General features: G+C 48.8%; 1 protein-coding gene across 4 annotated transcripts; it reads right to left on the reverse strand.

The window, feature by feature from the left end:
- Positions 1 to 27,821: 27,821 nt before the first annotated feature.
- On the reverse strand, positions 27,822 to 59,369 carry Kcnc4 (potassium voltage-gated channel subfamily C member 4). Of its 4 annotated transcripts, none has more exons than XM_087633697.1 (4): positions 57,229 to 59,369; positions 46,924 to 47,860; positions 44,829 to 45,032; positions 27,822 to 30,898 (listed from the first exon to the last, which is right to left on the reverse strand). In XM_087633697.1, exons 1-4 carry the CDS (start codon positions 57,907 to 57,909, stop codon positions 30,894 to 30,896), a joined length of 1,827 nt encoding a protein of 608 aa, XP_087489823.1. In that variant the 5' UTR covers positions 57,910 to 59,369; the 3' UTR covers positions 27,822 to 30,893. The 4 variants fall into 4 exon arrangements, with proteins under 4 accessions (XP_087489823.1, XP_087489822.1, NP_001402039.1 ...); XM_087633696.1 differs by lacking the exon at positions 27,822 to 30,898 and adding an exon at positions 37,547 to 42,690; NM_001415110.1 differs by lacking the exon at positions 27,822 to 30,898 and adding an exon at positions 37,547 to 38,632 and having other exon boundaries at positions 57,229 to 59,319.
- Between the last annotated feature and the right edge of the window lie 6,165 nt (positions 59,370 to 65,534).

Raw genomic sequence — 65,534 nt, forward strand, 5'->3', positions numbered from 1 at the left:
AGAGCTAAACAAAGAATTCACAGCTGAGGAATGCCGAATGGCTGAGAAACACCTAAAGAAATGTTCAACATCTTTAGTCATAAGGGAAATGCAAATCAAAACAACCCTGAGATTTCACCTCACACCAGTGCGATTGGCTAAGATCAAAAACTCAGGTGACAGCAGATGCTGGCGAGGATGTGGAGAAAGAGGAACACTCCTCCATTTTTGGTGGGATTGCAGACTGGTAAAACCATTCTGGAAATCAGTCTGGAGGTTCCTCAGAAAATTGGACATTGAACTGCCTGAGGATCCAGCTATACCTCTCTTGGGCATATACCCAAAAGATGCCTCAACATATAAAAGAGACACGTGCTCCACTATGTTCATCGCAGCCTTATTTATAATAGCCAGAAAATGGAAAGAACCCAGATGCCCTTCAACAGAGGAATGGATACAGAAAATGTGGTACATCTACACAATGGAATATTACTCAGCTATCAAAAACAATGACTTTATGAAATTCGTAGGCAAATGGTTGGAACTGGAAAATATCATCCTGAGTGAGCTAACCCAATCACAGAAAGACATACATGGTATGCACTCATTGATAAGTGGCTATTAGCCCAAATGCTTGAATTACCCTAGATCCCTAGAACAAACGAAACTCAAGACGGATGATCAAAATGTGAATGCTTCACTCCTTCTTTAAATGAGGAAAAAGATTACCCTTGGCAGGGAAGGGAGAGGCAAAGATTAAAACAGAGACTGAAGGAACACCCATTCAGAGCCTGCCCCACAGGTGGCCCATACATATACAGCCACCCAATTAGACAAGATGGATGAAGCAAAGAAGTGCAGACCGACAGGAGCCGGATGTAGATCGCTCCTGAGACACACAGCCAGAATACAGCAAATACAGAGGCGAATGCCAGCAGCAAACCACTGAACTGAGAATAGGTCCCCTATTGAAGGAATCAGAGAAAGAACTGGAAGAGCTTGAAGGGGCTCGAGACCCCAAAAGTACAACAATGCCAAGCAACCAGAGCTTCCAGGGACTAAGCCACTACCTAAAGAGTATACATGGACTGACCCTGGACTCTGACCCCATAGGTAGCAATGAATATCCTAGTAAGAGCACCAGTGGAAGGGGAAGCCCTGGGTCCTGCTAAGACTGAACCCCCAGTGAACTAGTCTATGGGGGGAGGGCGGCAATGGGGGGAGGGTTGGGAGGGGAACACCCATAAGGAAGGGGAGGGGGGAGGGGGATGTTTGCCCGGAAACCGGGAAAGGGAATAACACTCGAAATGTATATAAGAAATACTCAAGTTAATAAAAAAAAAAAAAAAAAAGACACTAAGGTGGAGACTTGTAGGGAACCTAGCTCCATCAGAGAAATGAAAAATGAATGCTCTACACGTCTCAGAAGTCTGCGGACTCTGTCTCAGCTCGACCACACCTTCCTGCTATTCTAAGGGCTAGAGTTCCCCCTCTCCCCTTAGGGGCCAGGGGGGACTTTGCATACTGCAGCCTCTTTTGCCTATAGCAACTCCTTTTTGTTTAATAGTCTCCTGCCACACTCCCACCCAACTATAAAGAATCAGACTATAAAGCACCCTATAAAGATTCAGATTCCTTCTTGGGGTGCTGCATTCCTTTCACTTGGGGACAATCCGGAAGCTCATAGCCTGAATAAAGCTTCAACTTTTGGCCTCAGTGTGGCTCTTGAAGTCTGGTTGTCCTCTTAAACCTCAAGCTCCCATCCTTATCCACATCGTTTCTGTCTCTCTTCAGAATATAAACAGGCACCTCAACATAAAACCAGATGCACTGAACCTGATGGAAGAGAAAGTGGGGGACAGCCTTGAACTCGCTGCACTCATTAACACAAGCACTTGGAACAATTAATAACGGGGACCTCATGAAACTGAAAATCTCCTGGAAAGCAAAGGACATCATCATTTGGACAAATTGGCAGCCTACACAGGGAAACTACATACCCGATACAAGGCTAATATCCAAAATCCATAAAAAATTTTTAAAAATACCCTAGATATCAAGAAAACAAATAACCCAATTAAAAATGGGATACAGATCTAAACAGAGAATTCTCAATAGAGAAAACTCAAATGGCCAAGAAGCACTTAGAGAAATGCTTAGCATCCCTGGCCGTCAGGGAAATGCAAATCAAAACTACTTTTCGATTTCGTCTTATACCTGTCAGAATGGCGGAGATCAGCAAAACAAGTGACAGCCATGGTGCTGAGGATGTGGAGGAAGAGTTTGCTGTGGAAATCAGTGTGAATGTTCCTCAGGAAGATGGGACTCAAATCTACCTCAAGATCCTGTTATACCACTCTTGGGCACATACCCAAAGGATGATCATCCTAACACAGAGACACGTGCTCAGCCACGTTCACTGCTGCTCTCTTCGTTAAGAGCCAGATACCGGAAACGCCCTAGATGTCCCTCAATGGAAGAATGGAAAAAGAAACTGGTACATTTACACAATGGAGTATTATTAAGCCCTTAAAATATATGATGTCATGAAATTTGCAAGCAAGTGGATTCAGAGACACATGTTTACACACAGAAAAATCTCCCCCAGCTCCACCAATCCCCGCCCCACACAAAACTAGAAGCCATAATATACACCCAAAAGACCTGTAAGGTCAAATTAAAAAAAAGCCCTGACTTTACATTATGAGATAATGAACCTTTTGTGTAGGCCATCCACGGCTAGGCATGGGGCCTATGCTTTAGAGTAGGGTATTTCCCCAGTGGAGAAAACAGGGAGTGGGCAGGGATGGGGGGACTAATTTTGATTTGCAAGTGGCTAACAATGATTGTTTCTGGGTTAGGGTGGGGGCATGTGTCTTTTCCTTTCAGCTCTAGGACTGTGTCACAGATCCATGTAGGCCCTGTGCATGCTACCACAGTCCCTATGAGTTCATCTATGTGACAGCCCTGTTGTGTCGAGCTCTTAATTTCTTGGTGTCCTCCGCTCAATCCCCTCTGGTTCTTACATTCTCTTTGCCACCTACCTCTTCCTTGGGGTTTCCTGAGCTCTGAGAGGTGGGATTTGATAGAGACTATTTAAGGATGAGTGTTCCAAGGTCTCTACTGTGTGTATTATCTGACTGAGGGACTCATAATTGTTCCCATCTGCTGTAAGAGGAGGCTTCTCTGATGATGGCTGAGCGAGGGAGGGATCTATGAGTGTAGCAAATGTTTGTAGGTCATCTTACGGCCATAGTTCTTAAGCAGAACAGTAGCATTGGGTTTGCCCCAGGTACCTGGGCTATTTAGTCTCACTAGTCAACACTACTTGGCCATCTAAGAAGTAGTGTTGGGTCTGGTTTTCATCTCATAGAGTGGGCCTTAACTCAGATCAGATATCTGTTGCTTACTCCCTCAAGTTCGTGCCAGCATTGCACCAGAGCACCTTGCAGGCAGGTCACTATTGTAGATCAAAGGGTTCGTAATTAGGGTGGTGTTCATCCTCTTCTTTCTGTAGTGCACAGGGTACTTCCAGTGCCATGTACACTATTTCATAGGGATAAAGGCTCTAGGTCGGCATTGGCCTGACTTCTTCATGTTTAATGAGTTGTGTACTGTTTTCTTTAGCAATAGGGACTTACTGTCAGTTGGTGGAGAGCAATCAATAGCCTGGGTTGTTTGAGGTTCCCATGGAACCTCTCTGACTAAGAATACAATTGAATGTAATTCATTCCCAGTGCTAGAAGCTTCATTTAGTGACAAGATATGTCCAGTTTGTAACACATATGCACACGAACACATGCACACATGCACATGCACAAGATGTTAAATTGGGATTATGACTCTCTTTCTTACACACACAGACACACCACACAGACTCACACAGACTCTCAGTCTCACACACACACACACACACACACACTGCACAGAGTCACACACATACACACACACCACACAGACACAAACACACACACATACACACACACCGCACAGAATCACACACATACACACACACACCACACAGACACAGACACAAACACACACACACACACACACACACACACACACACACACACACACACACACACCATTACTTGATGATTTCATTTAGACCACTTTCATGTATATATTTTAGGAAGCTTCTAATGAATTAGGTTTCCATACAACCTCAAATGGTCCTTAGCTTTATCTGTCCCTCCCTGTATTCCCTTCCTTTGCCCATCTCTGCCCCTCAGTTTGACTCTCAATTCCAGTACTACTCCATCCATTCATAACTATCTACTCTATTTCCCCTTCCTAGGGAGATCCACCCATCCTGTCTTGTTCCCTACTCTCTATCTGACCTCCGCGGTTATATAGATTGCAGCTTGCTTATTAATACTTTCTGGGTTGGAGTTATCTCACTCAGGATGATTGTTTTCTTATTCCACCCATCTACCTGTGAATCTCATCATTTTATTTTTTAATGGCTAAGTACCATTCCATTGCGTAAATCTACCACATTCGCTTTATTCATCCATTCATTGATGGACATCTAGGTTGTTTCCAACTTCTGGCTATGATGATTAATCAGCAGTGAACATGGTTGAACAAATACCTCTATGGTAGGATGAAGAATCCTTCGGGAATAAACTCAAGAGTGGCATAGCTGAATCTTGAGGTAGGCTGATTCCTGTCTTCCTGAGGAACCGTCGTGCCACCATACACATCTCCATAGTGGCTGTACAAGTTTGCATTCCCAACAACAACATATGAATGTTACCTCCCCAATATGTTCTGTCATTTATTTTTAGTGATCTTGGCCATTCTGGGTGATATAAGATGAAATCTCAAAATAGTTTGGATTTGTATTTCCCTGGTGACTAAGGATGTTGAACATGCCTCGGAGTGTTTCTCAGCCATTTGACTTTCCTCTTTTAAGAATTCTCTGTTTAGATTTACAATTTTTTTTTTAGATCTATGCTGCCTCTTTGTTCTAACGACAGTGTCCTTTGCTGTGTAGAAGCTGTTTGGCTTCATGAGGTCCCACTTAGTAGTTGCTGGTCATGATGTCTATGCTAATGGCATTCAGTTCAGAAAGGCTTTTCCTATGCTCATGAGTTCAAGGGTATTCCCCACTTTCTCTTCTGTCAGAGTCAGTGTACCTGGCCTTATATTGAGGACTTTGATTCATCTGGAATTGTTCTTTGTGTAGGGTGATAAGTATGAATCTATTTACATTGTCCTACATGCTGCTATCCAGTTTGACCAGCACAATTTTTGAAGATGTTTTCCAGTGTGTATTTCTGGCTTCTTTATAAAAAAATCAAGTGTCCATAGGTATTTGGACTTATGTCTGGGTCTTACATTCTATTCCATTGATCAGTGTGTCTGATTTTGGGCCAATAACATTGTGTTCTCAGATGTCAAGTGCTTTTACCCGCTGTGAGCCATTTCACCAGCCCCAAACTGAATTGTTCATAAAATAGAGGTGAAGAAAGTGTCCTTTGTCTGTGTACGTTCAGCACAGATGCAATCATGTTAGCCCCAACTACACTTTCCACCCAGGACTGATTTAATCTAAAGATACAGAACTGGTAGATGGGAAGGGCTGACTGCACTACAAGCCATGCTGAGGGAATATTTATGTAACAAAGGAAACACAAACATCGACTTTCAAATGTTCCTCCTTTAGTATAATTTTACTTTGAAAAAAGATTGTATCACTTTTATCTCAAAGGCACAGTTAAGACTGCTTATTAAAAATTTACCTGCCGGTCGTTTATCATCACAGATACGGCAAGAAGGAAAAAACATTGTCTTTTTGGTATTGGCAAAACATGTAATTTATCTTTGATGTTGGTGAACCTTTAGGTACTGGCTAAGAGAAGCATTTGTGAGCCTTTATGTAAATTGAAAATCTTCCCAGTCATTCTACCTCCCATTACAACGTGTGTGGGAGCTCTATTACAGCTTAAGGACTGTATATTCATAAAATGGAGAACATCAATGGTATGTGTCCATTTTGTGCATGCCTGGCTTTAACATCTTGGCAGCCCAGTGACTGAATGGCAAGTGTGGGTCTGTGTTTGTAACCACAGGAGGCTCCTATTGTTATTCACATCAATAATTTTCCCATAAAACACTTTTATTAAGGAAGTCATTTATTCCTCTCCCATACAACCTCCCTTTAATAGATCAAAACCAGCTCTCTCTCTCAGCACACACACACACACACACACACACACACACACACACACATTTCGATAAAGCAAATACCATTAACCGAGATGTTAGCAATCTCCATACTTTTAATCAATGCATGTCACACAGTCTATATAAGGGATACTGTCTCAAAATTCATTTCTTAAAAATTTTAGTAATGTTCTCCGTGCATCTCTCAATAATCCCTGCTGACAAAAGATTGCATTTTTTTTTATTACTGTGCTGCTTCTGTGTATTATTTCAGCCATTTTTCATGGTAGGAAAGGCAAACATTTCCCTGAGGGCATGTGGCTTTTCGTGTTTTTCGATGACTAAAAGGCACCAGAAGCCTGTGTTTATTTTATCTAGCTAACAAAGAGTTAAACTCTAGACTGAGCTGCACAGTGACTTTAAACATTGGTGAGAAAATGGAGAGACTTTATCCTCATGGTCTGGATGTTTCTTTTTCTAGTAGATAGCTTTTTATCTAACATTAGCTAATATCTCAAAAGCAAAAGATTTTAGGAAAATAACTTTCGTTACCAATGATGACTTATCAACCATAATTTAGGTAATTATGTTGAAGATGTTAGATGTTTTGCTATTGTTTTCAGATCTTTAGTACAATTTCTCTTCCCATATAACATGGGTAATAAGGATGGAGCGATGGCTCAGCAATTGAGAACACTTGTTGTTCTTTCCGAGGACCCAGGTCTTCTGACAGCACCCACACGGCAGCTCCCGATCTTCTGTTACTCAAGTTTCAGGAGATCCATTGCTATCTTCTGGTCTCCACAGACATCAGGTATACCTATGATGCACGGACATGCAGGCAAAACACTCATACCCATAAGAAAAGCGTGAATAAATTGTTTAAAAATAAAGCAAATTATAAAGACTCTATAAAGAATGAGGAGGGTCATTCTAGACATGTTCTTTTCTTTCTTTTTGTTTTACGCAAGATCTCCTGTATCCCAAGACAGGATACTTGCCATAGAGATGAGGATGACCCTGAACTCCTGACCCTTCTGCTCTACCTCCCGAGTGCTGGTGTTACAGGTATGTGCCATCACATCCAGTTTATGCCATGACTAGGACTGATGCCAAGCTCTGTGCATGCTAGGAAAGCAGGGTACCAGTGGAGCCTCATCTGCAGTCCCACTTAGGCTTACCGTATTGTCTCCCATATAGATTTCTCTGCAGACATCATATAAAGAAGTTTGTTCATTTCTGGGGTTGTATAGGTACACAACAGTCACTCAGAGACATAGTGAATTAACTGTATAACTCAGTAACAGAGCACCTGCCTGGCATGCACAAAATCCTGAGTTCAATCCCCAGCATTGCAAAAGAGAAAGAAAACAAACAAACAAACAAAGCCACACCAAAACCAGGAAAATCGAGATGATGCAGTCATCATTTTCTCTACAAAGCTAAGTTTTTATAGGTCTCAGAGAGTCAAGGTCTACAACCTATGGGCTTGTGAGTAGGCTGTGAGCCTCCTCCCTTATCCCATACTTGAGGGAGAAGACTATCCTTAGATTTGAAAAGATCAAGTTCTTCATTCTAAATTTGCAGCCAAGAGTCATTTTCCTGAGAGCTGGATTCTCTCCTGAACAGAGTGAAAAGAATCTATGGAGGCTTCATTCTTCCCGTTCACCAGAGCGATGCAGACGAACAAGCGAGGAAGGGCTTGGGCCTGACAAAAGGCACAATCAGTTTGCCAGGAGCTCTGAGGGAGAATTCAATCCGTGTTTGCATCCTGATAAATGGTTGGACCAATCAAAGCCTAGCCAGGCTCCCAACATAGACCAAATGAACCGAGGGCCAAGCCAGGCCGGGCACTGAATGTTGTAGGTTGGCTCTGGGTCCTCGGTTCTGGCAATCTTTAGACAGAAGTTAGAACTGTATGTGGCTCTCTGTAACAGAGTTCCCACTACACTGGCTTACTCACATGGGACTAGGAGAAGTCATAAGGTGTGGGAGTAGGGGAAGGGGGAATGTCAAGAAAGTCATGAAGAGCCTTGGATTCCCAATCCTTTGAGCCTCCCCTCCACGCCCAGATAGGTGAATCTCCACAGCTTTCTTCCCAGGCTACCTTCTTCTAAGCAGTGAGCAGTGAGCAGGAGCCAAATGTGGTCTCTTCTTGGCCTTGCCTGTTATTCCCAGATTTCCCAGTGACTAATTTGTTGTTCAGGGCTGGGACTATCTACAAATATATCTGAGGAATTATGGTTTTTCAGCTGAGGATGAGATTCCCCAGCTCAAATCCATGGTCTATGTTGGGAAAAAGGATTCCGAGATTAGTAGGGATGTCTGGGCTCATCCCATGGATTCATTCATGTTGCAATTGTCTATGAACAGGCCAACCCTAGCTTGGGCATCATCCCCTCTCCAAACCTTTGTCATACCTTGAACAACAAAGCCCTGGAAGATGGTGTTGGAAAACACCAGTCTGGGACACTTTGGGTTTCATGTGTTCTTGAAGCATTTCAGTGAGAGTGGCAGGAATTGAAGGCCTGAGACCCAGGTTTTTAATTACTTTCAGGTCTCTCTGGCCTGTGGGGGAGAACATTCCTCTGTATCTTTCATCTGCCTTAACTCATGGGCACCTCGGATTCAGAAAGGACTGTAGCCTTGTGAAGACTGTGGAGGAAGCTATACCTCAGCAGAGGCGCTGCAAACCCCAGGCAGCGTTGCTGCCCCAGCCTGGAGGAGCTAGGTTTCAGCGTTCCAGAGCTGTGCAGTAAAGGCTCTGGATCTGGGCTTGTGCCTTGACTGCACGTGAAGCCATGGCACTCTTCTAGCTCCTTAGCAGATTAGGTATTTTCGCTCTGGCCTCTTCCAGCCGTGACATGGCCCATTGATTTCTTTTAAACCTAATTGAGCTGACATTCATTTTGACTTTTAGAAGAACTTAATCAACACCTATTCGGATGACTGAAAGGACAGATGCCATTTTCCTTCTTCATTGCCAAATAAATCCACATACCCTGCAGAAACTTCAGAAAATAAGTGTGTGTGTATGCGTGTATGCATGAATGCATGTGTGAGACTGCCAGTGCACATCCACCATGGCTCTCTGTGGCAGAGCATAACCTCCAGGGTCCATTATCACTTTCCACTTCAAGTCAGGGGTTTTCTTGAGAACTTTTTATTTGTTTGTTTCTATGCTTGTTTTTCCCCACTGCATATGCCTGACCAGCTATCTCCTAAACTTTCAGGAATTTCGTTATCTCCTCCCATCTCCTACTAGGAGCGATGGGATTAGAGACACACAGGCCACCACACCTGGCTTGATACGGGTTCTGAGAAATGAAACTCAGGTCTTCAAGCTAAAGTCATAAGGACTTTACTCAGAGTGCATTTTCCCGGCTTCAGAGAACTGCAGTGCAAGAAACATGAGCTCTTCCTTAACTGTAGAAGAGGAATGTTGCCTAGCAAGACGCAGGTGACAGAAACTGCTCCTCTCCTAATACCGTTCTCCAGCCCTTCATTCCTGCCCACAACCTTACTTTTATCTAAGGTAGCCAGGTACCTAAATGAAAGACAGCTGGCTATTAGCCCAAATGCTTGAATTACCCTAGATCCCTAGAACAAACGAAACTCAAGACGGATGATCAAAATGTGAATGCTTCACTCCTTCTTTAAATGAGGAAAAAGAATACCCTTGGCAGGGAAGGGAGAGGCAAAGATTAAAACAGAGACTGAAGGAACACCCATTCAGAGCCTGCCCCACATGTGGCCCATACATATACAGCCACCCAATTAGACAAGATGGATGAAGCAAAGAAGTGCAGACCGACAGGAGCCGGATGTAGATCGCTCCTGAGACACACAGCCAGAATACAGCAAATACAGAGGCGAATGCCAGCAGCAAACCACTGAACTGAGAATAGGTCCCCTATTGAAGGAATCAGAGATAGAACTGAAAGAGCTTGAAGGGGCTCGAGACCCCAAAAGTACAACAATGCCAAGCAACCAGAGCTTCCAGGGACTAAGCCACTACCTAAAGACTATACATGGACTGACCCTGGACTCTGACACCATAGGTAGCAATGAATATCCTAGTAAGAGCACCAGTGGAAGGGGAAGCCCTGGGTCCTGCTAAGACTGATCCCCCAGTGAACTAGTCTATGGGGGGAGGGCGGCAATGAGGGGAGGGTTGGGAGGGGAACACCCATAAGGAAGGGGAGGGGGGAGGGGGATGTTTGCCCGGAAACCGGGAAAGGGAATAACACTCGAAATGTATATAAGAAATACTCAAGTTAATAAAAAAAAAAAAGAGCAAAAAAAATTATTAATGCATAGTATAAAATGTCAAAAAAAAAAAAAAAAGAAAGACAGCTTTTCCCCTGCTTCCTTCTCAGCCAGCAGGTGCTAATAGGTTTTAAATGGAGCTTTGACAGAGAAAGATAAAGCATGAAAGGAGGTGGCAGGAGGGCATGCACACACACACACACAGACACACACACACACACACACAGACACACACACAGACACACACACACACACAGACACACACACACACACACACACACACACACACACACACACACTGGTGTTTTCTTCTCATCCTCCAAATCTCTTTCCAGTTGCTGTTAGTGGGGACTTTATTTTGGAGGATGAGAAGAAAACTCGCACACTGGTGTGCAAGTGTACATGTGTTCGTGTGTGTGTGCATATGCATATGCGCATGTGCATGTACCCACCCATGCAGGCCCCCACACACACACACCCTTCTGTCAGTTTTCTCTCCACGTTACCTATATGGAATGTGGGTGTAATGGCCCTGATACAACAGCCTTTCTGAACAGTTTAGAATTAAAACTCTGTGCTTGGGACAGCGATGAAGAAAAGTAAAAAGCACCTTCATCCCTAAAGACTGGGCTCCTCTGCCATCCCAGTTCCAGAATTACTGCCTCTGGACTCCTTTGTGTTGTTATTGTTGTTCTGCTTTCTATTTTGAGACAGGCGTGACTTGAACTCGCTCTGTACCCAGGCTTGTCTAAAACTTGTGATCCTCCTATTTCAACCTCATAAGCATGAATTGTTTTATGAGCAAGAATAAACTAATGTTTAGTACCTGAAATAAATTCTCCACTAACAGCAACTGATTATAGTCCTCCGTTGCTAAAGGTCAGTCCAGAAAATGTCGAAGACAGCACATTTCTCTGGAAAGAGATTGGGAGGATGAGAAGAAAACTTAGCAAATGACCCTGCCCCTGTCCCTGCCAGACCCCCTGTCCACTGTCTGCAACATTGACTTCATTTCAATACCTTTCCAGATACCCAAAGAGCTAAAACTCTTTGTTCTCTATGTTCTGTGTTCTCTCTGGGCTTCAGTTACTCGCTATGCCATGTGAAGATAAGGCTAAATTGTCTAAGAGAGTCTTTGATGTGATACAGTGTGGATGCGCTCGTGGCTTTGCGGCTGACCGGCTTTGCCAGTGTGAGTGGGCTACCAGCTTCTTGGAGCATCCCGTTTTCATCTCAGTTGCTTAGCATATCAGGGACACGGAACAGCAAAGATAAAATGAGGGGGGGTCCTATGCAGTGCCACCCAGAAGAGAGGGACTCTGTAACTCTAACAGCTTTGGGACTGGGGTCGCCTGGCCTTTTCCAACCTCACACATCACATATGTATGTTCAGGTTTATGTCAGAACTTGCCCGTTCCACCTCCCTTTATCTCCCTCATGTCCTCCAAACCACCATTCAGGAAAACCAAAATTCCATGGAGAAAGGAGAAGGGGGGGTGTTTGTATGAGAAATAGACTTAATCCCTTTAAAGAATGCAACTCCAGAGACAATGCCCTCCGTCTTCTGACTGACCCCTTCCAAGGGTGCCAGGGAGTTCCGACACCATTTATCTTCAAGGCAGGAAGATGTGGCTATCCAGGGAGCTCCCTGCTTCTCATTGGCCCAGAGCTCTACCTGTGATGTGGCTTTCTGACAGGGAGTTCAGTTGTCCTGGCACTCAATCTCCATGGCAACCCTTGCTCCAGAGACACTGAATGGAAACTGCTGGCATGGGGAGGCCAGCAGCAGAATACTGATTTGCCCGGGTGTCTGCAACATCGGCTGCATTTCAATACCTTTCCAGATACCCAGAGAGCTAAAAATACACCTGGCTCTGTCTAGGGCCCCTCAGCCAGTCAAAGCATCTTAAAGAATCTCTGTGCTGACTCTGACCTGCTAATATTAGTATCTTTGCCAGTTTGGACTTGGGGGACTTGGACTGGGGCTTGAATGCGAGGTTGTAGAGCTCAAGTCTAGAGAGAGGGATTGTGAGAAGAGCTGAGGTCCGCCTGCCCTGCGCCCCAGAGGAAACTGAAGGGTTTGAAGGGGGCGATCAGCAAGAAGCCTGTTGAATCCTTACTCTTCATAGAGTTTTGGGGGTATTGTTGCTTGACTCAGACTGTTTGAGCATTTGTTCATCTGCTCACTCAGTAAACGTATATTCAGCACCTACTCGGCTCCAGGCTTTGTGCAGGGCACCAAGGTTGCAGGGGTGACTAAAAGAGCATGTATGTTCCCTGATCTCAGCAGACCATACCGGGGAGTTGAAGTCAAGATTAGCCGCGGGAGTCTAGCTACGCTATGCATCTATCGGGCCGATATGTCTGCTAGAGCAACGAGCTGCTTCAGCTGGAAGATCCTCTTGCGTATAACCCTGGCACTGTTTCTAGCACCTAGTAGGCAGTAAGCTGATACCGGATTAGATGTAATGGGATAGAATAGAACGGCGCTGTGGTTCCAGCCGCGGCCTGTCCCACCCTCGTCTTGTAGCCTCTCTCTGGGCCTCCATGAGGCTTTGGCTAGCTCTGCGGAGTGCATGCTCAGGCTATGACATGCTGTATTCGGGATAAATGAGGTGACCGTTTAGCTGACACCTGCTAAGGGAGCTCACCATAAAGTGACAAGTTGAATTAATTCCTAGTCTCTCTGGCGGGATCTACAGACAGTCCTCCTCCAACCCATCTCTGTCTTCCCGTAATCACTGCACATGTCATTCAATTAATTCTGCATTTCCCAGAGCAGGAGACTGTACAGAGTTTAAAGCCATGCAGCCCATGCCAAGACTGCTAAAAAAAAAAAAAAAAGCAGGTGTCCCACACTTGGCTCCAGCCGCAGCTCCAGTTCCAGCCTCCTCCTCAGGCAGATAAACCACAGATGGGAAAAATGGAACATGACCACTGCTCTTGGGGACTGTCCTTGGATACCCAGTATGGGCAGGTAACTTAGGTACAAATGATGCCCCAGATCACCTAACAATGTTAGGGTGAGTGTTGGGGATCAGACCCTGCAGGGACAGAGAAGGGGCAGGGCTCCTGGAAGCATTCCAAACCCTCCAGGGTGTGGCTGAGAGTGAGAACAAATATGAGCTACTTCATCCTCAGGCCTGGCAAGGAACCCCCAGGGATACCTGTGGGGAGGGGCAGGGCAGAGCAGAGCTACTTCAGGTTCTCTCTGCCACCCTGCAGCTAAGAGTACAGATCGTTCCTTCCTTCTGCTCTATTTCCTCCGTCAGGTGAAAGCAGCTAGCCTCTGACGCTTTCCTGTCCCCTCCTGCTGTGGAAGGCTCTTGGGGCTACTTGGAGCTTCATCTGTAAAACATAGCTCACCTCCACCAGAGGCTTCCTATGGTCATAGGGTGGGGCACAGGCCCTGCAGACCTCTGAACCAGTATTAGTGTGGACCCTCTGAAGACATTGGGAGAGTCTTCTCTTGACAGATTCCAGTGTGGCTGGGTGCCGAGCTCCTTCAGTTTTCTCCTGATGTGCTTCTCATCCATGCCCTTCTCTGACATTGACGCCACCGCCCTTCACAAGGCCCTAGCAGGATCCATGTCACAGAAGAAACAGTAGAGAAAAACCAGTGCACAGAGGCAGTAGATCCCTTATGTGACTGTGTCTTCTTCAGAGAAGGGGTGTCAGCTTTGGGATCAGAACTCAGTCCTCAGCCTTGCTTTTACTACACGAAGCTTAGTCACCTTAGCTACATACAGTGCAAGTCCCTCAGAACATGTCTCGTGTCAAAGGTGTTCAGAAAGACCCACGGAAGCAATGTACATTCAAATGCTTTGAACAGAAACATAACGCTGTGAGGCGTGTGTTCTATGTCGCTGTGTGGCACCGTGAGGCTGCCCCTGTGCTGTGTGCCGCAACAAGATGGTGGCCTCTACGCTAAAGAGGCTGTGTGCTCTGGTGTGGACCCCTCAGGGCTGTGAACAATGTCACTTTTAGCACAATTGGTTGTTGTTATTTTGGGTGGCCAGGAGGAAGGCACCCATGTGTGAAACAAAGGGACACATAAAAGACTGTGACAAAGGGTCTTCGCGGTCAGTGCATGTGATGAGAGGTGGAAGGAGAAGAGGAGGAGAAGGCCCAGTGTGTCAGGAGAGCATTCGTGAAGACGATTATGAAGATATCCAGCCATGTCTCTTGTAGTGTTTCTGTGGGTGAAGAGCTGGGTGTCTGTTGGTGCTCCCATGAGACTATATCACCTAAAACCATGGCAGACATCTTAGTTTTAACATACTCGTGTTCGCACATCCATGGAGTCACCCAAGGAGACATTCCTCAGAACACATCCCTTTATTAAGCAACCTATGACAACTTGGGCTCTAGGGACTTAAGCTGAGTACATTGGCTGGGGTGGAGAGTGGAGAGGATCCAGTCAGCAAAAGGACTGAGCCCTTCGCCTGGCATAAACTTGGTTTCCTTCTGAACTGCTGGGAAGTGCAACCTAACACCATCTGGTCTTTGGCCTCCAGTGTTATTTATGGCTCACTTTGTAGTCCTTTACCTTGGATGTGTGTGATTAGCCTTCCAAAACCTGTTTCTGCACACCTTGTGCACAGGACTTGGAGAAACTGAGCTCACTGACCTGGAATCCTCTTCCCTAGGAGTTGCTCTCATAGTATCAGATGGTGCTGCACAAGCCACTGAGGGAGGGGGCAATTGGTAGCTCTAAAGCCTACAAACTACAGCAACGCCTGGACTGTTGGAATAGCCACAGTGAGAATAGTGGTCCAGACATCTAATTGGACTTATGGCCCATTCGAAAGGAGGGCATCCAGACACCATACAGTAAACCTAGCCAGTTCCTTATGGCTAGAGAAGTCATAGGCCCAGAGGGAGAACCTATTGCTGCCATTTCTCTAAACCAATATAATTTCTAACAGTGATCTAAATACTTATCCTCATTCCCACGGATATTATTCCCTCTCATCAAAGAAGCTTCTTTTTGCAACAGCTAGAGATTACAGATATCCATAACTGTCAAAATAGGTGAATATGAGGTGGCCAACCCCAAATGATAAATCCACAGCATAACCCTGACATCTAAGGCTTGGGAAATTTGTACAATAGGTAAATTTGCACAATAGAAATTTGTGCAATAAGAAGATTATAAGAGCCAGAGGCCCAGGACACTTGCTGCTAAATGGCACTTCCTAGATGTGACAATCAAAATGTACCCATCTGAACAATATGGCTGTCTGAACAAGACCTGCGTGATGACGACGCCAGTTGAATGTGGACAGGGCAACTTCCACATAGTCTCCCCTAGATAAAGTGCTACTGGGTAGCTGTTGAGAGAGGGAGAATCAGTTTCCTCCAGGGACTGCCAGGTCCCACATAGCTTTTTCCAATTCTAAGAAGTATACTCTGGACACATGTACATACGAGCAATGCCAAATGGGCTTAGTACATTGTATATGCATGCATACATACATCTATATACATATACATATGCACACATGTATGTGCATGTAACAATGATAACAAGAGGTCATGAATTTTGGAGGGAGAGGGAAGAACACAGGAGGATTTGGAGGGAGGAAGGTCACCCTCACACACTGAACACCTGACTTTGGGAGGGACACACATGGAGCAGTGAGGTAGAAAGGGGATACTCGACTAGCCTGCCAGATCTGCTGAGTTAACCCTGGCAATCAATGATGTAACAGATGCCACATTAAGGTTGCCTCACATCCCCATCTGGCCTATCCACTCTCCCCTGTGACCAAGGGGAACATTTCAGAGTGCTCCAACAAATAAGATGTAACTGTGCCCAGCAGGGAGAACCCAGTGAGGGGCGCAGCCATCTGCCCCCACTCCTCCCAGACTGGGGCTGGCAAAGGAAGCAGGCATCACCCTATTCTGTCAAGCAGCCTTTCTCCTCCCCAGTCCCCAGTGGCCAATTCTATAGCTGTAACCAGGGTAGTTTAGGCATGTGGAGATGGATCTCCTCTGGCAGTTAGGAATGCATTGTGAACCTCATTTCTTTGATGGAAGGACAAAGAAATCATTTTAGTGGACTTACTTTCCTGTAGGAATACTGACTCATGGAACCTGGACATCCACCCCCAGCTATGAAACTTCTAAGCTCTTCAAGCCCTGCCAAGGCCTCGTCAGATAAATATACCCAAGTGTATGGCCACTGAGCTCTAGGCACCTTGATTAGAGTGGAGGTGGCATGTGGTGGGCCGCCAAGGTGACTCAGAATCTGTCCCCACCTCTGGTCCTTCCTTTGGTCAGTCCTCAGAAGAGCTAACTGGAGCAGTGGGACAACTCACCAGTGAGTGCTTGTTCTCAGAGTGGGATCATGGACTTGTGCCTAGAGGACAGGCAGTTTGCGGGAGCAAGGACGAGGGCTACGGACAGAGACACAGGTCAGGCCCCGTTTGCTTTGTGGATGGGTGAGTAGCCCAAAGGGCCTTCGCCTTTGGGGATATTGTTTTCTTTGCCGTTTTGCCCTGCTTATCTCAGAGTGTTGTCGTAAGGACCCTCTGAGTCAACGCCGCCAGCTCAACATCTTACAACTAATCACAGCAGAGTCACTTAAGTGCCTCCTTCTCTACTGGGCAAGTAATCCCCGATCCCTGACTTCTGAGCAAATTCCTGTTCTCTTTCCGCCACCGCTTCATGCTCTTGGCCTGCGGAATTGATGTGCTCGATCTAAACTGACTCCCAGAGCCAAGCTGCTCTAAGCAGTTCTGGGTTAGAGGGCGAGTGTGGCACCTCCTGGAAGGTGCTTCAGAGGCCCTGGTCAGTGGGCCCCCTCCTAAGGCTCCCCTGCTAGGAGCTGTGTACAAACAGTTGCCATGCCTGATGCCTGGCTGTTTCTTTCTGTGCCTACTATGCCCCCTGCCACTGTCTGCTGTGGCCCTCTTTCCATCCCCTAGTGCTGCTGACCTCAAAGCATGAACTGAGCCTACAGAAGGTAAAGTCAGGGCTTCCTGGGAATGCAGGGGCTTGGCCCTGCTTCCCTGCCTGACTGGTTCATCCACAGCCTCCCTGTTTCTGCTGAGGAGCCTCCTAAATGTGGGAGGCCTCAGAAGCCAGAACCTCTTAGGCTGCTGGTCCCTTCCTGGAAGGATGCTGTGCCCCATCTTTCGGTACTCCAGAAGATTTCACAGTCCTCTTTCCATTTTGTTGTTTGCCTCAGTGGAGTCCAACTGGATGGTCCTTGGGATGACTGAATGGGTGGAGGCAAGAATGGATCACTGTGGAGGTCTCTTGGCAAACTGTCCCTTGTGGATTTGGCTTTCCTCCTGATGGGAATTTCACCCCCCCCAGAAGCCCCTCTGCCACACTCTTAGACCAACTGTGTGAACATATTAATCAGAGAGGATAATGTCAGCCCTTTTCTGATACCAAATGTGGCACAGGAATTGTACTGAGAGCAACCTAGGGCAGAGGAGGGTAAGTCGGGTTCTCTCTCTTGTTGTCTTTCCTGGTGCTGCTGATTGAGTGATTCAAAGGCTTGCAGAGCATCAGTTCATACACACAAAACAAAGCTCACTCCTTAAGGGGAATCGAAAACGTATTTATCCTTGACCCAAATATGAGTGGCATTAAGATGGCCTGGGAACATGGATATAGGTTTCCCCAACACCACAAACTATGGAAACCATTTCACCGGGCTTTTATAGTTACAGAACAAAAGAAAGTCATAAATCAAGGCATCTTCAGTGCCACAGGAGGAGACATTATATGAGTGGGGTACATGAAAGCAAGCACATCTCACCAGTTATAGTCCCAGGTCCTGACAGCCTTTCTTAGCTTTGGGGTAATGGAACCCAGTGGTCTGATAAGCTAACATCTTCTAAAAGATTTACCTGATACTCACAAGGATATTGGGGCAGACACAGAGGCAGACACTGAATAGTGGCTAGGAGGGCAAAGAAAGCCCAAGTTAATTGGTTCTGGAAATACAATGCTCTAACTCCCTACAGATCGTGACGCTCAAATCCAGTGGCTCTCAGCCTTCCTCATGCTGTGGCCCTTTAATGTAATTCTTCACATCGTGGTAACCTTGAACCATACATTTACTTTGCTGCTACTCCATAACTGGAATTTTGCTACTGTTGTGAATTGTAATGTACATATTTTCAGAGATAGGGGTTTGCCAAAGGGGTCATAACCCACAGGTTGAAATCGCTTTTCTAACCAGGCAACCAGTCTTACAGACTCTTTAATAGGTATGGCTATTTCTTGAGAGTATCAGTCACAAGACACATTGGTAGATGTGAACCATGCCTAAGGAGCTATTACATAAAGCAATAAGGACAAGGACTCTCCAATGAAGGCCCAGAGTACAGAAAAACATGAAGAGCCCCAACCCCACCCTCCATTTCCCCCCTCCTGCCCCGCAGAGGGGTACAGCCTATCTAGGGGAAAATAAGGTTCGTGCTAAGAGGCCAGGTTAGGGAGGTAGGCTGGCGGCTAGGAGGATCAAGCTTTGGGGTGCTCCAGTGTGGGGGATCTGGAAACAATTTGGGTGCAGAGAACTGTTTATCCAGTCGGTCCCTTCTGGTTCTGGCGGTGTCTCAGACGCAGCGGTCCTGCTGCTCCTGGGCCCTCCTCTATGGGGACCCAGAGGTCGTATACAGTTTCCTCTTGGGCCAGGGATGTGAGCAGGGGTGGGCAGTGTTGGTGGTCTCTTCCGCTCTGCAGCCTCAGGAGTGCCCACCTGACCAGGCGGTGAGGTCTCTCTCCCACGGGGTTTGGGAGCAGAGAGCTGCTGCGGGCAGGGATCCTCGGGTTTGGGACTCCCGCTAACCACCAGAAGTGCCTGGTCCTAGAGGAATTTTGCCTCTGTGTGTCCTGAGTTCACCAGGCAGGTCGCTTGCAGCAGAAAAGTTCTGGAAACAATTTGGAACACTATTTCACTTGATGCAAAAGGAAGGAGCTATGCCCTGTTATTGACAGCGACAGAATCTCTGCTATGCTATGATTGTTGGACAATGGAAGTGTTACTTTGTGACAGCTTCAAGGTGGGACCCTTTCTTGGAGACCGTTTTCACCACTAACTCCCTTTTTCCCCCTTTTCTTTGTTTCTCCCAGTGTATCCTTGCTGGCCTCAAACACAGGGTTCCAATGACTCAGTGTCACAGTGCAGGATGACAGTGGCTTTGGAATCAAGGAGAATTGGTTTCAAAACTTGCTGTCAGTCACTGACGCAAGTCAGTTTTTTTTTTTCAAACCTTACTTTCCATAAAGTGGTGACAATCATCTCCATCCCTAGGGCTGTTGTGCTGGTTAAAGATGCTACTGTGACTACCCCTTAGAGCCTGCATAAAATAGCTCAGACATGCCACTTTTACCTAGAAAAAGTAAGCATTGCCATAGGTCCCAGAATTCTTTGTGAGTGCTCACCCTCAAAGGATGAAAACTGGGACTTAGGCAGGGGGTGGTCCAGCATGTTCCTGGCAATGCTGTCTGTCTATATGTGCAAAGGGGGCTGGTGGGGGGGCTAAGTGCCTGCCAGTGGATAAGGACACATAGAATATTATCTATACATGTGACAATATTTTTCAGCCTTGAAAAAGAAGACAAGCCAGTCCTGGTGTTGAAGGCCTGTCGTCCCAGCTTCTCTAAAAGCTCAGGCAGGAGAACCGAAAGTTCAAGGTCTTGCTTGGGTTTCAGAGAGAGAGTTCAAAGCTAACCTGGGTAACTTAGTAAGACCTGTTTCAAAATAGGAGTTTTTCATATTGCTGGGTATGCAGCTTAGTGGTAGAGAATCTACCTAGCATATTTGAGGCCCTGGGTTTAAGGCCAGTAAAACACAAACCCAGGCATGTGAGTACACAACACACACACACACACACACACACACACACACACACACACACACACACACGCACGCACGATCATTGTGCAATTCTGTTTAGATGAGAGATTTGAGTAGAATGGTGTCCTGCAGGCATGGGGCATGGGGGCTGAGGGATTACTGTTTAATTCATTTAGGGATGGTGAAGCATTCTGGAGATAGATGGTGGTGACAGCTGTGCAACTGTTTGAACATACTAATTGTCCGGGTGCGTTAAAGATGGTTAAGACAGTAAATCTACACTGTTGTCATTTGAACAATTAAAAAAAATGCTGCTTTTATTCCACTCCAGAAGCAAAGGTTTTACTGTTTTCTTTCTTCTCTTGAAGAATGTAGACAAGGGCAGACTCTCTGTGACACTTCTGAAAGGTCACCAGCCCTGAGCTTGATACCTAATTATCAGCTGATCCTGCCCAGACTCCCAGAGGGGGCGCTGATTAACAGCGCTCCATTCAGGCCAAGAAATCCATAGATCAGGTTCATTGGAAGCTGGCTGTGTGCTGGAGCAGGGCAGAGGGAGGAAATGGAAGACTCACGTCTACTGCACACCCCATGTGCTAACCAGGTGCCAGGCATGCGAATGAAAAACTCTGTCCTCAGGGGGTTCGCAGTCACCTTTGGCCTCAGTGAAGCAAGGCAGGCTTCACTGTGGAGATGCTTAGGAACGGAAAAGGGAAGATATTTTTCTATTAGCCATGACTTGGGACCTAAAGGCATCTTTCCAGGACTACCGTATGACCTGGCTCTTGAGGTGGCCATTGCTACTTGACCTTGGTAGTGACCTCTAACAATAAAAATGCCTGGTTCTAGACAAGAGGAGCATTAGGCTTGGCTGGCAGCACTACAATTGGCAAGCACTTAGGCCCCGGGGCAGGTAGAGATAAGAAGCCAATCCCAGCTCCCACTTCATAAAGAACTTGCTTTGGCCAGCCTCCCTTTGGGGTCCTAGGCCCCAGGTATTAGAGAACGACCTAGAGTCTGGGGTGCGGGTCTTAAAAGAGGGTCTCATCTTTTTTTTTCTTCTTTAACCTCACAGGAATCCTACTGGGAAATATGGTTGACAGTACAAACTTGGGCCCCAATCCCAAATAAGTACTTTCACCACTCACTCCCTTGTATTTATTTGTGGAGACTTGAGCCTTTAATTCAGTTTTAAGTGACCGTTTAGCTTTTGCTTTAAAACTGTGCTGAGATAAAATCTGCCAAAGCACAATTTTTGTTTTTATTGTTTGGTTTTTTTTTCAAAGTATAATTTCCAAAAATAAAATCTAAAAAGGAAAAACATGTGATTCTCATAAAAAGATTTGGTTGATTGGTAAGGAGGATTCAGCTGGGGGAGGGGGCAGTTGGTAAGAGAGGGTAATGGAGGGTTGTAAATGACCAACATTCACTAGTGCCTATATGAAATTGTTCAAGAATTTAAAAAGGAACTAAGAGCCCCCGAATATTATTTTAAAACAACAACAACAAAATGTTCATTAACAATAAAATGATAATGTTGGTTTAAAGTCACTTGAGCAATGGCGTGTGAGAGGGAAACAAGTAAAGACCCTGCTTTTTATAGCTGTTGCTTTGCTCGTTGTTTATCATTTAAGACAAACTTGATTAATAGCGAGGCAGTGACATTGATTTCATTTCATACAGGAAAGAAGTCATTGGAACTCTACCCCAGAAGACATGGTTCAAGTTAATGTGCACGTTCACAGTCTGGTTTCTTGATTAATAATAATAATAACAACAATAGTAATAATAATAGTAATAATAATGATATATGACAGTCCATCTTCTAGAGCTACTTTCCAATAGATATGCGCCCTGAGTGTGATTAGCTGTTTTTAGCAACCACATTAATAAAACCATGAGCTGGAGAGGTGGCTCAGTGGTTAAGAGCACTGACTGCTGCTCCTCCAGAGTTCCTGAGTTCAATTCCCAGCAACCACATGGTGGCTCACAACCATCTGTAATGGGATCTGATGCCCTCTTCTGGTGTGTCTGAAGAAAGCAACAGTGTACTCATATAAATAAATAAATCTTAAAAAAAAAAGAAACCTTTTTAAAAAAGACTTACTTATTTTATGTATACAAGTACACTGTAGCTGTCTTCAGACCAGAAGAGGGCATCAGATCCCATTACAGATGGTTGTGAGCCACCATGTGGTTGCTGGGAATCGAACTCAGGACCTCTGGAAGAGTAGTCAGTGCTCTTAACCGCGGAGCCATCTCTCCAGCCCAAAAAGAAGCCTTTTAAAAAAATAAAATAAAATAAAACCTTGGCACTGTAGAGATGGCAGAATGGCTAAAAGTACTTACTTGCTACTCTTACAGAAACTCACCTACACGACAGCTCACAACCATCTCTAACTCCAGTTCCAGGGGATCCAGTGCTGGCTTTTGAATGCATTAGGTATACTGGTGGTGTACAGTTATACATACAGGGAAAACACATAAATAAAATAACAAACAAAGAAAGCTGGGTGGCAGTTGCGCATACCTTTAATCCCAGCACTCAGGAGGCAGAGGGAGGTGGATCAATTAGCTCAAGGGCAGCCTGATGAACAGAGAGTTCTAGGACAGCCAGAGATACACAGAGAAATCCTGTCTTAAAAACCCAAATAAGAGGTTGGGGATTTAGCTCGGTGGTAGAGCGCTTGCCTAGCAAGTGCAAGGCCCTGGGTTCAGTCCTCAGCTCCAAAAGAAAAAAAAATACCCCAAATAAAATAGGTAAATAGATAGATGGATAGATGGATAGATGGACAGCATGATAGTTTGTATAAGCTTGGCCCAGGGAGTGGCACTGTTGGAAGGTGTGGCCTTTTTGGAGTAGGAGTGGCCTTGTGGGTGTGGGCTTTCATACCCTGGTCGTAGTTGCCTGGGAGTCAGTATTCTGCCAGCAGCCTTCAGATGAAGATGTAGAACTCTCAGTTCTGCCTGCACCATGCCTACCTAGATGCCACCAAGCTCCCACCTTGATGAGAATGGACTGAACCTCTGAACCTGTAAGCCGGCCCCAATTAAATGTTGTCCTTTTTAAGACTTGCTTTTGTCATGTTTTTGCTGAAAGCAGCAAAAACAAAGACAGACAGACAGACAGATGATGAAACCATAAACTGGCTGTGGTGTATATGCCTTTAATCTCAGCCCTTAGGAGGCAGAGGCAGATGGACTTAGTGAGCTTGAGGCCAACTTTTCCTCCATAATGAGTCCTAAGATACCCAGAGCTACATAATGAGACTCTGACTAGGGACAAAACAAAACTGAAAGAAAGCCAAAAGCCAGACACTTGTAATCCCAACACTTAGGAGGTTAAGACAAGAGGATTTAGAGTTTGTGGTCGTTATGAACCATATATCAAGACCCTTTCTCAAAAGAAACAAAACCTCCAACCAAAACACACAAAGAAGCAAAAACAAACACAAAAGAAATTTCAATAATATGTTTTAACCCGACGAGTCCAAAATATTGTCATCTTGGCATATGGCACTAGCCACATTTCAAGAGCTCAACAGCCATCTGTGAATTACAGTTCTGGAGAATTCAATAATCTTCATGTGGATGTGTTAAATGAAGCTTCCATATGACAATGAAGAAATGTAGTCCTTCACTTGGCCTCATCTGTACTTGAGATCGTTCTTTATAACAAATGTTCCTAGACTCCTACGACCCAACAAAGATTCCAGGAAAGGTGACCCTAAACTGTGGATCCTAACAGGGTTTGTGCAAAGCAGTGGCTGTCCAGGGCTATAAGACACAACATCCTGTGGGCAGATCGTAGATCAGGACACATTTTAGTTTGCAAGGTGGAGGCTATAGTGGAAGGACACTTTAAACAGAAGGCCAAGTGAGTCTAAGGCAGGGGAGGGCACATGTTTAAGGAACAGTGATGGGGGGCTGTGGCTGGAGAACAGGGTGTATGGAGCAGGCAAGGCATGGACTGACTAAGGTCTGGCAGGCAGGCTGAGACCTGAGGTCAAGGGTCTGGAGAAGCCATGGTGGCATGTCCAATGTACATCCAGAAAGGAAAGAACATGTCTTATCTTAAGCTCTTTCAAGGAGCTCTGAGCCCGATGGCTGGTCACATCTTTTCTGACTTTTTCCCTCTTGTTATCACCACTGTGACTGGGGATAAAATTCATATCATGGTTGGTAGGTAAAAATGTTTTTGGCCACCAAACGACAGAGATGATGTCCACATCCAGGATGATGAAAGCATTGGTAGATGGGGCAAAGTGATTTCCAAGGTCGCCAGTGAACAAAGACTCCTGGGACTGAGGGAGGCGACGTGATGACCGGTGGCCTCATGGTTGATCTCAGGCAGCCTTTAGGTCAGGTTCATGTGAGATATGAATATCCACCCAAGTCTGGCATTAACTCGCTCAAAGCAAGAAAGAGCAGATAAGAGGTGACTTGGAGTTCTCTTGCCCTGAGTCCTTTACAAGCATTCTCTAAATCACTGGTCTCAGCTTCTAGAAGAAGCAGGCCAAAGGGGAGTAGGTAAAGCTGGAATAGATCACACAGAATAAGAAGAACCAAGAACGTCTCAATTCTTGGCAATATTCTCCTGGGTCTCCCACCCTATCAACATCAGTAGGACACTAATTCGTTTTGCTGCTAGTCCTACAGGAGAAACAGTACATGGGCACAGAACAGGCATTGGTAGGATAGAACCTGTAGCTACCAGGATGAAAAGAGGCAGCGTGGGGGAGATTTGATGATGCTCTGTGGTCAGCTGACTCTCCTGTATGCTCATTCGTGGGGGCAGGGCTGGGTCTTTAGCCAGATGCTTGGAGAGCTGGTGTTGGGTAGGCAGCAGGCTCTAGTTGAATGAGTTAGGGTCCTTCTGTCCCTTGGGCTACGCAATTACCATATGCAAGACCAACCATCCAGGGGAATCAGGGAAGTGCTCATCTCATCTCCTTGGAGATGAGACTCCCCCTGCTTCGGTTTCCACACTTTTTGCTATGAACCAATTGCGGCTGGGTTTCACAGAAATGCCTTCTGATGATGGGGAGAGGAGAGAAAAACGAAAGCCCAGAGAAGCAGAGGCTACTGAATTGGAACTTGGGAATGGAGCCAGGCCTGCCAGCTCCCAGCTCCATGTTTAGAAATGAGCTCCACAAAAATGTCAAATAGTTGGTTAAAGCCAAAATGCAGTGGGATCTCCGGTTGTGTTCCAAATACCACATGCACGTTCAGTTGCCTCTCTACCAGCCACCTACACCACCAGCATTTCTGCCGAGACCTTTGGTCCCTCCATCTCCCACCTCCAACCAGACTTAAACACCCAGCCCCAGCCCTTGGGGGGCAGGGTGTGGGTAACTGTGCTCACTCACCCTGTCCTAGTTTATGAAGGGGAAGACATGAGAAGGACAGGAGGCTTCATGATCATCAGTTCCTGAGCTCAGTTGTAAGTATGGGATTTCATTCAAGTCCCAAGGATCTATGAGGTTTGACAGCCCTATCCCTCAGTGACAAGTGGGAGGGAGCTGTAGCTCGTTTGTTAACTGCCAAAGATCACACAGCCTGGGTACAAGCCAGGCTAGAGTTTAAGGTCCTGTCCAGTTAGTTCCAAGAAGCCCTGAGCTGAACTGTAAGAAAACAAACAAGCAACAACAACAACAACAACAACAGTGAAGAAACAAAATCATCTAGGAGTAGATGGAAAACTATCACCCAAGGATGGCTGTCTTCAAAGTCTATGCAGTGTATAACCCTTTTTGATTTTTTAAAAAAGACCTCCCCCAAACTGATCAGATTTACTAGGTCTCTCTCTTCCTCCCTAAGTGTGTGTATAGACAGTAAGGACTTCTGAAAGATAGTCTGGGAGAAATGCAGAGCTGCCTAGAAGAGGCACTGAGCTCTCTATAAGAGGTCCAGGCAAGATGAACAGCCCGTAGGAAGCAGAGAGCAGTCACGGTGCTGCCTAGAAGCAGAGAGACCAGCTGACCTGCCTGAGAAAGGCTCAGACCAACTGATCTATCTGAAAAGGGCACTCCAGCCTGCTGAGCTGTCTGCAAACTGAGCGCTTGGTACCAATGTGGAGGACCTAGGTTTGACCCACATGGCAGCTTACAGATGTCTGTAACTCTAGTTCTAAGGGATCCAAAAACTATCTTCTGATGCACTCCTCTGGTTTTTGTAGACACTGGGCATGAACATGGTACACACACACACATATATGCAAGCAAAACACGGATACACATAAAATTATATTTTTAAAAAAATCCTTTCCCCTTGCAGCCAGCAGCATCCATACATAGAATAAAAACCCAGAATAGTCTTGGTCTTAAAGTAACTTTACACTTGCCAAAGATAGGTGGTGTCAGGCTAACTCTCTTATAAGCCAGCCTGTTAAAAGTAATGATTACATGAGGAAAACATCCCCTAAAAAAGAGCCCCAATTAATTCATGCCAGAATGGAATGTATACTTCCAAGACTGACCTACCTCTGAGGTTTTGATCCGTGTCTTCCTTAAATTGTGCCTGCTCTGCCCATTTGGGCATTTGCTCAGCAGATGAACATGTGGGATTTGCCCAGTGATTCTATTTCTAGATTGTTTGGTTCATTTTAGTTTCCATAGTCTTGGCCTTCAATAGTCAGGCCTTCTTCCTGTCTCTCTGCCTTTGCCTCCTTCCCTCCCTCTCTTCTTCCTTCCTTCCCTCTTCTCTATCTTCTGTGCTCCCATCCCCCTCTTTCTCCATTTCTAGACTCCTGACTTTTTGGTCTGCTTCCTGTCACTGTAACAAATACCTGAGATGAGCATCTCAGTAGGAGGCCTGATAGTTTGGCTTGTGGTTTCAGAGGCATCAGTGCATGGCCACTAGGTTCTGTCATTTGGGGACCGTGGACAAACAGTCCATCGTGGCAGGAACACACAGCAGAGCAACACTAGGCCGTGTGAACTGATAGAAAGGTGGAACTGGCATCTACTCAGGGCTAGGCCTGTTCACTTCATGGAGGCCCAAAAGAAAAGGGAGGAGAAAGGACTAGAACTCCCATATCCTCCTTAATGCCACTCCCCCAGGAACCTAACTTCTTCCCACTAGGCCTTATGTCTTCTTTATGTCTTCTGGGTTCTGTTGCCAGGTAATATAGCACCTTGAACAGGGGACCAGGACTTAGGGAAACTACAGATCCAAACTGTAGCATCTGTTTCCAATGTGTCCTGTGCTTTCTCCCACCCCACTGTCTCCCCAACTCTACTTTCAGTATGTGTGAGTGTGTGTGTGTGTGTGTGTGTGTGTGTGTGTGTGTGTGTGTGTGTGGTGTAGGCAAGCCTTTGGCCTTAGAGGAGAGATAAAAAGCAGCTTGTTAAAATTAGGGCTGAGTTACCCTAACCATGGACATAGTCCAGGAAGCAGGTGGCATCATGGACAGCAAGCACATATTATCCTGCCTCTGGGTCACTAAGAAGGAAATGTCTGTACCAAAGAGGAGCCTCATGGATATTAATGTCCCAGGGCCTGGTCTCAAACTGGACACATACATCTCATCATCCCACACTAGATAGTTTTAGCAAGGGATTTGGGAGAAATCATTTCTGGTACTTTTTATTGTTGAAATCAGATCTGAAACCTTATCCCCTGGCTAGTTTCCCCAAGGACATATATTGGTCACTGTTCTGCTGACTGGGTCTGTCCAGGTTTTCACACATTCCATCTCTCTCTTCCTCCCAATAGACTCTGAGATGCAGGGTTTCTTAGAGAAGGAGCCAAATTCAGGGGGGTTCATTTGCCCAATGCCATAGAGTTCCCAAGCAACAAAAATGGTTGCATTAGAATTTGCTGGATACAGCCAGTGTGGATTGATAGTAGTGGTGATATTGAGTGAAACCCATGGCTGAGTCTGGTCACAGACTTAGTGATGGGTGCACAAGACCAGAACCAGCCCAAATGAATTTGAGCTCATGAAATCTACCTGCAGTTTACCTCTCGTTCTGCTTTTCTTGTCTGGAATGAGATTGCTCAGATGAGTGACTGCCTGCACGGAGCACAGAACTTGCTTTCCTTGTTGTTAGTACTCAATCAAAGGGACTTGTGTTCTCCAGCTTTCTGAGGCAATTGCGTCTGACCATAGAACACCCACATCCCTAAAAGTTCAGGGAATTGGGAGCCCTTCACGCCAGCTCCTGCTTTACATGATCTCAGAGGACCTGTTCAGAGTCTAATTTACCTCAGCACTTTGGGTGATGTGATGTTTCTGTGGGTTCACCCCAACTTCACAAATGTGGAGGCTCAGCAGCATCAAGGACCTGGCTTGGACCCTACAGAGCACTGCTCCCCTTTCTAGGCCTCCCTTTCTGTGACTCACTTCTTCAGCAGGGCTCTTTGTCCAAAGTACAAACTACATACTGAGTGAGAGCTGAGGGGAGAAAGAGGCACAGAATGTTCACCGTGAAGACTGAGAAGGAAGAAGGCTGGAGGGAAATGGCCCAGGACACAAGCCTCTGGCTGTCCTGAGCAGACTGTACAGATTCAAGGTCACTAACCCCAGAAAGGAAAACAAAAAGCTTTAATTATTTAGAGCCCAGGAGCTGGAGGGCTGTGATGAGAACAATGGATGGGAGAGGGCATGGACTTGGTGGTGGGGCGCTAAAGAAATTCTAAGACACAGATGTAAGCTGGAATGACAGAGGCAAAAGACACAAGTTGACAGGAGTCAACAGTGGGCGGCCAACTCATTCACAGGCCATTCTCCTGTGAGCTCCTAAGCAGAGGCTTAGGTTAGTAAACAAGCAAGATGTCATCACTGTGGTAAGTATGCAAAGTGCTTATTGTGCACACGTGAAGAGCAGGCCCTGGGAGAGCTCTGGAAGGACTCTCAGAGCTGATACTTTCGTGAGCCTTGAGAGACTCGGAAGCTTACCAGGAAAAAGACTCAATACCAGTATGTGGGAGGGGCCAAAAAGGAGAAGGATCTTTTAGACTAAGGCAGATACTACTCCTCAGTGTTCTGATAGCTTAATTCAGTGCTGGGGGTTGAACTCCGGGTCTTTTGAATGCTGCTACATAAGCTCTCTAATCTTGAACTACAGCCTAAGCGCCTTCGCTTGTTTCGTGGTTAATCAGAGCCAGGCAATAAATCCCCGTGGAGACCTGTCCTCTAATTTTACCCATGCAAGGACGATTTGCCTTCTTTAGATTTAAAAAACAAAAACAAACAAGCAAAAGCCTATCCTGCTTCCGGCTCTTTGGTGCTACAATCTATGATACAATAAGGTTTTTGCTCTGAACGGTGAGAAGTCTTGCAATTTTATCTCCTGGAAAATAAAACATACACAGACTCTAATTCATGCTGGAATGTGGATGATTAACATTTTCTTGTTCCTAGATTAGATGGTGAAGTTCAAGTAAACTTAGTGGAAACGTCATGAAAGGGAGCAAGGAGAAGGCAGCAGCAGGAGGAAGGCAGAGTGCCTTAGCCAAGAGGTGGGAAGCCGGAAGAAATGGGGCATTCTAGAAACTAACATTTCAACCGTGTGTAGGGAAATTCAGCTTGTCACAATTCAGCACTGAGGTCCAGAGAGAAAAAGAGAACGGTTTCCCTGGGGCCTTCTCCCTCCCCATCCTGCCCAGGTTTCCTGGGATCTGGTTGCTACCTCTAGTGGGATCCTAAGAGAAATGACATCCCCAAGTGGGCTTGCCAGGAGTATAAACAGTGCTGTCCCCTAAGGGGACAGAGGGACTGCTGCTACACTAATATCACAAGATGTCAGGGTGAGACTGTTCCCCAGACATTGTAAGGTGCACTGACTACTCACTGGGCTGACTGATGGCTCAGGAAAGTGCTGCTTCTCCACAGAGGCAGCCATGATGGTGGTGGTGCAAAGACACACCTCTGTTTTCTATGGCAACTGGGGAGCTGCCACCCCAGGGAAGCCACCATGGCAACAGCTATTGCAGAACAGCTAGGAGCCTCTGGGCCTCCAGGCTTCCTGGGCTTGGCTCCTTGGTCTTCTTGAGAGGTCATTGGCTTGCCTAGGACTTAAAGAAGAGGTAGAGGCAGTCACCTCTAAGCCTGGCCTCTGGGTCTTAGAGTCTACAAAGGAGTCTGTCAGTGGTTAGTTTGCTGTGAACATTTCACCACTGATTAATAAGGACTCTGAAAGTCACAGGGCCAGAGAACTAGATACAGAGGACAGAAGGAAGCGATGCAAAGCTGGTTTCCAAGATCAGAAGTAGAGTTGAGCTCCGGTTAAGGAATCTTGGTTTCTTGTCTCTACAAAGGTTTTCCTACAACCTACAACCACAGGGTATATGACCCGACAGTGGGAAACCCCTCTTGGTCAGTGAACCAAAGCACCCTGCCATCCCACCTGAGGCCTAGGCAGGACCATGAGGCTTGGGGTTTCATGAAGAATAAGATTCTTGGCAGTACTGGCTAGAGGTGAATGCTGGACCAGGCAGCTGGGTCCCAGAGTTCTCCTTCCCTCTTCTCAGCCTCACTTTCAGCCCTCCTGACTGATAAGGACTCTCCTCTTCATCCTCTTCATCCTCTATTTTTCATTAGTTCTTCAACTCTTCTTCCTTTTTCCTTCTTTATCTTGTTTTCTTATGCTTGCTTCTTTCTTTCTTGTTATTTATTCATTTGGTTAAACATTTCATTGAGCATTTACTCTGCAAGAGAAGCCAGGAGGAGTCAGTACTCTTGAGTAGCCTGCAGTGGGGCAGGGGTACTCCACTAGCGCCGCCCCCCCCAAATCAGGTAGAAAATGGAGAGCTCTGAAGGCAGAGAGATGAAGAGCTGTTGTGCTTGTGCGCTCGCTCGCTCTCTCTCTCTCTCTCTCTCTCTCTCTCTCTCTCTCTCTCTCTCTCTCTCTCTCTCATTATTCTGACAGCTTCTCAGGCAGGAAATGTATAATGGAAAGAGAACAGCTTTCACATGTTCCCCAAGGGCTCCCAGGAATGCCCTAGAAGTGAGACACCTGAGCCAACTGAAGGCACGGCTGAGCTCAGCAACTGTGGGCTTGGTTGGTCTCCTGCTTCTCATTCATTCATAAAATAGGGACTGAGCCCCTAGGATTGTGCTAGGCTCTAGCAATACACAGGGGCAAATATGCAGCAGTACAGAGGGACGAGAAGAAACATGAAGGAAACCAGCTGGCTGAGATAGAAAACAACAGAAGACCAACTGGGGCTCCATTGGACAGATGGCTCCATTGGCAATGTGTCTGTTGCACAAGTATGAGGACCTGAATTCAGATCCCCATGCCAACAAACAAACAAAAGTCCAGGTAGGGAGGTATCCACCTTTAACTGTTGCACTAGAGAAAGGGAGACAGCAAAGACAGGTAGATCCATCTACTGAGCTTGTGGGCCAGTCAGCCTAGATGAATTAATGAGACCTATGTTGAGGGTTTCGATAGATGGATCGATCGATAGATAGATAGATGATAGATAGATAGATAGATAGATAGATAGATAGATAGATAGATAGATAGATAGATAGATAGATAGAGCATGCAGAGGTCTAGAAAGTGGCTTAGCAGCTAAAAGTGCTTGCTGCATTATAACAAATCGCCCAAATTGGACTTAATCCCCAAACTCCACAGAAAAAGCCTTATGCCATCGTGCATCTGTAGTCCCAGCACTCCTACAACACGATAGAGGACACAGGAGAATCTGGGTCAACCAGTTCATGGGTCAACCAGCCTGGGGGATGTGATGCAGTGAAAGAAGGTGAGACCTGACTTTGGAAGGTTGTCCTCTGACTTCCACATGTACGGGTGCAACAGGAGCGTGCACATATACCACAGCCACACGAATAAGGAAAGATAACTGCTACACTGCCCATGATCACAGAAAGGGAAATGGCAAAAGGAAAAAAATATACATATGATGGGGTGAGGGCAGGGACCTGGCAAGGAAAGCACACTGAGGTTGGGAGCATGGGCTCTTTTGCCTCATGTGAAGGGTAAGAAGAACTCAGCCAAGCAAAGGGCTGAAGGGGGTAGACAAGGAAAATGGAAGAGAGAACAGAGAGGAAAAGCTAAGGGTAAAGCCAAGCTAGGGGGCCCCTGGAATCTGAATTCAGAGTTGGGGTGAGTCTGCAGAGGTGGGGGTGGGTGGGGTAGGGAAATGGGTTGAGAAACAGCTGTGCCCCAACCCCTAACCCCGCTCCGCTGCAGACTTGGACTTTTCCTTTCCTTGAAGTACAGCGGGAATGAAGCCACCAAGGGTTCCAAGGGGAACGGGGATCTTCATTCCAATTTGAAGTTGCTCTCTGGTTGCGGAGTGTAGATCAGTGATGATAATGGAAGAGCTGAGGGGTCATGGGGGTCACAAGGCTGGGGGAGGGGGAGCTGGGAGGTGCCTCTTGCATAAAGACCAGGCTGGGGACCTCAGCAGAACTGCACCGATTTTGGAAGGGGGCAGGAAGAGGACATTTGAGATCCATTTCCAAGCCAGAAAAGAAGCATGTCTGACCTGTGTCCTGCTCTAGCACACAAGCTCCAGCACACACGGAGGCAGGAGTCCTGTTCACTCCCCTCTCCCAGGACGTAGCACAGGCACTTGAGAGTTTTGTGTTTGAGAACTGAGTGCGTCAAGTAGTGAGAAGGTGACATGGTAGGGTCACTGCTGTCTGGCTTCTGGCCAGCCTTAGGGTGTGTGCAGAGAGAGGGACGGTAGAGGGTAAAGTCCCATGTGGAGTAACAGGAAAGATGCTACGACATTGTTGAGAGCAACATGGGAATGAAGGAGGCCCACTGTGCGCTTGCTGAATGACTAAACAGATGTGAGAGGGGATTTCTGAAATGGGACTAGAAATGGGTGTCATCAGCATTCTGCAAATGTTTAAAGCATGTGAGTGGGTAAGGTCACTTAAGAGAGAGGATGAAGGAGAAAGGGGCCCTTACCGACACCCAGAGTCTGTTGCATTAGGTAACAGGGACCCAAAGTCAGCTGAAAGCAGGTCTCTGTGGTTTGCAATAATCTAATCCCTAATGACCCTAGTAAATACTTTAACCACACCCTTCCCTGGAGTCCCTGGAAAGGCAAGCAGACACCTGGGGGGAGGTACAACTGGGGTACTTAAGAGACAGCCAGGTCTCACGAGTCCTTGATAGTCCTCTGGAGCAATGCACGATGTTTGGGGCCTGAGGATGATGAGTACAGTCCCCAGGGCTAGCTCACATCCAGCTAGTGTGTGAGTATGGTCGGGTCGTGTGCAAAGGGCTTGGAGCTCCGAGCTAGACGAAAGCATTCACTGTGACAACGCCACAGGGATCTCTGGTGGTGAGTGCTGGGTCACGTGGGAACCCAAGTCTGTCTACTGAGTCCCTGCTGACTAGAAGTGTCACAGATGTTCTTTGCCATGGCAGGAATTTGGAAAAGTCACAGCAGGGAAAGAGCTCATCTGAGTCTTCCCAGAATCTCTAGGTTCTGGACCTGCTCCAGCTGAGTCAGCCTTCGGTCAGAGGTCTAACCACCTCGCACACCGGGCAGAAATTCTTCCCACAACAAGCACTCGGCTACTGGTGCCTCCATATCCTTCTAGGAATGGCATCCCCTCAGCCTCCAGAGTGGTCTGTTCCTAATTTTGGCCATTTTGTTAGAAAGCTTGAAGACCTTGACCAGATGTTCACAGTGCCACCTCTTGGGGGACAGTGAAATGCAGGGAAGGGAGATCAGGCTTCCCTGCTGAGTTGATGTGGGATATTTTCTAATATTTTTTCCACTACATTTGTGAAGGAATCAAAAATAAGGTGTCTGTCTGTCTGTTTATATGTGTCTGTGTTCACATTTTTGGATATTGTTCCTTATGTGCATCCACCTTCTTCTTCTTTCTTTAAAAGACAGGGTCTCTAGCTGTCCTAGGACTTGCCAAGGGGACTAGACTAGCTGGCTGGTAAGCCTCAAGGATCTGCCTGTCTCGCCTCCCAGTGCTAGAGTTACAAACACACTGCCATGACCAGCCTTTAAAAACATAGTTCATCATGTTTGAAAAGCAAGTACTTTATTGACTAAGCCAGCTCTCTAGCCCACAAACAACATTTTTTAATCCAATTGGTCTCCTTAACATTTCTATCAATAATTGAGCCCAAGAACACAGAACGCCCTTCAAGTATCTGAGAACAAGAGTTGGTTTTCCACCAAATCATCTCCAGGCCAAGCTGCTCCTCAAGTAACCTCGTTTCCAAGCCAGTCACACCCAAGTTTCTCTTCTGCGTATCAGAAAGTAAAATTCTACTGGCTTTGCACTAAGAAGGTATCTGTCGTTCCCTGGGCTAGATGTTGCCACCTGATTATTAATTAAGGAAGCCAAGATGTTCCATCTCAAGTGTGTGTGTGTGTACACAGACATGAAAGAGTGAATTACCTCAAGCCTTGGTTTTCTTATCTTGATAAAGGTATCAATTTCAATTAAGGAAGTGAAAAACATTAAAAGCTCCACACAGGCGTTTTACCTCCTAAACTTTATTTGGTTTAGATGCTGTCTATGCATGAGTCCACAGAGCAGTACAGTTGGGCCTGAATCTCAGCTTCGCTTCGCCTCTTACAGGACTGTGACTTTGAAGGTATGACCTTACATGCCATGCTGCATTTTCTTCTCTGTGGAGCAAACCGTCACACCAATCTTAGAATGCATTTCCGTGTGTATTACACGCATGTCTCAGGCAAAACAAATGCATGCTGTTTGTGAATTATTCCCACAATTCCTTTGCTAAAAAGGACAGGGCCTCGCTGAGAGGAAGTTAATTCACAGCACTTCCTTTGAAAAGTGAAAGCTTCAAACCAAACTGCCGCTGTTGGTGGAGGTCGCTCCAGTGGTAACCTTCCACCCATATTTGTTTAAATGCAATGGCTTTTAATTATTTATTTGTGTGCATGTAGAGGTCTGAGGATAACTGGCAGGGATCAGGTCTCTCCTACCATGCGAGTCCTTGGGATCAAATGCAGGCTGTCGGTCCTAGCAACAAGTGTCTTCGACCACTTGGCTCTCTTGCCAGCTCAGTAAGCAGTGACTATACTTCCTTGGCACCACCTGTGCCATTCTCCTAAAGCTCAGTGTACCCATTCTTACCCTGTTAGACGGTGAGGAATGGAGATTCCGGCAGCCTAAGCAACTTGGACTAGGATCCTGAGACAACAGATCTGGGCCTCAAATCTCTCTGACTCCAAAGGCCCATCCCAACATTGCTCTTCCATTCCCTAAGGCAGCCCCCAAATTAGGACTCAAGTCTGGCCCCGGGACAGCAGATGCCTAGAGTGTGCCTTCTACTGTAGGCAGATTTCTTCACGTCCAAACATACGCAGAAAAGGACAAGAGCATGCCCAGAGAAGGGCAACTGTAACAGTCGATTCCAGGGTTCTGAAGGTGTCACTGTGTAGCCCAGCTCTCTCCCCTCCGGATGATCCTGGCATCCAATACTCTGCTGTTTGCTAGGTTCTCAGTCCTGTAAATATGGTTTCATATTTATGTTAAAAACAAAACCCAAAACCCAGCTAAACTAAAAAACAGTTATTCTGGATGTGGGCCCTGATGCGTAATGTCATTAGGGAGCCAGCAGTATATCCCATCCCATTATCGTCTGGCCAAGCTTCTCTGAGCAGCCTGGCTGTAAATGGCTTTCTCGTGGGGGGTGGGAGGAGGGCACAGCCCTCTCTGCCCTCCAGTTGGAGGAGAGATTTTATCTTTAATTGACAACTGGCCGCCTGCCACCGCCCTGCCTCTGCTGCTGGCCCAGGCTCACGGCTGGTTTTCCATGTTCCTTTAGGAATAGGTTTCCCCTTGTTTGTTTCTTCCCCGGGGCCCCGTGGTCCTCACCCTGCCATTCTGTAATGCCCTAGACAGCGCTGGGTGTGCTCTTGTCCTTTACTGAGTGTATTTGGACATGAAGAAATCTGTAGAAAAAAAAAAGACTGAGCTGAAGGCAAGGGTGAAGAGGGAGCTAGCATTTACTGTAGATCTCCATGCTGTATGCAGACCCCTGAGCCTGGGTCAGGCTTGTTAATGCCATGTTTGGGATAGGCACCATAATTTTACGGGCACGAAAATGAATTTGAAGAGTGGCTCCCACATTATCTAGCTAGTAAGTGGGAGATCAATGCTAAATAGAGGCTCCTGTGACTCAGTTTATGCTTAGACAGAGTGAGGATGAAGGAGTCTCGAGCACACACCTAGACCTAGCCATGTGATTTATAGGGCCCAGTACAAATGAAACCACAGATCTTGTTGAAGATTAGTAACTCTACCATTGTACCGGTACTGGCTGGTACAATGTCAACTTGACACAAGCTGGAGTTATCACAGAGAAAGGAGCCTCCTTTGAGGAAATGCCTCCATGAGACCCAACTGTAAGGCATTTTCTCAATTAGTGATCAAGAGGGGAGGGACTAGCCCATTGTGGGTGGTGCCATACCTGGGCTGGTGGTCTTGGGTTCTATAAGAAAGCAAGCTGAGCAAGCCAGGGGAAGCAAGCCAGTAAGCAGCACCCCTCCACGACTCCTGCCTGCCCCAAGTTCCTGCCCTGTGTGAGTTCCTGTCCTGACTTCCTTTGGTGATGAACAGCAAGGTGGAAGTGTAAGCTGAATAAACCCTTTCCTCCCCAACTTGCTTCTTGGTCATGATGTTTGTGCAGGAATAGAAACCCTGACTAAGACAACCATGATGACAGTAGCGTCCTAAACCCAGCATGGGGCCCTTCTGAGTAGCTGCAGACCTGTACATCCATAAACCAGCCTTGGGTATGCTCCTACATTGGAGTGGAAGGAATAGTGAGAGCCACCAGTGTACCAGAGCTGGGCACTTTCCTAGCCCACATACCCAATGTATGTTCACTCTCCATCCCCAAGAGGCTCATGGTTGTGCCACCAGTCTTGTGTTGGATTCAGTCCATCAGCCATCATGCAGTCATTGCAATGGCTGGCCTCCCCAGGGCCTTGGCCCATTTAGGCTGATACAGCTGCAGGGAGAAAGAAGTCCCTGTACAAATGAGCAGGCACATAGTGGACTTCCCCAAATAAGGAAGATTTGTTTCATGTTATGGTGGGTTCAGGTGACAGTAGCGGGCTGTGAGGACACTGCTGGGGACCCAGGGGTTTAGAGTTGATTTATTTCCTGCAGATCACTTTGGAGAATTGCCTGCTAGCTGTAAAATGCAGGAACCGAGCCACAGGGAGGGTCCCTGGTGGGGACTCAGTTAGGCTCAGGTGTGCTTGCACTCCTTGACACAGGTGGTAGCTTCCTTGGACCTCACAGAAGTACCCCCCACCCCACCCACCCACAGACCCACAGTGAGAAAAGAGAGATGAGGCAGATGCTCACAGAGGAGCAGCAGGACACTCAGATGTCTTTATTGGTACTCGAGCACAGCATGACAGTGGAGGGCATGCAGACAGGGCACAGTGGGCCCAGCCTAGGCGTGCCTCAGACACACACAAGGGGACAGCTTTAGAAAAGGACTGACCAATACCAAGGGTGGGCAGGAAGGGCCGAGGGAGGGGCAGAGGCCAAGGCTGAAGGGGTCACCTGGCCTCTGCTATTGCACGCATCCTCTGGCCACTGGCCAGGAAGTACAGTATTGCAGCTGGTCTCCTCTTGCCCAAGGTGTCCCCTTCTCAGACCCCTGAGCCAGATGGGCAAACAGATCCCTTCCATCTGCCCAGCAGCATCTTTGAAAAGAAATGGACAAAGGAGACGCACAAAAGAAATGAAACTCCCCTCTGTCACCGACACAGAAGGGGCGCCGGAAGGAGTGACAGAGGCTGCAAAAGTGCCCCCCAAACTGGGGTGTGGGGTGGGAGGTAGAACCCCAATCTGGGGTGGGGTTGGGCTAGTGAAGCAGTGACCCCAGAAGGGCAATCGTGCCTTCAACTGACTTCAGCAGGCCACCTGCTGGCAGGGGACACCCCCAAGTGAGAGCAGCCTGGGACCACCCAGCTGGAGGGGCAGGTCCCAGGTATACCTCTCCTGGGACACTCCAAAAACATGGTCAGAAGAAACAATCCATGAAGGAAGAGGGGGTGGGGAAACAGGGTGGGCAGAGGACTTGGGAGACATAGCCTAACGATGAAGACAGACCACCAGTAGCACGTGCACTACACACAAGAGTATATAGTATGTATGAATATAGATACTATATGTGCATATATGTCTCTTCAATGTACAGTAGAACAGAGTATCAGACCCAGATGGCTCTGGGCCCTGAGAGTTGCATGGGAGATTTTTCCACCAGTCTTGTGCAAACAAGGATATCTTTCCCAGCAAAAGATTCGTGCCTGGGTTCCAGAGTTTTCCTAAGCCTCTGGCTTTCTGTCTGTCTGTCTTTCTCACGTTGGTGCCGCTCTAAGAGAGGGTGAGGACTTCAGCATGGGCATAGTTGGACGAGAGGGCGTCTTGGCAGGTCTCTGTGTTTAAAGAGCACAGGTGTGAGACACTGGGACGCACGCTTTCGGCTCAACACTGCCTTCTGGCAGGGGGTGGGGTAAAGAGTTCAGCAAAAGAAAAGGAGAAACAAAAACAAACAAACAAACAAACAAAAAAACAAGATGTTAGAAGGAAGCCAGCCAGCCTCTGACCCACAGGCTGTGGGCTAAGGAACAGCCAAGAACAGTGCTGGAAGGCATAGGGAACCCAGGGCTAAGAGGCAGGGAAGAGCTGGGGTGGTACAGGAGTGGAGTGAGCCCTTCATCTCGCCTGCCAACCCGCCTCCAGGCAGGGGAGACCCAGGTGATGCTGAAGCCCAGGTAACCATTTCCAAGAACTGCCACCATCTCAGGCCTTCAGCGTCCTAGTGCAACGGCCAGAGGAGCCTTAGCAAACTGTATATAACTTAGCAGGAAAATCCCTGTTGTGGACTATGGCTTCTGGACCATGACCCCAGCTGCTCTCTACTCGATTTGTGCTCTACCCCAAATAGCTCCATCTTCCCTCACCACCACGGACAATCCCACCATCCCAAGGGGCAAGAGAAGATGTCTCTAGAGTGTGGAGCCACGCCACACCCACACCCACACCCTCAGAGCCCTGGGGCATGTGCGGGTAGGGGTGGGCAGAGGGCACACGACAAGCTGGCACACAGCATCTTATTAGAAAACCCACAACCTCAGCTTCAGATATCCATGGCCTGGGCCTTTCCCCTAGTTTCCAGTGGCAGCACTGTCTAGATAGCTAACAGTGTGGAGAAGTTTCAGCCTCCCAGACTGACTACTATAGCTATTAGGTTTGCAGTTAAAGGTGGGCATATCGTTTGACATTCAACTCTGGTTCCCTGGCACTCGAGTTAAAAGCTTTTATCTTTGCTAAAAACATGTTCTCATCTCACAGCGACCTGTTGACCTGTTATCATCTCCTTTAGGCTCTGGCCCCAACTCTCCTCCTTGAACACAGCCCCCTTAGCCTTCTAGAGTTCCTGCGTCTGACTTTTATCCCTCAGGAAACCACAAAAGCAAGCTTAAGACTCTTCAGTGCTCCATCTCTGAGGGCAAGTCAGAGCCACCTTTTGCCCTGTTTTCCTAACAGTGATCTGTCTGTGTACATTCAGAAATACCCAGCCATTGGTCCCTACTCACAAGGAAAAGGGGAGTGACTTTGGACACTCTATATACAGGTCACCCTAAGATGCCCTGGGGAGAGAATGGCCTCCCCAGGGTGGCCTGGCTTTTGTCAATGGTTTCTATGCTCTCTGCCCTTGGGGTCCTCTGATAGTTGGGGGATTCTTTCTAGGAGTCTTAAGCTAACCTGCATAACTCACCAGGGATGGTGCAGGAGCTCCCAAGGGAGACTGGCCAGGGCCCTGCTCTCTTAGATACTTTGTGAATGGCAGTCTGATCCAGCACTCATCATCTATCTCCCTAGCTGTAATTGAGCAGTAACCTTCCCACTGGTGGTCCGTCACAGCCTCCTGCCTTAAAGCTTGGGCTGTGAGGCTAACTCCAGAGCTGTCAGTAGTACTGACAGACCGGAAAAGGCTAGGAGTTCTTTCCTGGGCTGCCTGCTTGCCCTTTAAGAAGGGGCCCAGCCCCCCAGCTACAGGGCCAAGTTTCTAAAAGCCAAAGTAACAGATCCAATTCCAAGTCTGACCCAGGGAAATATTAACTGTGTCCTCAGTGTCTGGGTGGGAGAGACCTTAATGCTAGTGAAGGATATTCATTCAAGGCCTGGATGGGCCCGAGGCTGTACAGGCCACCACCTCTTAGGGAAGGGTCTAGTATACATGGAGATTCTATCAACGATGGATACCTTCTTTCCTGGGACACTGAGCAAGCACAAAAGTCCTAAGGTAGCTAAGGGCAGATAACCTACCTAGTTCTTCCAGCAAGTGGGCCCCTGTTTCTTCCCTGTTGAGCCCGGAGATGGGGGGAGGGGCATGTATAGGAGCCCATCCCTCCAACAAAGCACTGGGGGCTTCAGCCTGGCAGACGCACTGTGCTGCCCAGGGACATCTGTGCCCCCCACAGGGGTGCTATGAGCATGCCCATCCCTGTAGGAGGGAAGAGGGGAGGAGGCGGTGGGTGCCGTGGAAACTTGGGCTCCTGACAACTTGAGGGTTGCCACAGAAATAGCTGCCTCAGCTCCCCGAACCAGAACGGCAAGTCAGGGAAAATAGCTGTGGTACCGCTAAACTGGACACCTGGCTCATCATGTCTCTGTCAGACCACAGTCTCCTGGTGCCAGGAGCCTTGTTGGGTGGGGTGAACCTGCCACGGGGAGCTGCATTCAGACACAGCATCTTACCCTACCCCACAGGCTTCCCTACTCATGACACCTTTCTGTATCTCCTTATCTCGGAAGACATCTCACTCTTGAGAGCAAGTAGCATCAGGCCCTATAGAGCACAGCTCAAGTGGAGTGTCCCAGGGCCTGCTCTAACAGATCTTTTCAGAGGGTCATCTAGTTAGTGTTTTCTCAGCGCTGACAGACATGTTTGTCACATGCTTTGCACGCTGACCCCAGGAAACAATCTTATACTTATACCACCTTTCGAGTTGCCCCCCTTGGTCCCAGTCTCCTGCCAGGTCCCTAAAGCTATCTCACAAGATCTCTTGATTACCCTGTAGGGAGCAAATATGGGCCTTCCTTAGTCACTCCCTTTTCAAAGTTGCATAATCTGACTCTAAAATTGCCAGGCACATGGCCCTGCTGTCAGGTCAATTCCCATCGGGTGAAACAGGAAATGTGGTGGCTGAGGCTTTTGTTCTTTAGCCCCAGGCTGAGGAAGGGGCTTATTGGGAGCAGGTGGGGCCAGTGGCAGGTGTGGGCAGGGTAGCTTCCATTTCCTCACTTCCCCTCGGCTGGCCCTGTGCAAGGTGTACCCCTGCTCACCCAATGACTCACAGACCTGTTGTTCCCGGGCTCGTTAGGTAAATGAATACACTTAATTATAGAAATTAGATGAGTCTCTGGTTCTGGCAGGAATACAGAGCAGAGGCTGGGTGGGAGTGGCAGGTGACTCAGAGGCAGGGCTGGGAATCTGAGGGAGCGGGAGAGGGAGCAAACTGTCGCGGAAGCAGAGGAAGCAGTATGGAGAGATGCTGCAGCACGGGGCACAGATGGGATGCTGGGTGGGCCGCAGGGTGTCACCCGCTGAATCTGGGCACAGGCCCCAGGGAGGAGGGCCTCCCTGCACCTAGACACCCTGCCCAGGGCTTGCACCAAGCCCTGGGCTTAGATTCTAGGAACTCCCACCTGTGCCCCATGTCACAGCTGGAAAACACCAGGTCCTATTCTCAGGGCAGCTCTAGCCACAGGCTTGCTGTTCTAAGCAGTCAAATGTCCTCTACACCAGCAGAAATGCCCCGAGAGACAGCCTTGTTACCTGCTGATCTTGGTATGGGGTGGACAGACAGACAGACAGACAAGCTGTTTGGTTATTAGTTAACGGCCATAAGGAAAGCAAACGAAATTTCTGTGATTAAAATACAAATGTAGGTATGACTCGAAGGCAAGGATGAATTGCTCCAGATAGTCCATGTACCATGGCCAGGCCTCTAAGATCCTGAGCTGGAGGCAAAACCCAGAGACACTGTCCTGAGTGTGCCAGCACCCATGGTTCAGGAGACTGGCTATGAGGGAAAAGCCCTGTGAGTATCTCCTCCTTGCACTCAGGCTCCATGGCTGAACATTTGGGGGAGCCCGGTGCTGTGTAGGTCAGGGACTCAAAGTCTCCACCCTGACTGAAGTTCCTGTCTGTTGTTCTCTCAGACCTCAGGAGGGACAGGGGCTGGGGTGGCATGTCAACATGTCAGCTTAGATGTGTGTCCCAGTGTCAGAGCTGAGGAAGGCCATGGGTGTGGCTAAGGACCTGAGTGGCCAGGTGGGGGGCTGGTGAGAGGGTGGAAGGGGTGCGAGAGCAGGAGCTTTCTCGGAGGATAGGGCGAGCTGTATCTCGATGCCAGTGGAGACAGCCCCAGACTGGTTCCAGCTGCTCCCGCTATGTTGTTTAGACTCCGGGACTTTTCACAGCCTTGGTGAAGAAAAGGCACATGGGTCAAGAGGAAGCTCCAAGCTAGTTCAACAGACTCGGCTGGGTATGTAGGTGGTCTCAGACTGAGGTGGAGGCTTCTCTCCTTGCTGGGAGTAGCTTCCTAACAGTCTCCTGGGCTCCTGAGGGCAGACCATAGGACCTGTGTCCTGTCCTGTTTCCCTCTAGCTCTTTGGTGGTTCAGCCTCACAGAGACCCCACAGCTTCCAGCACGTTCCTTCCCCAGTGAAGTGGCACATGCACTCCTGGCTCACTGGAAACTACTGGTTAATGATGGGGTCAGTTTGATGGCTGGAAAAAGCCCAGACTCAGTCTCTCTTTGTCAGGTCTAGATAAGTGCAGAGAGGTGTGGTGTGGGGAAAGTTGTTAAGTGCGCACTGGGAGTTTGGTGATATTAATTGCCACACTTGCTTAGCAGGCCCTGTTTCCCAGCAACCCACCTGTTCCCTCTCGAAGGTCACTCTAATTGGCTGAGCTACATGCTTGTTGCCAAGAAGCAGTGTGGAGGCATCTTGAAAATAGAGCAGATGGGCCCCAAAGGCACCCCAGGGAGACAAAGTGGAGGGATGCAGGCTCTTCTGCATGGTGCCTGTACATGTAGGAGCACCCGCCGTCAGGGCTCTCCTAACCTGTACTCCCATGGTCTCTTCCACATCCCTGCTTCTACCAAGCACCTCACAGCACAAGAAGGGAAGCCAGGGTTTTCATCCTCCAGCTCTGTGCTCTGAAGTCCTCCACAGGAGAAAAGGATACATTTTATACTTTTTCTTAGCAGGCTGGGGCCTGAGCACAGCTCTCTAGGTGTAAAAGAGGATGCAGAAGAATTGCTGCATTCTTGAAGTGTAAAGCGAGAAAGGCATGTCCAGGGCCTGAAGACTGGGGCACAGGATTGGCAAATGAGGGTATATGAGCTCTGTGCACTCTCTACCTATAGCTATTTAGCTGGGGCCTCTGGGCCATCTCCTTCCAGGCGCCAGACCGCTGCTCCTGTTGCTGTTACTGAGGAAGGTGTGTACCCAGCAAAGTCGAATGCCCGCCTTTTGGAGCTTATCAATCAGGATGCCTAGGAATCACACAGGAAGGTGCCCAGGAGTCTACCCGGACTGGGTACCTAGGAGCCATTTTTAGGGTCTCAAAGCATCATGGGATATTCCTGCAGCAACTACTACTCTTGACAGACTCAAACCAGTCTCAGCCTGGGACTTGGAACTGTGAGAAGTTGAGTGTGGAAAACCTAGTTGGTAAAAGAGCAGCCAGAGGGAGAACTTGGTCCCCTTGTTTAGGGAGGATCACAGCTTCTCCTGGAAAGAGGCAGGATGTTGGGGAGGTTCTGACATAGGACAGGCAAAGTCAAGTGGGATCAGAAAACAGAGAGGACAAGGAATGGGTCTTGAGCCTCATGGTTCTCAGCCATCATGGGTCCTTATCACCCTAATGGTTTCTGCTTCCCTTCCTCCTTTAAGGCTAAGAGCCTCTAGCTGCACAGCCCAACCTCAGCTGTCTCTGCCATGCGCTGGGAGCATGGTGCTAGGATTCCAGCCTCCCTTGCCAGGTAGGAAAAGGGCTGCTCCACTAAATTTGAAGATACTCCAGGTCACTCCTCGGAGAGAACTCTCCCTGCCCACCTACTCATAGCCACCCCTGGCTCTGTCCCATACCCATCATACCCTAGCAGCTTGCAGATATGAGTCAGTCCACCTTAGGATCCAGGCCCCCAGGGAAAAACTGAAGAAACATGGTCTGAAGATCTAAGACCTGAGATCCCTGAGTCTGCTTCCCTGAGGAAACTTTGGCAGTGTTTAGGAGGCTGCATATGACCCTGAGGGCTGGGCCTAGAGGCTGCTGCAGGGCCAGAGTGAGGGAGGTGATAGAGCGTCCCCTCAGATGTCCACTACTGGGTGGAAACCTTTGAGGGAGGGGCTCCACAGGGGATGCTAGAGACCTTTTTAATCCATACACTGGCAACTTAGGAGAGCCGTCCTAAAAGCGAGGGCGCATCCAAGGCAGAGGAGATGGTGGCCATGGGCTGAGGGGAGGGGGAGACCTCGAGCTCTGTGGGGAGGGCTGGGGAGACTCAGCTTTTGGGGGGCTCCCCACCTGCCCAGTCCAGGGAGCCATACCTTTCCGGACACTGCCATCAGCACAGGCATAGTCCCCAGCACTGAGCAGGAAGCAGGCAGCTGCCTTCTTGTTTCTGTCCCGTGTGCCTGAGCGTCTCAGGGCTCGACGCTCTTCAGGGGTGGGGGCCGAGGCCAGGGGCTGGGTGAGGCCAGCTCCCTCCTCATCGGACAGCACCGCATTAGCGTCACCATTCTGCTTGGAGTCTGGAGGGGGACAGAGAGAAAGGAAGCTAAGATGGTTGCTGGGGTCTTCCTAAAGGGAGCTACTTGGGGTCTCCGATCCCAGGTCCAGGAAGCAAAGGCAGAATGCCTGTGCTCCGTCTGAAGGATCTTCTCTCAGCTTTGGCTTAGAGCCTCCTTTGGGGATTGGACCACAGCACAGACATCCATCCTACAGCAGCAGTACTTCCCAATCAGGCTTGTGAGGTTGTCCCAGGAGATCAATCCTGGCAAGCACAAATTCTCATTTCCCCTCGGGTCTGGCTCAGGTAGGCTCTTGATGAGTCTGCATTCCTCAGAGAATACCTGGCTGGTAGGGATAATGGGTGGTGGCTCAAGTGCCAGAAATACTCAGAAGTGTCTCCAGCTTTCTCCCTGCACCACTTAAGGCAGATATTTCTTTCCTCAGGCATCTAGGCCATGCTGAAGGGCTTGGGGCACGACTCTCTTATGTCTGGGAAGATAAAGGGAAGAGGCTCCAATTCAAGTCTTCCCTGTGGGGACCACCCTGCCTTTGTTGGAGAGTAGCACAGTCACTGTAGCCCTGATGGTATGTCGTGGAGTTAATTGGCTTAAAGACAGTGGCTCTGGCATTGGCCATGCACAATCTCGGTGTGGCCAGTTAAACAGGATAAGGGCCTCTGTGCTATGCACATCTAGAAGGTTACCTAAGACCCTCTGCATTTGGTCATAAGGATCTTCTGTGGGTTCTGATTGGACCTCAGAACACACTTAGATTCCTAACAGGGCCAGGAAGGGGCACCATGTTAGTAGTGCAAACAGAAGGAGGCTTCTCTATTGAGGTCTTAGTCAGGGAAGCTCCAGAGTCTAGTTAATCCTAGAGAGCAACTAACCCCAGCACAGGTGAGGTCACAGGGAAATGTCTGAATTCAGGCCTCTCTCTGGAAAACTAGTCCCACTTCTAGAGTTTAACCAGGAGCTGCTTCCTCAGTCTCTCAGCTCTCCTGAGCCCAGCCTCAGCAGACTGATCCCCAGTCACATTCTAGCCCTGGTCCACCATCCCTGGGAACCCTGCCCAACAGATCTGAGAGTGCCTTTCCTGTCTTCTGGCCTCCTCCCATGTTGCTGGGGACTATACTGATTTTCCCTCTTGTCTCCTGACCCAGAACAGGTGAGCTTTCTTGAGTGGACTTTCCCTGGAAAGACAGAAGTTGATGCTTGGTCTTATTCCTTTCAGGACACAGACATCATCAGCTCCTTCCATTTTGCCTCTTCCCAAAGATCCTGGACTACGTCTTCCGTGGTCCCCCTCTATCCCTGTCAAGCTGTGAGCCCAGGACTCACTCCAGCTTTACTGAACAGAAGGCAGCCTCCCACTGCCGTTACGTTATCACAGCTATTAGGCCAAGAGACAGCAGACGGGAATGTTGGGAAAGAGGTGACTCATGTGTCGATGCACCTTGGAGGAACAGCTGCCCTGCTCTCCGCCTAATCATATCAGCACCGGCATTTGTTCTAGTTTCTCAAAATGTGGCACAGCCACCACCCATTTGGGTCTCATCAGAGTAGGATAGGATATTGATATGTCATTCCCATTGATAGGTTGTGCCCAGAAGGGAAGGAACTGGCTTCTGGGAACAAAGCAAGGGGGGCAAGAAGGGGCTAGAAACCACTCTTCCTAACATACAGTCCCCATGTACTGTCTGCACATCCTACATTGGAAGGATAGCTCACTCCACAAACACTGGTGGTGTTCGCCAAGGTCATTAAAACATGGGACCAAAAGTTGGTCTTAATATTTTGCCCTCCCAGAAGCTCATCTTACACACAGTGAAGCTTGCACAATATAGCACAGACCCAAAATTCACGGGCTCCCTTGACTGCATAGGGGAAAGGGATCCTAAGCCCTACTCACCTGCTCGTTTCCTCTCGACCATACCCTCTTCCCGGGCAGGGGGGCTGGTGTCACTGTAGGTGCTGTCCCGGGGTGAAGTCTCCTCAGACTTGCAGTAAATGGGTGACTCAAGCTGGGGTGGCCGTGGTACATGCTTCTTTCGTTTCTTGGGAAGCTTCTGCTTGGCCATAGCCAGGGAGTAGTACATACCAAAGTTATTGACGATGACAGGCACAGGCATGGCAATGGTTAGCACACCAGCCAGTGCACACAGCGCACCCACCAGCATTCCTGACCATGTCTTAGGATACATGTCCCCATAGCCAAGCGTTGTCATGGTGACCACAGCCCACCAGAAACCGATGGGGATGTTCTTGAAGTCGGTGTGGTCATTGCCCCGTGGGTCAGATGGCCTGGCCCCGATTCGCTCAGCATAATAGATCATGGTGGCAAAGATGAGCACACCCAGGGCCAGGAAGATGATAAGCAGCAGGAACTCGTTGGTGCTGGCCCGGAGTGTGTGGCCGAGCACACGCAGCCCCACAAAGTGGCGTGTGAGCTTGAAGATCCGCAGGATGCGTACAAAGCGCACCACACGCAGGAAACCCAGCACATCTCGAGCTGCCTTGGATGACAGGCCACTCAATCCCACCTCCAGGTAAAAGGGCAAGATGGCCACAAAGTCGATGATGTTGAGCAGGTTCTTGACAAAGTCCAACGTATCAGGGCAGCACACAATGCGAACCAGGAACTCTAGAGTGAACCACATCACGCACACGCCCTCGATGTAGGTAAGAATGGGTTCTGTTTCTACCTCCCGCCGGAAGCGCACGCTGGTGATATTCCCTACCCGGTGGATCTCCGTCACATTTCGGTCAATGTTGAAGGCCTCGTGGGTCTCCAGGCAGAAGGTGGTAATGGAGACCAAGATGAAGAAGAGAGAGGCAAAGGCTACCACCTGTGGGCCAGAATAGGATATGGCTGTCACGTCAGCGACGGTTGGCCTTACTGGGAACAGTGACCTCAACTCATAGAACATGAGCATGCAGGTTCCTAGGCCATCGCTAGTCACAGGGTAGGATTAAGGTAAAGACACAGGAGGATCTGTAAGTACCGATGTTCTAGGACAGCGGTTCTCAATCTGTGGGTCACATATCAGATACCCTGCACATCAGTTATGTATGATTCATTACACTTGTGAAGTAGCAACAAAATAATTTCATGGCTCAGGGTCACCCCAACACGAGGATCCGTAGTAAAGGGTCTCAGCATTAGGAAGGTTGAAAGTCACTCCACTGATCTAGGGCAATGCTTCCCAATCTTTGTCAGGGTGCTCAGAAGACAGAGGCTGCTTTTGTCTGGAAACGAGTCAGGCCCCCTTGCTGCCTGCCCCTGCCTACTACAGAGCTGCCCATTTCATGATTTAATACTTCTCAAATAGTGGTGTGTGGATGAACCAGGTAAAAACCCTGTCAAACCTGGCTGACTTGGGAGGCTTAGGGAAGGGTCAGTACTCCCACTGTCCTCGTAAGCTCCCAGGTGAAGGGTATGCCACATACTACAGTTGCACTAATCAGCCTCTTGAAGGGGGGCCCAAACCAGAAGCATCAGGTGCATGGAAACAGGTTAGAGATGCAAATTCCAGCCACACAAACCCACTGAATGAGAAATTTGAAGGAGACAGGAGTCAAAGAAGTACTTTACTAAACTATCCAGTTTACGAAACCCTGATACACACTCAAGATAAAAGTCTATTACTTTAAGGGATGTCCAGCAACAAGAGCTGCAAGGAATAACCTCTCTCTGCCAACTGATCTTCATGACCTACCTTCATGACCCCACCTACCACCTAGAAGCACCTTCTGCCTAGGTAATCAATCCAGGAAGGGGGACATTTATGGGTTATGCCAGGAGAAAGGTGGGCTTTCTCAGAACAACCAACGTCTCCCTGATGTTAGCTGGGACACTCAGCTCCAAAGTCAAAATGATCTATATTTATCAGGATCAGAATGGCAGCAGGCATGTGTCAGATGACCTGACAGTCATGGGCATCTCAGCTAGAATGGTGGCAGCAGAATTCGGCAGAGGAACAGCTGTAGTAAGTGGCGGCCATTATGAATGGAGATGAGCTTCATGTGTAATAACACCAATTACAAAGTCTTCATCTGTTATTCATTCCCTTCCATCCAGCACTGTCAAGATGCTCCCTGTCGCGGTCTAGCCTTCTGTCTCTACTGTTCCTGCTCCTGCGTGGTGAACAGGGCTTGGCCTCCTCCCAGGTAGAGGACTGAACCTATGCAGGCAGCTGAGGGAAGTCCCTGGCTGCACACTCACAACTCCATGCCTGCCCTGCCAGTTTCTACCTGACCTTGTCCTTATCCCCCATCCAGTGAACAGTCAGGTCTGCCTGGCAGGGGGTTTCCTTGTGATGTGCCTACAGTAGAAGGGAGGAAGCAGTGCAAGATACCAGTATGGAAAAGCAGGCCGGAGTCCATATCCCCAGGCCCTCTGGGATAGAAGTAAGGCAAGGAAGGAATTTTGGACATGAAATTCACCATCTGTCCTCTTCCTGGAACTACTGGGCACCTTATATGTGTCACTGCCTTCAGTCTCCTTAGTGACATAGAAGGCAGGTTTCATCTTTCCACGTCACATAAAAAGAACCAAGGATCAGAGAGGTTGCATGGTTATTCTGGGTAAGAACCAGATGTGAACCAATAATCATGTGCTCTGTGCATTCCCTTTATACCCTTAAACCATATCATCTTCACTATCAGAGCCATTTCCCAGGCCCAGAAGTATAGGCTGTGATTATTGAGCCTGTCCCCTCAGCACGAGAATGTGTACCTCCATAGGACAGGTCTCCCACCATACACCACGAGAGGTTACTTCCTTCACACTTAAGCTAGGATGAGCTGATCATAAACAGCAAGGAAGGAGCACACTGAGGTGGAGGGTCCATAGACACTTTCCTTACTTTACAGCTCTTCCTACCTACTTCTCCTCGGTTAAGTACATTTCAAGTGCTTTTGCTGGCCTCATGTCCTCCCCTGAGACATGGCTGCCAAGACAACACAGGCTGCTGCAGGTTGTGGCTGTGGCAATCCAGGGTCCTGGTTCCAAGAAGCAGAAGGGACCAGAGTAAGGGGTGGGGACAGAACTTCTAGTTTTGCTAGGACTCAATCAAACATATCTCTCTCTCTCTCTCTCTCTCTCTCTCTCTCTCTCTCTCTCTCTCTCTCTCTCTTTCTCTCTCTCTCAGGGACTGTTAGCAAGCAGAGTCAGCCCATCTGGGATCCCGAGCATGAGGTTAATTAGCGATGTGGAAAAACAAGGTCAGAAAGAGCTGCCAAGGGGCTGAGCAGAGGGAGCAGAGGCAGGAGGGAGATGCCCAACCTTCGCCACTGCCTGCCTTCCTCAGCTGCCTCTGCCATGGCCACTTACAACAGGCCCAGACCAGTTTCAGGGGGACAGAAACAACCCCAATCCCATGGTCTCCTTGTCCTTGGCTTTTGTTTTATTTAACACAGAGCTGTCCCACAAATGGCCATAAGGTTCTATAGTAACCTACAGTATTCCTCTCCTCTACATTACTCTCGGGCCATTGTTTCCTAAGTGGTTGGCTAGTGTAATTGGTGCTTTTTGCTGGGCCTCATCCTTGAGGAAGGGATACTGTTTCATTTCCCACAAGGCCCTTGACTCAGGCTGCCCAGGACAAAAGAGATCCCAAGAGACAGCAACTCTAGCAATGGCATCCTACAAGAGGTCACGGCTTGTGCCTGAGCCTTAGCCCGCTTCGAGGCTGTCAGTTGTGCCTGAGCCCTCCTCAGCAATCCCTGCCTGACTTAGGGCAAAGCAGAGCTTAAGAGTTGGCAGCCTTGCTGGGTGTCTGTTGTCCCTTATGATCAGTTAGGTAAGTGCTGTACCCTTGCTGCCATTCTCTCTTTATGTTCTGGGGCAGTACAAATACCCACTTCATAGTACCACTGTAGGATAAGTGAGTTTCAACACAGCACATGCCTAGGATCTGCTAAGTATTCCATAAAATGGTGACCAAGCTGAGGTAGAGGTAGTATCTGGGGGACACTTCCCACCCCAGGCCTAAAAATGACTAATCATTGAATCCTCAGAAGTCTGTACAAGTCAACTCCCTTTCAGCTTCTGGAGACAAAGAAACCCGAGGGCTAGAAGTGATTTGTCCTTGACTCTATGCCTGAGGCTGTCTCCTCTCTCCTTGGCATGAGGACACGGGCTGTGGATTCTAATGGAAGTCAAAACCGCCCAAGCAGAAAATGGCTGGTGTGAATTGGCTGTGCCTGCTAGAGGAGGTAGGTGGGCACCCTGGATTGGAGGCTCCTAACTGTCAGGACTGTACCCCTCCTATCAGCTCCCTGTTCTCCCATACACATATGCTGACCACTGTGGCTTTCAAGGGACCTGTCTATATTTAAAGGCCCACAGTATTGCAACTACCAGTCAAATTGCCAGCTTTTTCTCCTACTCCATTGTCTTTGAACAAATTAAAGGTCACACTTTTGGGTTCCAATTAGGTTCTGTTACCAACTGCCTATGAGACCTCTGTGAATTTCTGAGCCCCAACTAGCCTTAGAATTATCATTTACAAAGTGGAAAGCTGAACACCTACTATGTGCCACCGTGCTGGGAATAGCAGGAAAAATATGGACCAACACTCCAGCCTTTTGGACCTTCCAACCCAGTGGAAGGAAGCGGGTGACAAACGGGAAGCTTACACTGTCTGCATACCCAATGGTGTGAGCTTTATGGGGACACAGAGAAAGGAGGCATGGAGTAGGAGCACTATTCAAACAAGGGTGTTCAGCTCACATCACCATGAAGAGGTGAGGCCTGAACGGAGACCTAAAAGGAAAAGCTGAGTTCCCGAGGCAGCAGAAACAACAGTGCAAAGGCCCTAAGCCTGCAGTTTAGAGGGATGAGAGAGGACTCTGCCTAATACGGTTGTTTTGAGAATGAAAAGAAGTGATACTTGTGAAACTTAGCACAGAGCACGGAGTGTCTGGAATCTGGCACAGGCTGGGTGAGGGGAGAGGTGACAGACACTAGTCAATGGGAACTAAATACAATCATTGGGGGCTGGGAGGGGAGTCCAAGGAAGGAGGGCCAGAGAGACAGATGGACAGATAAACATAAGGAGACTCATGCCCGAAAACCTATATTAAGGAAGACGTGTAGGAGAAGGAAAAATTGAGAACACAGCCAAAGACGCTTACAGAGGAAGATCCGTGGAGATTGGGTGAGGGGCTGAGCCTCTGGGTAAAGCCAGAGCTTCCTACCCAGACAGTGCTGAACAGGGAGTAGGGTGCCTTGGAGTTAACGGAAAGAGGAACAGAGTCAAGAAAGGCAGCTCCTGGCTCCTAAGTGGACATGCAGGCGGTCCTGGCTTAGCTGAGGGCCATTCCTCCTTTTTCAGCCCTGGCCGTAAGCCAGCCACGAGAGCTAGCCTTTACCTGTGTTCATCCTTGATGAAAGGCTTCACAGACCTACCCAGAATCTGTGAGTCCTCAACCAAAGGGGCTCTGACCAATAGGACAATCAATGTCCTATGCAGACCTGTCTTCCCTGGAAAGACAATTCTGTCCCTGACTCTGCCGAGTTGGGTATCATGTGTTCCTTATAGCACGCCTCCTTTTAACCCATTATAGGGGAGGTAAGTCATTATCCTACAAGACCCATTTGGCTTAGCTTTCTACTTTCTCCTAGAAGCCCCTTTCCATTTAGAGGTGGGACTCAACATTCCTCCTTGCCTATTGGACCTTATTCTCCACACCTACCACAGCACCCATCACAATGCACCTAATGTTACTGTTTCTTGCCACCGAGCTCTCTCTCCTGCCATCCACTCTACCTGCTCTAGCTCTCCTCAGATCACTGTACTCTACATGTCTAAAGCCCAGCACGGAGCTGTCATGTGCTAGGTAAGGGTCTTCTAGATGAGTAGAGTCAAGGGGACCACAGCTTCTTCTCATAGGACTGGCAAGCAATCAGAAGATAGGATTAGCCACCTAACTGAGGCTAGAGGTGACAAAGGTATGCCCAGGAGGATCTCCAGATACAAGTCACTTAGCACCTTGACAGCTCTCTAGAGCAAGCCAAACCTACTTCTGGACAGGACTCCTTGTTAAGCACTGGGTGACCATTTCCTGGCCAGAAGGAAAATCTAGCAGGAAGCTGGGCCATTGCGGCATGTTGGCTGTGCACAGGATGTTGTGAGTGGCTGGTGCTCAGCATTTACACTAGCAATGTCCGTGATGGAGATTAAGGATCAAGGAGCCGGCTTTCCCCCAGGCCCTGCTACCTAACTCTGCTTCTGCCTGCTCTTTCCTTAGATCTCCAAAACAGCCCAAATTTAATTCCGCTCCCCTCCCCCACTCCACATCCCTACAAAAATGGTGACAAACAGAAACAACTCATCATCCAGAGACAAGATGCTCTGAGGCAAATGTTGATCTGTTCAGAATGAGAAAGAGAAACAGCTCTGGGAGGAACCTGGGAGGTTGCCTGAGGCGGCATCAGCAAAGTCTGCAGCCTTGGGCTGCCCAGGGTGGGCTGGCACTACCCTTCTAGACTCCTATTTCATGTTTACTCTATCCAATCACCCTAGCTGGGACAGCATCAGCAAGTGCTGGCTCTCACTGAAGCCTGTCATGAATATTGTGACAACCCACCATATCAGACCATTAGATGGACATGAGTTTTGACCCTCTGCCCCACAACCTGGTATTATTTGTAACCAAGGTTGACCTATTTTACTTATCAAATCACAAGGTGAAAAAGTGAGAGACAGGAGTCAGACCAGGACAATTCAAGACATGATAAGAAATAGCAAAGTGGATAGGAGTGGAAGGGAAGAAGAGGTTCTCCGGTGACAGCCACCCCAAGCCCTTCGGAAGCCTTTCTGAGCTGGAGCTACTGAGGCAGGAGTGGCTGCATATGTGGACTTATGTGACCTGGGTTTGGATCCTACTGCTACTGGAGGTGCTGTCCAGACAGGTATCACTGTGACCTGGTGTTCTTGTCTGTTCACTGAGGTGAACAATTACTGCCTATCCTGAGCCAGAGAAGGTAGCAGATGAAAGCCCAGTCAAGCACCTAACACACAGTAGATGCCTGAGAAAGAAGAATATTCATTTCTAGCCGCTCTCCTGAGATAATTGGGGATCCTATTGTTACCCCCTTATGTTCTGAAGGGAAATGTAGTAGGAAAAAAGATCCACCCAGGAAACTCAGCCAAAAGAGAAGGGCCTTGGCCCCTTCTCTGTACAGATAATCACTGAGTTGAAGTCAACTCATCCTGGGACTTCTAGAGAACAGAGCAAGGAATCAAGATAGCTCAGGATCCCATTAGGTAGGCCTCTAGTCTGCTCTCAGATTCTAGAGATCTGAGTTGGGCCAGGCCCTCCTGGCTCCTACTGGGTTATACAACAGTCAAGGGAGCCTTTGCTCTGCCCCAGGGCAGTGTCCATGAGAGGCAGAGGATAGAACCTCTCTGCCCTCAGCTCAAGCCACAGGAATAGAACTGCAGGAGCATCCTGAATACAGTGAAGTCAGCAGGGGTGGTCATCCTGCCTAGGAGCCTTCCGAGTGGACCAGCTGATGGCCAGGCCAGTAGCTAGGCAACAGGCTTTCTTTCCTAATTAGCTCAGTTCGCTTTCCGTTTGTGTCTGTTTTGCTCCTATCATAATGCACCAGTCAAACGACTGGACTGTTGTATGTAAAGAGATGCCTCAAGGCCCAGAGCATGGCTCCTCTGCTCTCATGAGCCCTCCCAGGTGAGTCTACAAACCCCTAGTGTTGCAAACTCCTTCTGGGGAAAACTTCAGCTGATTGAATGGTATACAACAGTACAGAACTCCTGTGGGGGACAGTTCTGCCAACTTGGGGTCAGTGGAGAAAACGGATATAGCTTCAGAACTCTATGACACTGCACCCTCCGGTCTTAAGGATGGACAGAGCAAGTGCCCTCTCTGATGCTCCCTTGGACTTCTAGGTTCCATTGGTTCCTGGGTACCTGATGTTTTATTCACAGAAGAAAAGAACCTCAGGACATCAAGCAGGCTGGCACAAGGAACCAGCACCTCTCCATCCTGCAAGCAGCCTTTCAGTGGGGAAAGCACATGGTAGTTACAGGAGTAAAGTCTTAGGCATGAAGGAGCCCTGGCTTTGATTCACAGCCCTGCTACCAGTGTTGTGATCCCAGGCCAGTGGTTTTCTTGCTCCCAGCCTCAATCTGTTATGTGGGCACTGTTTTAAGTTCATTAGGAATAATTGAGATGAATGGACTATCTCCATAGCAAAGCCCTGGAATTAGGATGCTCAGTGAAGAATTGTTATTCTTTTCTTTTTTATGAATTGTGTGTTCCCACTTGTGTGTCCAGGAACATCTCAGAATTGGTCTCTGTCTGTGTTCCTCAGCTGCAGGCAAGCCTTTTGGCTCATGTGCCAGCCAGAGCGCCACAGGATGGTCCACATCAGCACTAATGAGCTGAAGGTTGGAAACTAAGGGCGGCTTTGACAAGACAGTTAATGTGTCTGAATCTTGGTTCCCTTCCCTGCTTAAATGGGAGAATTAACCCTCTACCTGATGGTAGAGCCTCTCACAATTCCAGGGGGTGGGGGGACTGAGCAGAGGTCCCAGAATGCTCAGAAAGAGGGCCTGGCTCACTGAGTCAGCTCTTCTAAGAACTGTTCCCCTTTCTGCCTACCCCACAACTTTGTCTCAATGACTTGTGCCCGACTCGCTTTCCTGTAAAGACAAGCTAAGGGCCAACACTGTCGGGGTGCTAAGCCCACAATAGAGGGGCACTGGTCAGGGGCGTCACTGTGTTTCCACCATCTAGCTGATTTCAGGACTACAAGGTCATAAATCAAAGCAGTTGAGGGTAGACAGGGGCCTGGAAATCAGAATTCCAGTGGCCACCTCAAGTCCCAGCCCTGTATAGGACCTCTTGCTAAGACCTCTACCTCTTTTCTCTTTCAGGCAGGAGATGTATTACCCTGGCTTGGTATTCACACCAGACTAACCTATCCCTTTAGCTGCATTCTTCAACACCAAGCTCTCCCCGGGTAGGAAATGGAACTTTTCCTCCCATGATTAGGCTGAGGACCAGCCTATTGGGTGTTGAAGAAAGATGGAAAGGTTCTGAGACTCATTAACATGACAACTTGGGGTGCCAAAGGAATCAATCAATCCAGCCTCAGCTTCCAGAAGCATACCCCAGACACAGCAGAACACACGGCTTTTTTTTTTCCTTCTGTCTCCCAGACAGGTTTTAGGCGAAGGCTATAAGATCAGATACCAACCTCCAGGGGTTCTATTTTTAAAGTCTAAAGCCTTCTTTCTTCAGGGTTTTAGCTGGCCGAGGATATCGAAGTGAGTGAATAAATACATATCTTTCTAGGACCCCCTCCCACCTGCAGGACAGGCATCAGGACTTGTCTAAATCAACCTGTTTCCCCTGCTCCGCATACATCCATTTCCAGTGTAACCTGAACCAGGGCTTTCTGGGAAGCCACTTTGTGCTGCAGCAGAAACAAAAGAGCAGTGACAAATCTGGTATCGTCACCAGGAAGCTTGTGGCTGGCCACTGTCCTGGGATCCTGAAGAGCCTAAAGCAGGTGGCTTTTCCTGTCTACTCACTCCACCTCAGCAGAGGCCAAGCTATGACAGAGGTACAGAAAGCCTTGGGACATGGCCTGCTTCTAGGAAAAGAGGTCTTTAATCAGGAAAGGAGGCCTGGGTTCTGGGGCTCTCTGACCTTTATGAGACAGGTATTCTGGAAACTGTGCCCCCTTCTCTGAAATGCATAGGAAATCATAGGATCATCTGAAATGCATACAGGACAGCTACCAGGATGGAAACAGGTAAGCGTCCTACATAATCCAGGATTCCTTCTCTTGATCCTACCTCACCCCTGAAAAAGGCCAAATTTAATCTCTCCAGGACTTTGTGGTCTTGTAGAGGGCAACTGTGCTGATCAAAAAGGAGTGAGAAATGCTGAAGTCCAAGGGATGCCACCCACTGAGGGGCATGTGCCAGAGCAGGCAGCTCGGATTAAGTCCAAGTAGTAAGTTAAATGTGTGCAATCTCCTGATGGAGCACGCAGGAGAGAAGGGGGTGGGGTGTATTCCCAAGGGGCGAGGGTGGGGGGGGATTAGGAGGCAGGCAGTTATAGTCTGCCAGGTATGCCAGTCTCCTTCCACCCCCCCCCTCCCCATCCAACCTACCAACACTAGTACCAAGAAACCCTTGGACACCGAGATGGGGAGACCCTGGCTTCTGCCACTCACCCTGGCCGCCCGGGATGAGTACGGATCCTCGAAGAGCGCCCACATTCGGGGCTGCCAGCCACGGCAACCCCCGGACCCAGCACCAGGGCCAGAGCCTCCTTCATGGGGGCCCAGGCGCTGCAAGGCCAACTCCCGCTCATCGTCTCCAGCCTCGTCGCCGGGCCCTGCGCCACCCCCGCCCCCGTCCGGGCTCTCGAAGATGTCCAGTGCCTCTTCAGCATCGCGGTGCTGCCGGTAGGTCATCCAGCAGCAGGGTTCCACATCTGTCTCATCGATACCCCAGAAAGTGAGCTCTTCCTCAAAGAGAGGCCCACAGACGTCTGCGGGGCAATGCAGCTTGCCCGTGCGGTAGTAGTTGAGCACATAGGCAAAAACACCCGGGTGCCGATCAAAGAAGAACTCACAGCCCCCGCCGCCGCCGCTGCTGCCGCTGCTGCCTGCACCGCCGCCATCCGACTCTGGCCGACCCCCGCCGTCGGGATCCGCCAGCCAGGCAAGGCGGGTGCCCGGTAGGGTGCGCAGGGTGCTGCGGTAGGTCTCATGTCGCGTGCCGCCCACGTTGATGATGATCTTCTCCGACGCCTCGCCCTTGGCCATCTCCTCCTTCAGACATGTTTTGGACGGAGGCTTGTTCCCCGACTTGCGCCCGCGGTAGGAGGAGACACACACCGAGCTGATCATAAGAAGCGCTGCGGGGCTCCGGCTTGGGGCGGCCGCTGCCCTCCAAACACCCTTCCCAAGGAGGCAGCGTCAGAACGGGGAGGGGGAGGAGACGAGAAGGAGGAGGAGGTGGTGGAGGAGGAGGAGGCAGGAGGTGGTGGCGGCCCCTTCTGCAGAGTGGCTCTGCCCCTGCCTCCCCCCCACCCCACCCCCCCGGGGCTCGGAGCAGGAAGAGTTGGCTTTTTGTGGTGCACAGGTGGTTGGGATTTGGCAGGAAGAACCTAGGGGAGGCAGGAGGTGAAGACCAGGGTCGAGGACTCAATCCAAGGGGTCCGGGGTCTCAGAAGGTTGAGGCAAGCACAAGGATGCTCCGGGCCGGGGACACGCCCCCCCCAACCCCAGAAAGACAGAGAAGCGCACAGTCCCAGAGCACTGCCAGGGTCCGCAGCGCGCTCGCTCGCTCACACTCACACGGGCCACCTTTTGGCTCCTAGAACCCGGCGAGCCTGGACGCGGCAGGGTTTCTCCGGGCGGCGGCAGCGGCGGAGGCAGCAGCGTAACAGCAACAAGTCTTCGGAGTGGCTACCGGGGCCAGGCGGATGTTCTTACGGTAGCCAGAGCTCTGCGGGGCCGGGCAGTGTGCGGTCAATTCGAGGCGGCGGTGGCGGGCATGTGGCCTGTTGCCCCCATTCATAAATCCAGCGCGGAGCACCGATGGCGGGCGGGGCTGAGCCGAGCGAGACGGACCAGCGGGTGGGAGCTGCGCAGGACCAGGCGACAGGAAAACAAGCGCGCCCGCTGCAGCGAGCCTGGGTCCTGCGTCCGCGGCCGGGAGCTGCGCGGGGCTGGGTGCAGCGCTGCGGGGGCCGCGCCGGGACGGGGAGGGGGGGATTCAGACGGGGCGTCCTGCGCGGCGCAGAGCCTGGAGGGCGGGGCTGCTCTGAAGAGCCAGGCACCCAGTGCTGGCGGAGGAGTGTCCCGGGCGGTGGCCGAATGGTCAAGGACACCTGCAGGCTTCCGAGGCCGCTCCAAGAGGGAGCCTCAGCGCAGCGCCCCGGCGCCGGGTTCCTGCGATCTGGCGGCGCCGGGAGCCGCGCCATCTGCGCGTCTGCCCATCTCCGGGCGGGGCGCCGGCCTTGGCTCCTTGCTAGGGGCGGGCGCGAGGTGGTCTAGGGATGGGAGCGCCTGGGCGCCAGAGGAATGGGGCTCAGAGGTTTCTGCGACTCCCTCCCGCGATGACAGAGGATGCGACGCTCCAAGTGGCGCCTTTTCCTCTCGGCCTCGCTTGACCCGGGCGCGCCCTCCGGGGGGCGGGGTGGGCGCGGCAAGGCGCAAGGCAGACCTGGGGCGTTGCGGAGCTCCGGCAGCAAAGCTCAGCCTTCATCCGCGCATCCCAGCCCAGCGGAGGCGCGTAACCCGCTAGCAGCCAGTGCCCAGCGTCGCGCGCCGCCCCTGCGCGCCTCCGCTGCCATCCCCTCTCTGCCCCACTCCCCGCCTCTCCCTAGCCCTCAGCTCCACCCACTGCAGCCCTTGGTGACACCCAAGCGCTCTCGACCCCTGACCTTTAACCTCTCTTCCTGTCTCTTTCTCTACACCTCTTACAGCTACCCCGCTCGTATTGTTGTGGTTTCACTGTTTCATTGTGGCTGACTGGAAGCCAGGATGGAATAGAGTGGCAAGACTGTACATCAAAGAAGAGACTGTCCTCTCCTCTTCCCGAAACATGGTCTGACCACCGTGGCCCCATCCTGTGTCTTGGACACTCTGGATCTTGATATTTATGATCTCTGACATAGTCACCACAGCTTCCACCTTGGAGCCAGGACAGCATGGCCTTGGGCAGAGAAATGTTTCTGGTCTAGGTGGAGGGAAGCTCTAAGCCTGCTGCTGTCCGTGGAGAAATGGTTTATGAGTGTGTTCCTGAAGATGATCAGGTCGAAGGCCTGGCTCCCTGTTGCAGTGAAGGGAACCTAGGAGACGCCACACTCTTCCTCATGCTATCTTAGGGTCCTACTGCTGTTCCAGTCCTTGCACTTGTCTCTGCCTTGTCTTCTCTCCCAGACTGCGGGTTCCTCTAGGCTGCACTGTGCTTTTTCATCTCGATAACACCCACAGTGGCCGCCTCTGAGGACCTATTTGCTAAGTAATTGAGAAGCTGCTGTATCCAAAACATGAAGCATTAGACTTTGTTGGCCTTCTCCCAGAAGCAATTTCCAGATTCATTAGTTTTAGGGTTTTTTTTTTTTTTAAGCGTAGAACCACACCTACATCTTTAATATCCTCCCTCTTCATCTCTTCCCCTTCTCTCTGCTTCAGGAACTCTGGGAGATACAGGGAGGACTTTTAAACAGAAGTACAAGGTGATTGACACATCACACCTGACCACCTGACACTACATGTGCGTACCACCTGAGATCTGGAACAGGCAGCTCCGAGAGAGGTTAAAGGGCCAATGTAAACGCAAGGGATTTCTATAAAGCAAAGGTCTTGTCATTAATGAGGGTTTTAAAACCCCAGAAAACAAAAGCAAAACAAACAAACAAACAACCCCAAATTATCATGTGTACTAGCATTCAGGACAGGCCCATACCACCATCTTGACTGTAGTTAGAAGCACTCATTTGTGGGTATCCTCTTTGGGTACTCCCTTACTCTTAGATATTATGTCTGGATTCCAGAGTTTAGTGCAGCAAAAGAAATACTTCAACATGACTGAGAAGAGAAGATCGAGGACTGCCTAGGACCGAATTGAGAAAGGAAGCACTACCAAGAGGATATTGATGTCCTGACTGTGATGACATTAAAGTCCTCTCAGGATTGTGTCCTGGCCAAAAAAACAAACAAAAACAAAACAAAACAAAACAAAAAAACAAAAAAAAACCTTCTCTTCACTTTCCACTCTTCAGCCTGAGAAAAGAGACAAGTGGCTAGTGCTGGCAGGAGAAAGGAAGGAAGCAGGCTACAGCATCCCAAATTTGATTTGTTGATTCATTGAGCACACAGTACTTTCCAGAAGCTGTTCCAGACACTGATCACACATCTGTCTCCAGCCCCGGGAGACCTCTGTCCAGTTTGTGCTTCCATCCTGCAATACTGGTGGGATGGGGATGAGTGTCTGGGGAGCACAGAGGGGGAGCCTTGCCAGGAAAAAAAAAAAGAGGCAATGAAGGAAGAGAGGTAGATGAGAAAGCTGCTGTGTAGCTAGAGGGCCTCAAGAAGAGCTCAGGAAAAATGTGTTAAAGGTATTCTGAGACAGTTTAGCCCTAAGCTCTTGAATAACCTGCCTCATGGGCCTTTCCCAGATTCCCTGGGAGAGTAAGCGTGCTAAGGTTGGCATTCTGAGGTTTACTGCCCTCCTCTCTGTTTGTGAGGTAAGGCTAATCTCTTCCAAAATCTACAGGCTTAGAAGAGGCAAGCACCCTGCCCTACTGTGTGGGAGGGTGCTGCCCCCTAGTGGTGCTGGGACAACCCAGTTAAGGAACTGGCTCAAAGCTGTAAGGTATATGGGAAGTGGGTTCTGCTTACTATTGGTTACTAATGGCAGTTGACCCAGGATTTCCTGTTGATGCTAAGACCTCAGGCCTTAGCCCCACCTAACATTCCCAGGATACTATCTATTCTGTTCTCCATTCCCCAAGATCCTGATAGTTACAAGCCTAAAGAAGCCTGCCCCAGCCCCTGCTGGAAATGTTTATTCCCCAAGCTTCTCCCCACCCCATCTTGGTATTCTCTCTACTTTTCTTATCTGAGATATTGTCAAGAGCATTTAGAGCCAGTTCATACTGGTGGATCAGATGCAATAAACTTCCCAGCTAGAATTAAGGGGGTAGCCGAAGGGTAAGGACAGAAGGCTAAGCTTAAATCTAGAGTGATGCAGATGCAGATTCTTGGGCTCCTGTATCCTTTGTAGGGCTCTTTCCTCATCTCCACTGAAGCCAGAGGGAAATTAAGAAGCTAAAAATTAAAGTTTCTCCCCATTGGAGACAGTCTTTGGTCTCCTTCTTTTAAGTGACAGGGGTCATCTGATCACTTTTCCACTTCTTTGGGACCCCTTTTTTCTGAGGGGCCCCAGGTCAAGGAGCTGGCCTATGGCTATTAGGATAAAGCTATATCCTTGGGTGCTCACGCCTCTTAGCATTACTGATCCTGCCAGGGACCAACCCCTCCTCCTCCTCCTCCAGATGCAGGCCAAGGAGCCAGCATCCTTTCCCAGCATGCCCTGCTCTCTCTCAGCCCAGCAAATTGAATTGCTTTATCAGACTTCATCACCAGGCACATGTGGTAGGTCTTTGATTCTGTCCGGGCTGTGTAGGGTGGGCAAGGGAGTACTGGGAACCTGTTTGCTCAGGAGTCCATTTTATTCTTCATCTCTCACCCCCGCCCCAGTCTCAGACTCCAAATCAAATGTGAGAGCTGTCTCAGGAGGGTCTAGGAGGAATGTATGTAAGACAATGAGCCTAAGTACTACCAGCAATATGGAGATCAGCTACACTGGTTCTGACAGGGCTACAGGCAGGATTGGGCTCATTTTAAAATCTCAGAGAACTCCAGATGGCTTTTGGTGGTCCATCTCCTAAGAGGAAGAGACTGGAAAGGTACAAATCACAAGTTCAGGCTGGGTTAGAACTCAGGGCTTCAGAAGCAGTGGCTTAGAGTCACAGGACTGGGAGGGACTGGGTGCTACCTCATAGGCATGTTCGTGTGGAGGGGTTCAGGCCTAGGCAGTAGTAGTGAACCTTAGAGATGGAGCTATTGCTGGGTTTGGACCAAAAACAGAGAAAACATGGAGGCCCATGTGGTCTCCACATGTAGGAGTCTGTTCATGAGAATCACAGAGCCAGAGCCAGTTGAAGGGTCGCCTAGAGGTCTTTTTATTCAAGGCTGTTGGGCTGTGGGAGGCAGCTGGGGCTGGAGAGTGTACACACACACACACACACACACACACACACACACACACACACACACGAGTTCACGGCCCAGCTGGCATGACTCCCTGGCACTCTGCATTTCCATCTAGAAAAGTACATATTCCTCCTACCCGGGCTGAGTTCCAAAACGCAGGCTCATTCCAGTAGAGTAGTTAATTAGTCCCGATGGGTTTGATCCCCTCCGGCAGTATCCTGGGGAAAGGGGAGCAGCTGTCTGGAGAGACAACTCAAACCCAAGCTCTTGTTGGATAATCATGAAGCCCAAGAATCTATCTCTTCTTAGGTTAGTTCTGGACACAGGGCAAAGACACATTATCCTGCCAACGAGGACCCTGGGAGCCCAAGGGTAGACGCCTACCAAGTCTTTCTGGTTTGCAGCTGGCACCTTGTCTACATGGAGTAAATCTTATTCATAATAGGTTGCTGTTAAACAACTTGAGTCTTCTACCCATCTTTCACACTCCTTACCATTTAAGCTAGTGTGGCTGGCACCACTGGGAGGTGGACACACTAAGTCTCATTGTGATTGCTGGGACAAGACAAGGAACCTTGCCTGAACCACGCCTTTATGTAGGTCCTCAGGGTTTAGCACAATTCTAGGCACTCCAAAGAGCTGCTCCATGCTCAATGAAGGGATTAATGAGAGAAGATGAGAAGTGAGAGAAGGCTTTCCACCAGAGCCTTGTAATGTGGCAGAGTACACTGGATCGGAAGTCAGGAAACCAGGCAATGGCTACAGTTTCCCCTCTGTCTACTTGTTCGAGAAAGCCTTACCCCTTGCCTCTGTCTCCTCAGTTGTTCTAAGGAAATTCTGTCAGATCATCCCTTGAATTCACTTCATAGTTATTTTTACTGTGAAATAAAGTGCCCCTATATAAGCTTACCAGTAATCTTTCTCATTCACTATTCTATGGGCCAGGAAGTTAGGAGGGGCCCAGTTAAGCAGTACTTAGAGCTCTTGCAGTTGCAATGTATGAGGCTCCTTGAGCTGACTGTTCAGTGCAGCACATTCACATGGCTGGTGGTTGATAGGGGCTAAGAGCTCAGCTGCAGCTGTCAGCAGGAGCACCTGCAAGTGCACAGCTTCTAGCACTGTCATCTCAGGTAAGTGGAAAGCCTCCCAAAGCGGTTAACTTCCCCCAGAGCTGTTATCCCTAGAACAACACCCTCTGCAAGTTCACAGCATTGCTTCCTCCATTTTCTGTTGGCTAGAAGAGGGATTTGCTGACCCAGGTTCAAGAGGAAAGGCAGAGAATATTACTGATGGGAGAAGGGTTAAAGAATGGGGAGGTCTTTGAAAAGCCATCTGCAAACAAGCTACAACATTCCAGGAGTTTCTAGAATTCCCTAGCCCAAGCCTGTGGCTAGGGTTGGATGAGGCTGTGTCTGATTGTGACTAAGGAGACATGACAGGGATAGGATTGGTGAGCGCCTGCTTCCCTTTTCTTTCTGCCTTCCTTGGCTTCTTCCAGGGTTAGGCTGAGACTGTCTTTTAACAATGGTACCAGGGTGCTGGCTCATTGCATGGGTGAAGCGGGCCATGGCGCTCGCCCAGGGTTGGTGGAGAGAATACAGTAATAACCAGCGTATATTATATCCCCCTATGGAAAACTTCTATGCTACAGTCCACTTGGCACCTCAGGAGACCATTTATTCCCCCCAGCATCTCAAGGAAGAAGTTCTATTGTCATACAGGTTCAGAGGGTTAAGCAGCCTGCCCGAGGTTGGTGACAGAATCATGATTGAAACAACCACAAACAGCCTTCCCCTGGGGCCAAAATGAAGCAGAAGAAACTGTCTCTCCTGTCCTTTGACTTGCCCTTGTCATCTTCCTCCCTACTTACTGCTTCCATTCAGGGCCCAAATTTAGCTGTTCACCTCCTCATCCGGACACATTAACTCTGTGTCTCAGTTCTGTGTTTCAGAGCTAAGATCCTCTCAGGAAAAGCCTCCAAAAAGATACCAAAGATGGACAACGGACACAGTCAATGCTCCAGAATAGATTTATTGTATGAGGACCCTCCAATTTCCAATCTACAGTGGGGTGAAGAACAGATGCTATGACCCAGAGACTGGTGGAGGTGATACATTCCCAAGGCCAGGCCTTAAGAAATGGGCACCAACAGCTTCCCTCTTTCTACTCCTGAAGTGGTCTCCCCAGGGACTTTGAATCATCAGATACGAATTCAGTCACTCTGACCAACAGGTTCAGCCATACTCCATGGCTACTCCTTTTCGCCGAAGAACTAAATGTTTGCACAATTGTGAGAAGGGTTCCAGACCGGCTCTTCTACCAACTGAACATCGCTCTAGTTTTCGCCATCCGCTGCCCCAGTCCGTACTGGAATTCCTCATTCATAAAATGCAGAGGTGCGAAATGATGGCTGTTTTAAAACTTGAACTGATGTGGAACACTGCAAGAGACAACTGTTTCAGGATCACCGCCTTTAAACTACCCTCTCTCTTTCTGTCTTGCAAGTTAGAGGGTGTGTCTCTTTGGAAAGACAAGACCCAGCTGGCACCGAACTTAGACTTCGACTTGAGGAATCGGACTTCAGAGCTCCACTGCAGTGAAGCCCTCATCACCGTGTGCCTCTGTGTCTATGCACCCTTCCTGGAAGGATGGCTGCCGTTTCAAACAAAATTACCAAAAGACGGAGTGACTGTGTGGGGAGTGATTTGTCCAACACTGGGACATTCCCTTGTTTGAGAGATAAG

This window comes from Rattus norvegicus, chromosome 2 (assembly GCF_021556685.1).
Source record: "Rattus norvegicus strain SHRSP/BbbUtx chromosome 2, alternate assembly SHRSP_T2T, whole genome shotgun sequence".
NCBI classification, from domain to species: domain Eukaryota; kingdom Metazoa; phylum Chordata; class Mammalia; order Rodentia; family Muridae; genus Rattus; species Rattus norvegicus.

Excerpts from the sequence above, each read along its gene's own strand:
- Kcnc4 (XM_087633696.1), bottom strand. The coding sequence starts at position 57,909 with ATGATCAGCTCGGTGTGTGTCTCCTCCTACCGCGGGCGCAAGTCGGGG. Across the intron at positions 47,861-57,228 it reads ACTCATCCCGGGCGGCCAGG|GTGGTAGCCTTTGCCTCTCT; the intron begins GTGAGTGGCAGA and ends TCTGGCCCACAG. Across the intron at positions 42,691-44,828 it reads TGATGGCAGTGTCCGGAAAG|GCTGTGAAAAGTCCCGGAGT; the intron begins GTATGGCTCCCT and ends TTCTTCACCAAG.